We start from the raw sequence: 72089 nt of genomic DNA on the forward strand, positions 1-72089 counted from the left end.
GCCTTTTGTTTCTTTTCTACTGTCTAACAATGGACAGGTATTCCAGATTACCTGTGTCTGTTTCCCTTACTATTTCAATCACACAAACCTAGTAGAATTCCTTGGGCATCCAAAGCACATTGGCCAGATGTATTCATCTGTTTTTAGGTACTGGGGACTGAATCCACAGCCTTTGCATTGAACTACATTCCCAGACCTTTTTATTTTTTTTATTTCAAGACAGGATCTTGCTAAGTCACTAAGTTTTCAAGTTTGGTCTGGAACTGGTGATTCTCCTGCCTTAGCCTTCTAGAATGCTGTATTGATCTTTATTGAAGCTAGTATCCAAGGCCATACATTGAGTCTTTTTAATATCTCAAAATCAGGGCTGGGAATGTAGCTCAGTGGTAGAGCAGTTGCCTACCATGCACAAGGCCCTGGGTTTGATCCCTAAAATTGCAAAACAAATAAAACCATACAGCTTTTAAGAGACATGGGAACTTAAGTTTGTTTTGCTCTTGGATCTTTTTTCTTTTCACTACATCTTTAGGTCACCATTTCACCTCTCTGTGGATGATTTGCTCAATAATTGTTCATTACTTTTCGGTCCCTGTACCCTTACATTGCCTCTTCTTTGTGTGTGGTGATGCTGTGGATGAAACCCAGATACTCTGACATGTTAAGCATGCAGACTACCATTGAGCTACACCTCTGGGGTCTTACATTGCTGCACGCACACACACGTGCACATGTGCATGTGTCTGTGTGTGTGGTGCTCAGGATTAAGCCCAGGGCCTCACACATACTAGACAAGTGCTCTACCATTGAGCTACATCCCCAGTCTACATTTTAAATTTAGAGATAGAGTTTTGCTATGTTTCCCAGGTTGGCCTCAAAATTGTGATCCTCTTCTGGAGTAGCTGAGATTACAAGCCTGTGCCACTATGCTCAGTTTCCTATATTGCCTCTTAAATAAAATTTCTGAGGCCATGTGTCCTTATCTAGACACAATTCTACTAATTCAGTTAGATCTCCAGGTGAATAAATTTCTTGAAAGGAACAAAGACAGAAGTAAGTTTGAGGGGATGGAGTAACAACCAAAAGTTAATTTTTCTATGTGAGTATTTTATACAGGATGAGGGCATGTATTACATATATTTTTCAGTCTTTTGCCATAGTAGCTCAAGAGGCAGAGTTAAAACTAGTAGCTCTTTTTATATCTATTATACTAGGAGTTATTCCATAAACTTGTAACTTAAACTGAGAAGACACCTCTGCAGATGAATCAGGTTCCATATGCATTCATTTGCAAACCTGAAAATCTTTGGACTTTGCTGGGGTTCAGAGGAAATGTGTCTATGAAGTTACCTCCAGACCCAGGCCAACAGTTAGTAGTGGCATGGTGGAGAGATGATGCAGAACTGCTACCTGGACCTACTCACTTAGATTAAAGAAGCAATGTATGCCACCATAACAAGCAGAAAAAAAGCTATTTTCCATTAAGAGTGACCTGATTCCTATGTTGTAACCTGAAATTACCTTTCCTTTGGTTCTACAGCTTCTCCTGCACTTTTGTTCCCATATCTGAAACCCCAAAGATGAACTAAGAACTTAGACATCACTGTTTGTCTATACCCATGGCTGTGCTGGGCCCCATATCCCTTCAGTAACTGGAAACATTCAATTCAGTCTCCCTGATTTTTGGCTACCAATGGCTTGAAATGTAGAGCTGCCTGGATGCAAACAGCTAGTTTGGATGATTGTCAATCTTAAAATGCCAGAGCATACTACATAATCCATAAAAATATGTTAAATTTATTAGCTTCATCTGAATTTGTTGAATTTAGATTATCTGTAAGTGAAATCATAAACATGTAAAAAATTAGCTGGGTGTGGCAGTATATGCTTGTAATCCCAACACTCTGGGAAAATGAGGTATGAGGATTGCAAATTCAAGCTTAACTTGGGCAATTTAGCAATTTAGTAAGATCCTGTCTCAAAAAATAAACAAGGACTGGGGATGTAGCTCAGTGTGAAGGCCCTGGGTTCAATCCTCAGTAACACACACACACACGATAATGAACCAACCAAAGAAAAAAACTCCCTCCTCCCCAAAATCACCAAGAAGGCATTCAATTAAAAGGACTTGTGTAATCAGCTAGCTCTTTTAAAAATTACAATTCCAGAAGTCACTTTGGTTCACTATCTAGACAATTCTGCTTCCTACAGGTATTAGTAAAGAAAACAACAGACCAATGATGGCCTAGTTATCAGTGAGAAGCTTGTTGCACTGTATTTTTATCTCGAATCCTATTGTCTGAGAATTTCCCTTGTGATAGCAGAAAAAGGTCATTCAAATCAGATTATATTAAAAAAAATACAAAGAGCTGCATCACTGTTTATATGAATCCTACCAACCAAGTTTCTCAGGAAAGCAAGGAACCATGGAAAGAGAAGTCAAGAGCTTAGAACACCGCAGACCCATCTCCAGGGTACTGTGAACCCAGCTTCCCCACACTTCATTTGGGAAAAGAAAAAGAAAGATGAGAGAGTATTCTGCTGTCATGTCATGCAGTGATCCTAGAGTCAGATCTGTCTTCTATTCCTGGTTTTGCCATTCAATAGTTAAAGCTAGAAAGCTTCACTCTTATGATTAAGACTTTTTAACAGTTTTTCATTGCAGAATGAGATCCTGTCTTCCTTCTTTGGGTTATAAAACTTCATGAACTGGCCCCTACCTTCTCTTACTGACTTTCCCCTTCAAAGATTGCCCCTTTTCTCCCTTCAAATAACAAGCAGACTTCATTTCCTGGGTCTGAAATGTTCTACTTCCTATTCAGGTCTCACTTTGTGTCTCCTCTTCAAAAAGGATTTCATCTCAGTCACAATTACATCGCTCCATTTTATTTTCTCCCCAGCATTTAAATCACTATCTGAATTTATATTTACAAATATATTATCTACTTCCTTCTATTAGAATGTTACCTCCATGAAGGAAAGGGCCTTGTTCTCTGCAACTGGGGCCATCTTTGGGACATAGGTTTCAAGAAATATTTTCTTTTTGTACTGGCGACTGAACTCAGGGAGTTCTGAGCTACATTCTGAGCGCCCCTCCCCCTTTCTGGTACTGGGTCTTGAAACCAACACCTTCACACTGGGCTACATTCCCAACCCACTTTTTATTTATTTATTTCGAATTGACATTTTTAAAATTAATTTTATTGGTACATTTTAGGTATATAACATAATGACATTCATTTTTGGAAATTTGTACCTTTACATAATCTGTCTTGCTTCTTATTTGTTTTCCCATTCCCTTGCCCTCCCTTCAACGCCTCCACTCCTCGGTATTTACAAAGACATTGTTTCCATTTTTTTTGTATATCCTTTTATTGGTACATTTTAGGTGTACAATATAATGACATTCATCACTAGAGATAATGCACCTTTACATAATCTCTCTTGGTTCTTATTTTCCCCCCTTCCCCTGGCCTCCCTTCAACCCCTCCATTCCTCCCTATTTACAAAGACTTTGTTTCCATTTTTTAATTTTCTCATATTAATTCCATTCCCTTCTTTCCTTTCCCCTACCCCTCCCACTTCCCCCTCCCCATTTTTTCATTTTCCCATATTAACTCCATTCCCTTCTTTACTTTCCCCTTCCACTCCCACTTTCCCTTTCCCCTTTGGACCTTTTCTTCCTATTTCACATTATCTATTATACCTTTTAGTCCTCATTTATATGTTCAGTTTCTCACATCAGAAACTATTCAGTATTTACACATGCATGTCTTATATATTTAACTTAAGATTATCGCCTCAATGTGCATCCATTTAGTTATGAAGGTCTCTAATTTGTCATTCTTTATGGCTGAGTAGTATTCCATTTTATTTTTTAAAAACCCCACACTTTCTTTATCCAGTCTCCAGTTGATGGACAATTGGGCTGTTTCCAAGTTTTAGCTATTACAAAATGGGCTGCTATGAACAGAGGTGCACATATATCACTGTGGTATGATCCTTTTAATTCTTTTGGGAAGATACCCAGCAGGGGAATAGCTGGGTCAAATAAGACTTCCAATCCTAGTTCTCTGCGGTATCTCCATAATGATTTCCATAGAGGTTGCACCATTCTACACTCCCACCAGCAGTGGATCAGGGTCCCTTTTTCCACACAAACCACCAGCATTTGTAATTGGTTGATTTCATGATAGCAGCCCTTCTTTCTAGGGTGAGGTGGAATCTCAACATTGCTTTCATTTGCATCTCTCAAATGACCACTAATGTTGAAAATTTTTTCATATGTTTATTTGCTATTTCTACTTCTTTGTCTGATAAGTGTCTGTTCATTTCAAATGCCCATTTTTGGACTGGGTTATTAAATTTGGGAGGTCTGATTTTTTAAAGTTCCTTATATATTACAGATAGTAGACTTTTGTTTGAGGAATAGCTGGTGAAAATTTTTTCCCACATTGTGGGTTGTCTCTTCACACTGTTGTTGGTTTCTCTTGCTGGGCAGAAGCTTTTTAGTAAGAAGGAATCCCACTTGTTGATTGTTTGTGCTAGTTCAAGGACAACTGAGGTTTTCTTCATGAAATCTTTTCCTATGCCAATGTCTTCAAGTGTTCTACCTAACCTCTCTTCCAGGCAGTTTAGTGTTACTGTTTTAATATTTAGATTTTTAATACATTTTGATTTTAGTTTAGTGCATGGTGAGAGATATAGGTATAGTTTTAATCTTTGACAGGTTGAAACCCAATTTTTCCAGCACCATTTATTAAAGAGGCTATCTTTCCTCCAGTGAGGGTGTTTGGCTCCTTTGTCAAAGATGAGGTGGCTGAGTGTGTCTGGAATTTTTTCTGCCTCTTCTCATCTTTTTCACTGGTCCTCAGGTCTGTTTCCTTGCCAGTACCATGCTGTTTTTATCACAGTAGCTTTGTAGCATAGTTTCAAGTTGGGGATTGTGATACCCCCTATCGTATCTTTATTGCCTAGTATTGCTTATGTGATTCTAGGTCTCTTCTTGTTCCAACTGAATTTTTGGATTTTTTTCTCCAGTTCTGTGAAGCATGCTGCTGGGATTTCAATTGGGATTGCATTGAATCTATATAGTAGTTTTGGAAGTATGGCCATTTTCACTATGATGATTCTTCCTACCCAAGAGCAAGGGATGTCTTTCCATTTTCTGATATCCTCTTCAATCTCTTTTTTCAGAGTGCTATAGTTTTCAGAGTAGAGATCTTTGATTTCTTTCATTAAGTTGATTCCTAGGTATTTCAGTTTTTTGGATGATATTTTGAAAGGAATTGGTTGCCCCAATTCTCTCTTGGTGAGTCTGTTGTTTTGTACAGGAAAGCTATTGATTTTTGTGTGTTGACATTGTATCCAGGTAATTTACTAAATTTCATTATTAAGTCTAGAAAACTTTGATGCAGTACTTGGACACTTCTATATAGAGAATCATGTCATCTGAAAATAATTACAATTTGACTCCTTCATTTCCTATCTTTATTCTTTTTATTTCTTTCTCTCATTTCATTGATGTGGCTAATGTTTCCAAAACTGTATTGAACAGTAGTGGTGATAGTGGACATCCTTGTCTTGTTCCTGATTTTAGTGTGAAGGATTTCAGTTTTTGACCACTTAGTATGATAATGTCTGTTGGTTTTTCATAGATGGCTTTTAACAGATCGAGGTAGAGGCTTTCTATTCCAATTTTTTGTAGGGTTTTTATCATGAATATGTGTTGAATTTCGTTGAATGCTGTTTCTGCATCTATTGAGATGATCATATGGTTTTTGTCCTTGGCTTAGTAGACTGTATTACATATATTGATTTGCATATGTTGAACCATCCCTGCATCCCTGGGATGAATCCCACTTGATCAGGGTGTATGATCTTCTTGATGATCTTCTGCATTCTATTTGCCAGTATCTTATTAAGGATTTTTGTATCTATGTTCATTAGTGAGATAGGCCTATAGTTCTCTTTTGCAGTTGGGTCTTTCTCTGCTTTCGGAATCGTGGTGATGCTTGCTTCCAGGAATGAATTTGGGAGTATTGCTTCCCTTTCAATTTCATTGAAGAGTTTAAACAGTACTGGCAATAGTTCTTCTCTAAATGTCTTTTAGAACTCACCAATGAAGCCATCAGTGCCCGTGCTTTTCTTAGTTGGTAAGTTTTTAATTACATTTTCCCTTTCATTGATTGATATTGGGTTGTTTAGAATTTTTAATTCTTCCTATAACTTTGGTAATTCATATGTATCTAGCAATCTGTCCATTTCTTCTGTGTTTTCCATCCTACTGGCATATAGATTCTCAAAGTAGGTATTGATGATCCTCTGGATTTCTGCAGGGTCCATTGTAATTCACCCTTTTCATTCTGAATTCCATGGATTTGGGTCTTTTCTTTTTCTGATAAAGTTGGGTAAGGGTTTGTCAATTTTGTTTATTCTTTAGAAGAACAAACTCTTGGTTTGATTTTTTGTATCATCTCTTAGTCTCCATTGCATTGATTTCTGTCCTGATTTTATAATTTCCTTCCTTGTATGAGCATTAGGTTTGTCCTGCACTTCTTTTTCTAGAATTTTGTGGTTTAGAACCAGGTTGTTTATTTGAGCTCGGTCTGTTTTCCTAATATAAGTATTCACTGGTATGTGTTTCTCTTGTAAGACTGCTTTCATTGTGTCCCATAGATTCCAATATGATGTATTGGCATTTTCATTTAATTGTAGAAATTGTCTTATTTCTTTTTTAATTTCCTCTCTGACCCATTAGTTATTCAGAAGTGTGTTGTTCAATTTCCATATGTTTATGAAATTCTTGCAGTTTCTTTTCCTATTGATCTCCAATTTCATCACACTATGGTCTGAAAATATACAGGGGAAAACTTCAGTTCCTTTGCACTTACTTAAACATGTTCTATGAGCACGTTTGTTGTCTATTTTGGAGAACAACCCATGTGCAGCTGAAAAGAATGTGTATTCTGATTTTGTGGGGTGGAACACTCTGTAAACATGTTAAATTCATTTGTTCAAGAGTTTGAATTCTAGTATTTTGTTGTTCATTTTTTGTTTAGTTGATCTACTTGTGACAGTGGAGTACTGAGGTCCCCCACTACTATTGTCTTAGTGCTTATTTGATTTTTCATGTCCATTAGTATTTACTGTATATAGTTGGGTGCAATAGTGTTTGGTACATATATATTTATGATTGTCATCTCTTCCTCTTGGATTGTTCCCTTTACAAGGATTTAGTGTCCTTTGTCCCTCTTAATTAGTGTTGGTTTGAAATCCATTTGGTCTGCAAAGATGATAGCTACTCCTGCTTTTTGTCAGGTTCCTGTCACATGGAGTATTGTTTTCTATCCCTTACATTTCAGTCTATGAGTTTCTTTTTGAATGAAGTGTGTTTCTTGTATGCAGCATATTGTTGGATCTTGGTGCTTGACCCATTCTGCCAGTCTATTTCTTTTGATTGGTGAATTGAGACCATTAACATTGATGATTATAATTGATATGTATTGACTCATCCTTGTCATAACTTTTTCTTTTTGTTGGATTTTCCCCCTTTGCGTTTAATTTCTTGTTGTGCCTGACAGATTCTTTCTGCTGGGCTTCCTGGGGTTGTGATCCTCATTGTCCTTTCCTAGGATATTTTATAAAATTTTTTGGAGTGCTGGTTTGGTATTCACGACATTCCTTATCGTCTCCTTGTCATAAAAGTATGTGATTTCTCCATCAATTTTGAACGAGTTTTGTAGGGTACATCAATCTGGGTTGGAGGTTGTTTTCCTTTAGGGCTTGAAATATATCACTTCAAGCTCTTCTTGACTTGAGGGTTTGTGTTGAGAAGTCTGCTGTCATTCTGATGCGTTTTCCTTTGTATGTGACTTGTTCTTTTCTCTAACTGCTTGTAGAAATTTGTTCTGTTGTGTTTCTGGAATCTTAGCTCTTATATGCCTATGTGTAGATTATTTTTATCGTGGCTATTTGGAGTTCTATATGGCTCAATTTTCTGTATGTCAAGTTCTTTCCCCCTATTTGGGAAGTTTTCTGCCATTACTTTTGTGAACAATTTTTTTTATGACATCTGCACTCTCTCCTGTTTCTTTATTGACTCTGATAAGTCTTATGTTATTATTCTTTGCATCGTCTAGCAGGTGCTGGATTGATTTCTCATGCTCCCTTACTATTTTAAAGAATTTTTTCTTTTCCTGGTCACTAATTGCAGTCCTATCTTCTATATCTGAATTTCTATCCTTGCATTGGCTCATTCTGCTGCATAAACTTTCAGTGGAGTTTTTAATCTCCTGGAAATCTGCTTGCATCTGCTTTATGGATTCCATTTGTTTCCTATGTTGGGATTCTATCATGTTCCTCAGATCCTCTATTTTTTTATCTGTGTCTGCTCTAGATGTATTGATCATATCTTGCATTATGGGCACAATCTCTGCTGTTATCTGAGAAATTATTTCTGATTTCATTTTTTCCACATCCCCTTTTGTTGCCTGTTCAGGGAGTCCAGGTCATTGAGTATCAGATTATTCCATCTCATTGCCCTTTGGGATTGCCTTAGGTGATCTGGAAGTCTGGTTTTGAGGCTTATTTATGTGTCTTCACATTTCAACAAATGCAGCCTGCTGTGCCTTTGTTGAGGCAACTTTTTCCTCACCCAGTGGTCTTGAATTTTCAGCAAGCCACTGAGTAGCTTTTTCTCTGCTGCTCACCAGTGCACCCATTCCTGGGTTCAGAATGGTTCCCTTCTGGATTCCTGATGTGACCTGTTTTCTGGGCAGGCTTCTGGCTGGGGCATGTGCACACTTGCAATGGTATCTAGGTGTGCCTCTTGCTAGGGCCTGCCCCCCTGTGTAGCTCTTGTCTGGGAGAGCTTTGGGCTGGGGGCTGTGCACCCCAGTCCCAGGTGTCTGAGCAGGCTTCAGGCTAGGGTCTCCGTGAACTTACTGATAGTATTGGGTGGGCCTCTGGCTGATGCTTGTGTACTTCTGCAGCTCATTTCTGGGCAAGCTGTTGGCTTGGGCCTGTGTGCCCAAGTTGCTGGGGTTATGGCGGGCCACTGGCTGGATTGACTGTAGCTGTGCCACTCTGGTCCACACCACTGCTTGCTGGGATCTGTGTGCATTTACCGATGTTATAGGGTGAGCCCTTTTTTATATTTTTAAGAGAGGGTGTCTTATGTCATTAAAATGTATAGACTGGAGTCAAACTTAATGTCTTCCTGCCTCAGCCTACCAGAGTGCTGAGATTACAGGTATATGCCATCATGTCCTGCTCCAAGAAATATTTTTTAAATGATCAATAATGGCAGTGGGACTTGGAGCATGTCATTTAACCTCTGATTCAATTTCATTTTTAAAGTGCCATGTCCAATTGCTCCCCATCATTCTGGGCCATGCTGGCAGCTCACCTTAACCTTTCAGCAGGATCAAAGTGTATGTCGAGTGGTGGTATTTGGAAAGTGTGAGTTGTATAAATCATAGTGTTCTTATATGTCCCATGGTGGTTCTTTGGAATATAGTTGAGTCATCCACAAAGGTGTCAGTCAGGAATGTAGCCCATTCAGGTTTCTAGGTTCTGGATTTTAAACTGGCATTTTAAAACAGGTAATCAGTTAATATATGCAGGACAGTTGACTTATATGGTATTCAAAATCAAATGTAACAATACTATGAACTGAAGGGAACACCTTGAGGTAGGATAGAAAAAGAACAAGGGCTTCCCTGGTTTTATTTTTCTAGATGGTTTTGATTTTTTTTAAAGGACAGAGAAAGGGCTCATTCAGTGCCCATGTCCGTACAAGTGCTGTTAAATAGCATCTATACTAAAACGAAAGTTAGAATGTACTTCTGTTTAGCAGATTAGACTAATTTTCCTATTTAAACATGTAGATTGTAACAGGCTTCAAACTGAGAGAAAAGGGATTAATTCAGATGCTGGAGAAAATAGTTTAATTATTAGGAGGAAGTTTCTTTTCCATCAAACTAATGCTTCAGAATTTGGGTTCAGGTGCCAAGTTGTTGTCTCCTTAAGATCAATTCTAAACTTTAATGCCTGTAGAGTTTCAGACACTATATTTTTCTTTTCCTCCTCCCATGAAAGAGCAGGTTGAAGACACAACAGAAGGAACAAATTTTCCTGAATTTTGCCTTTAATCTACAGGGGGAATATGCAAAATTCTGAAAAAAAAAGCCAAGTAAGTGAGCCAAGATAAACTTTTTCTCTTTTTAAAAAAAAAAAAAGGCTGACAGATTGGCTTCTCTGGCTTCTTACAAGTAAGCAGTCAGATTCACATGCTAGCGAGATCAGAGTCACTCACACTAGAAACCAACATTCATCTATTACCAACTTGGTTTTCAGATTCTTAAAAAGACCACAGATAATGTCACATTATATTCATACAGAAAATACAAGTAAAGCCAATCCAAATGAATCAGCTTATTCCAAAAACCTCAACTCCAAAGTCTCTCCGTAGGACTGTAAATATTTTACTACATGTTGCCAAACAAAACAAACTTTCAGCAATGGCATCAGAGAGATTTGGTGTTAGGAAACATTTGTTTTCATTGGGATTGAAATCTGATCTGACATCCTTTATTCTCATGTTGTCTATTTTTCCCCATCCAGCCAAAATACTCATCATATACATTATCACTATCTAAATATAAAGTGGAAACAGATTGTAAATCCAAGTTATGTTTCTAACAAATGCCAGGAATAAATGTAGATATTTCAGATGAACTGCTTGGAAATTATGTGCATTATTTTTACATTTATTAAGTAATTTGAGAGGCTCCATATAAAATTTTCAGTGGTTTTCCACAATAAATAAATGTAACTGCTATTTATGGGCTGCTGCAACTATAATGGTCTTCCCTACCCAGTTAAGTTCTTTTGCTAATTCTTAATAAACTGCAAGCTTTCATAGGGAGCGAAAGGAGAAAGATGGTAGTTTTATAAGCTTGGATAGCTACCGCAAGCCAAAAACTCTGATGCACAATTAAAAGAACGAGGCTTATTTAGTTGTGGGGTAGCATGAGTGAGGAGGTGTATCTATGCATATCCACAAGTGAACTTTTAAAACTCATCATTTGTGTTCTACCCACTTTCATCTCTCTTCTCCATATTGTTCTAGTATGCCACAGTACAATAGTAGCCACTGGACACTTGTGATTATTGAACATTTGTAATGTCCAAATTGAGATGTACTGTAAGCATAAGAACATACCAGGGTTTGAAGATTCTGTATAAAAAAACCAGTGTAAATATCTCACTCATAGTTTTTTATATGGAGCTGGACATGGTGGCACATGTCTGTAGCCCCAGCACTTGGGAGATTGAGGCAGGAGGATTGTGAATTCAAGGCCAGCCAGGGCTCTACAGTGAGATCCTGTCTCAAAAAAATATTCAGATTATATGTTGAAATAATATTTACTTTATTGGGTTAAATACATTAAAATTTCTTTACAAATTATCTTGTGATGTGGTTTCTACTTAACATTACATGTGTGACTTGCATATTTCTACTAGATAGCACTAACATACAACATTTGCTGCAAATAGAGTATCATTTTTTGTGTGGTACTGGGGATTGGACCCATGGGATTGTATAAACTAGGCAAGCATTCTACCACTGAGCTACATCCCAGCCCTTTTTATTTTTAAAAATAACACTAAGTTGTCCAGGCTCATGTTGAACTTGGATTCTTCTGCCTCGGCTTTACAAGTAGCTGAAATTACAGAAATGCATCACTGAGCTCAATCAATTGTGAATCTTTTAAAAATCTAGTAATACCACAGGCACCAAAACTGTCCAGTGAGACTCAGCAATATTTTAGAGTCTTCAGGACCCCAGTCTGGCAAAAACAAAGGGAAGAAAAAGCTCAGACCAGAATGCCTACAACGAGTGAAGAACATAAGCCACATTTATCTATTAGCTGAGTTAACTCCAAATTCAGAACTCTTGTTTATCCCATTATCTCACTTCTTCAAATATCATACTAGCTCTAGTAGTCATGATGTATCTGAACGGAGATAATTACAGTAAGTATATCTCTTGAAGTTTTGAAATTTTATTATTGAATCCAGGTGTGATGGCACACACCTGTAATCCCAGTGCTCGGGAGGCTAGCTAAGGTAGGACAATTGCCAAGAGTTTGAAGCCAACTTGGGCTAGTGAGTCCAAGGCAAGTTTGAACTGCATGGTGAAACCTTATCTCAAAAAGTTTTTTTTTAAAATTTACACATCTCCACTAAAATGCCTGCTTCTTTTGGGTGGTAACTGTATCTTTACTCCTGTGCTTCAAATGTTTAATGAGGCTTGATAATCTTACCTCAGTAGCCATTTACTGACTCTAAACACCACTGCACCTATTATTTGGAAATGCCTTGTTTGTAATTGCCTTAAGAATGTATAGTACATTCCTAAATATGTGTAAGGGTGACATCTCCATCCACTGAGAAAAAGGTAATTCTTAGAGTGAACCAAGATTCATCTCAATGGTAGCAAATAAAGTGAACAAAATGAATTGGGTTACTTCTCTCAATGACTCATAAAATTGTTGGTAAAAGTAATTTAAACAAATTCCAAGTACCTTCTGACCAGTAACAGCAACATTCTCGGAATGCCTATGGCTACCAAGGCAACTAACTTTAAAGGGCATTTTCCTGGATGGCAGTAAGTTGACTGGTGTACTAAAGAACAGAACACCCAGCTGCAATTCTTTCTAGTTGTTTCACATTTTAGGTAGTCACAATTGGGGCCAAGAGTACATGTACTAAGGGGCTGAGATGACCATTAAACACAAAGATTCCCCAAATTTTATTCTAGTCTACTTCTGGACTTCAAGAAATTAAATACTTTGATACCTTTTGCTCTAGGAATGAGTCTAAGATACACTTAACCAGTTAAAATGAAGGTTTACATTACTTATAAAGCTAAGGTATATTTAGTAATGCCCAAAGTGACCTGCCAAATTTACAATATATTCCTTTAATCTTCAGAGAAAATTATTTGCTCTTTTAGGTTTTCCTTAGCCAACCAGCCAAAACTGATGTTTATTCTAAGAAATCATACAATAGAGCTTAGGGCTTGAGAGAAATATTGAAAAACAAGAGGTCATATAGGAACAGGATTAAAAACAGTTGGACATGGTGGCACACACCTACCTGCTCTCTGGGAGGCTGAAGTAAGATCATAAATTCAAGCCTAGCCTGGGCAACTTAGTGAGATCTTGTCTCAAAGCAAAAAGGGTTGAGGATATAGCTGGGTGCAAGGGCCCTGGCTTTAATGCCCTCTACGAAAGACAAAAACACCTCAAAAACTCTGGAATCAAAGATGTGAGTGGAAAATACTCTGCAACTTACTATGTGGTCCTGGGCAAAACACTAAACATCTGTATCTTAGCTGTGTCACCTATAAAACAGGATAAAAATATTTCTACTTCACTTGATTTTTTTGTGCCAGGGATCAAACTCAGGACCTTGCACTTGCCAGGCAGGCACTGTGCCACTGAGCTACATCCCTGGCCCACTTGAAGATTAAATTTTATATAAAGTAGTTAATATAGTCTGACAGCAATTGGAAAAATTTAGTCATTTGTAATACAGCTACTAGTAATCTATCTGTAAGTCCTTAGATTTAAATCTTGCCTAAATTCAAAGACCTTAAGGAAACTGAACCTTAGCTTTCAGAGTTCATAAAAGTTCTATTAAGAAGCTGGGATGTTCTTCAGTGGTAGAGCACATGCATCACATGCGTGCGGCCCTGGGTTGGAACCTAACTGCCAAAAGAAGGACCATAAAGTGCAGTTTATAATCCACCCAGATATATCAAATCCCGTTCAGTTATCTTGAGTCTTTTTCACAAACTTTCCTTCAAAAAAGTATACGGGTGTACATTGTCTAGGGGGCAAACTTTTCAGTGGTGTCAAGTTTCAAAAAATAGAATCATGTGACATAAAAATTACATGAAATCTAGATTATGAGATGAAGAGCTGACCCCGCTGAAACTATCCAGAGGAAACGAGTTCTCATACCAATGACAGAGAAAGGCAACAGAGGAAATGAAACTAATAAATTTCATAGCCAGCTAAATGAATACTAAGGGAAAGTCTTATATCAAAATGTGATCTGCTTAGAAACAAGGACATCTTGGTGGCGTAGGGGACATGTTTGAGAGGATGGAGGCAGGGATGGAAGACAGAAGTTGCAGACTACACAAGCACACCTAGCCAACTTTTGCATATACAAGGGGTGATCGAAAATGTTTAAATCTTTCTTTTTAGTTTATAGTATGTCACAAAGTTATTTATCTCTCAAAATGATTCCCTTCATTTAGAACACACATCCCATGGTTTTTGTCACTTTCTGAAGCTGTTCTGGAAGTCCTCTCTCGTGTCTTTTACAAGGTGTGATAAAATATAGTGAATGCTGCTGCTGAGTGCCACCCAATAGAAAGGCAAGCTCATAAAAAACTTTATGGTATATCCACATCCACTTTAGTCAGAATCTGGCACTTTTTGACTTCTGGCTCTTCTTCAAAGTAAAAATGACCATGAAAAGTAAATGTTTTGAATTGCTTCAGGACATCAAGGCAGCCACAACAATGCAAGTGAAAACTTACAAGAGTTACTTCCAGAACTGTTTTGGAAAGTGCCAAGAATGGTAAATCCTTGATGTGAGGGGGAGTTCTTTGATGGGGAGTAATGGCAATGTGTGTTACTGTAAATTTATTTAAACATCATATTTTTCAATCATACTTCATACAGAAGTCATGCAAGGGAATGGTCAGGGTGATAATGAGAATACAATAGCAAAGATGCACTTACTTAAAATGTCATTTACATAAATCTTCCCAGGATATTTCTATTGGAATATACTTTAATCTACTATTTTACTAACAAGCCATTCACAACAGAGTTGAAGTGGAAATTCTATCACATAAACAAAAGTACCTGCCCATACACATAGCAAAATTCAAAATTAAAGCTGTTCTGTACCAAATTTATTTGACATTGATTTGAAGCAACAGAACCTTTATCAGTCCCCCTTTTAAAGAAAACCCCAAGGAGAGATGATCAAGCACAAATGATCACTTCATGCATTTTATTGATAGTCTATATTTTAAATCTGTAATATGACAACTTACATAGGGGAAAAGCTTCTTCCTAAAAGATAACTATTAATCAAACCAGCTGTAATATGACTAACCTTTCAAGGTCTTGTTTTTGCATTAAACAAGTTAATTTTTAGCAGGTGTAAAGCACTGTACAAAAGAGAAAACTGGGTACATTCTCAAATTTTAATACAGGGCTTCCCAACCAGGAGTTTGCTAGACAGATACTGAGAACGGGTGTTATGTTCAGGTTTAAATTGAAAGAAAACGAGATATCAGATAAAGCAAGCCAATGAAATTCACTTCACTTTGTGCTCCTCTGTTCCAAGTCTCTCCCAAAGGTCAGGAAGCCCTGGTATAACAATCACTTCAGTCTTTACATAACATAGGTTTATGTGCTTCATGTTCAAAGACATAAAGGCAGCCTTTGTTACTGTTCCCCTTCCAAATCCTGTCAGGTTCTTTTAGGCTTCAGAAAGCTTTCCAAGATGGCTGCCCAGTTCTTTATATGAATCTAAGTAAACATCTATACCAAAGCAGCTCCTCTTGGGAGAAGATAAAACAGACAGATACATAGCCAGGCCAACTGCATACCTACTCAAATTTGATATGTGATTATATGGTTCTACATTTTAAAAAGCAGCACCAGGAACACATGGAGCTACCAGGAGTTAAAATCCAAACAATGGACAGTTAATACATACAAACCAATCATTTAAAAGAATGTTAACAGGGCACTAGAGTTAAGGCTGGGCAGCTGGTTCAACCATACCAATGTATTAGAACAAATCAGCAAGATGAACTGATAAAGGAATCTTGAAATGAGGCACAGTGGTAAAATGGGTTTTCACTGCATGTCTTTAAGATAGTCAACCCAAGTGACTATAAAGCAGCTCATGGAACTTTAGTAAATAATTCCTAATTTAAAAAAAATACCTTGCTGTAATTTTGTTTTGGATAGTATGCCTATTTATTCTAGATTTGAATCTAAATACCTATGTAGATGTGAAAACTATCATAAACTGATAAAACTGTTCTTTTATTCAGAGTTCCAAACACCCTGATACACCTCCATGTTGTACACTTTTAGATACACACTAGGGTTAAATAAGAACACTCATCTATCTGTTCAGAGTACTAGACATTTTAGAAATGTTCCAAAGAGAATTAATTTCAGAATGCTAAAATATTTTAAAGGGCAGGTACTGAATTCACAGCTATTTTGCTTATTAAAACTGATTTAAAAATAAGTGTACTGGTTCCTCAGACTTTGCACTTTTAACTTTCCAAATGAAGTATGTTACATCAATTTACGTTTTCAATATTTCAAAAGCAATTTACTAAAGAATTACAAGTTATTGAATATTAAATGTATTGAATTATACTGAAGAAAAAAACACCTTTAACATGTACCTTGTCACTCTCTTGATTACTAAGGTACAGAATACTTCAAAACATAGCAATAAGCAGTCTTATAAGACTAGTAAAGAACAATAAGTGCCCTGCAAACATAGCATTATGTACTTAATATTGGTAAAATATTTGACAGGAAAGCCAGTAAACATTTTTTTTTAAAAAATAAGGCATATTACAAATTATTTTTGTTCAGAAAGAACAAAGGAGAATAAAAGGGAGTGGATAAAAATACCCCCATCTTAAAAAGTCAACCACAAGGTGCCACTGTAAGAATGCAAGCTGTAAAAATGGGCTTTTAAGAAGCATTTAATATTTGCATATTCCATGGGTATTTGGGGGAACTGAAAGTCATGGCTAATTCATGACCCATTCATGTTGTGATCACTTGGGAAGCAGGTGGTTAAATACAAAGCATATTAAGCAATAACCTTTTCATAAATGAGACACTGGCTACAGCAAGAATACTTGGCATGGAAAGGATGTTTTCCTTGGGGGAGGGGGAGACATTAATTGAGGTAATACTTCTAGCTAACCAGTTTCCTAATCTTAAGATTGAATTCCAATAATCATGTTCTTAATGATTTTGCGTATCTCCTGGCGCTAAAGGTTTTATGATCTGTGTAATTATCAACTACATTCCAACACTAATGTGAAATTTTCTCAGTCCCCACCTCCATTAACATGACTGAGGTATAACTAATGTGTTCTTTTTAGAGCAAATATTCCAATTAACATGATTCTCTTCTAGTGTTGCTAGAGTCTGCAAAGTTTCAACCTAACTTCTTTGATTTTGTCTTCTAGTAGTAATAAAATCTCAACCTCCTCTGCTGCTTGGAGTTAAAAAGCAAAACACTGCAAACATTTCATACCAGTAAGTGAATTTTTACAAACACCTGAAATATTCAAGAAAATGCAGGTTGTAGTACTTTTCCCTATGCTTTAAACAATGTAATCTTTCAGTATTTTCTTGTTCCTATTACTGCATGAAGTTCAAAGTAGGTCTTAAAGACAGAACCTTTCTGTAATAAAGAGAAAATGCAAAGACACAAAATGAAGTGTAGTCTTTTGCAAGAAAGAAAATGCTCTCCCAAGAATAGGTGTTTGGATGCTGATGGGGAAAAACAATTTGTGTTCTCCATTGCACAACTGACACCTTATAAACCACTTTGTCTTCAATGTCCACAACACCAGTAAGTATATTAGTCATAGACTCTGCAAAATGAAAAGTAGCAAATTCCACTAAAAATAGTTGTATTCATTCTACAGCCAATGGATGAGTCTTATTGAAAAAAGGTGTCCACATACACAGGTCCAATATGTGCATTCAAAAACGTGAGAGCTCTACTTCCAGTGTTTATGAATAGCTTCAACATCTACATTCATAACCAGCATTCTGCTTGAGTTACCTTTTACTTTTAATACTTCACAAGTGAGTAATACATTTTGGGAGGCTAGGGAGGTACTTGTTGTCAATAACTTTCATTTATACTTAGGATGTGCTGCTGCTGGTTTTAAACTATTAAAATGAATGCCCCATAGCAAGAGAACATTTTATTCCAAGAGGACAAATGGATCTTTTTAGCCAGTCAAGACTACCCTGTAGATCTGAAAACCATACATTACACCCTTAGGAGACAAAGAGGCTCACAAATATAAAGGAATCCTGATTTTCACATGGAAAAATTTTTAAAAAATAAAAGGTATTACATAAGCGCCATAAACAGTGAAATCTGCTTATATTAAAAAATGTGAAGCTTTGTTTGGATATTATTTCCTTGCAAGAGCAGTACATATCCTTAGTAAACAACTACCATATTTATAATTTCCTTGATTCTTAGGTAGGACTGAAAGCCAGAAGAAAACATGATAGAATGAGCTTTGAAATAAATTTTACAGCTAAGCTGATAACAGTAAAGTAGCCAGGTAATTCTGAAAGCAGATTTGTTTATTTTGTAGAGTATTTAACTATATCTGGGTGATTAGCTCATTTTATTTTTGTGGTGTTAAAGGCCAAGGATGTGTTCAATTTCCCTTCTGGCCTATTAGCTTTCCCCAGAAAAACAAAGTATCTGCTCCATAGCCAGACTAATCCTGACCCCAACTGGCCTCAAGAGAAATTGGGCAAGTTATTGGGGTTATCACAAATCTATTCTACTAAGAAAACAACATAAAGTGCATGTCCATGGATAATGAATCAGCAGTCTCATGTTCAAATATGGGCAGCACAATTAAAATTTGAATTTTAAATAACCCAGCATGATTCACTTTCAACTAAGGATAAAAACTCCTTAATTCTTCAACAGGTCTTTAAATATGACCTGTTAATCTGTACTAGAGGCAGTAATGAAATAGTAAGAAGTGTGCACTGGTACCTTACATGACAAATCTGGAAAACAAGCATATTTGAGACTTTCCAATTAGCATACATCTGTACCAACTGCAATTTTTCTGCTGAAAGTGGTTTATAGTCTCTTTCCCCCATGGTTTTTTTTTTTAATTTGAGGAGTAGATTTCTAAAACATCAATTTAACTTGTGCTAGATGGCAATGGTTCATTTTCTTTAAATCAAAGAGAGCTCTGCCAAATTTGCTTATCTGCTTCATCTGTTCAAGTAGAATACCAAGTCAAGCTGCTACTGCTCTCACATGAAACCAGTTAATGTCCGCATTACTGTCTTCATGAAAACTTCTTCAGAGCAGTTTTCTGTACTCTCATCTTTAAGCACCTGCCTAAATCCAAGTTAAAACACAATTTCCATTGGTCTTTCATTCAGTTTGATTCTGCGTGGTTCTTTTCATGTCACTGTAGCTGTTCACATACATTATTATAGATATGTTCTGCTCTTGACACCTACACATTAAAAAAAAGCAGCTTCATACTTTGTTTGGTGTGATTTTTACTATGTTCGTTCACAAAAAGCAGTTTTCTCATTTCTAAGCATGGTACTTTACAATTTTTAATGCATCAATACAACAGTGCATTGGAAAAGTACTGAGCCTCTACAAAATAGCTTTACATCTTTAAACAAATGAATGTGATTTCTTCACATACACAAGCATAGGCTTTTTAATATTTCCACAAGATAAATATCTCAAACTATAAGCTCACTCTATAATGTGCCACAGTAATGGGCTTAGGAGACAGTCATACACTTAGAAAATTCTATCTTTAGTGTTATTTACACTGACACGTCCAGTATCACCGAGTCTGAAAGGTGAACAAATATTCAGAATGTGGCTGAATCTGGGTCAACTAATAACTAGGAATGGCATAACTTTAAGTAATCACTTATGAAACACATATAACTTAGTCTTGTCTGGGAATTTCCTTAACCTCTCTCCCATGGCATGGGAAACGTTAAAGATCAGCATGAAACAGACAGGAGCCATTGCTAAGGCAGATCTTTTAAGATAACAAAAGAGAAACTTACAAGTATAAATTATTGGTAACAGAGATGCTACCAATTCAACTGGTATTGAAATCAGATTTTTAGGTTCTAAAATTTTTTTAAATATTTCTTTTTATTCTGAAATGGAAACTGAAGGACATGATTCTTTCAGAAAGAAATGACTTAATTCAGTTGTTACTTTACATTTAAGCTAAGCACCACTCAAAAAGTGGACATAAAGCAAGTGATTCCTGTTTGCCCATCACTACACCAGCTACAAAGCTGAGAGTTCAGATGTTAATTACACAACACTTTCTCTGTTACCAGAAGCTAAGACTGCTCTGCGACAAATGGGACAGGTAGAATTCTCAGATAACCAGCGATCAATGCAGTGGACATGGTACTCATGAGAACAAGGTAGTTTACGAAGTTTGTTGCCTTCTGTATATTCTGTAATGCAAACACTACAGGTTTTTAATGCATCGTTTTCACCAAAACTTCTCATTGCCAAGTTGTCAATCTGTTCTTTGGTGAGTCCTCTGGGTTGGTCATCATCATCCTCATTTAAGAGGAAAAACTGAGCCAGACTAAGAAAGGGTAAAGAGCCACTTTCATCAAATGTGACTGGGGCCCTATGTCGACCCTCTCGCCTGGCACCTGAAGAGCTTCCTTCATTACTGCCTTCAAACAACTCTGAGCTAGTTTCTGAACTTTCGCCACTGGAGCTGGAACTAGGACTGGAACCTGAACTGGAACTGGAACTTGAACTGGAACCAGAACTGCTACCACCACCAGAACTCCCTCTTCCATTCCGTGACTCTACCCTTTCCATATTTCCACTTGGGACCGAGCCACTAGGTTCTGAATCACTATCACTGTACATAAAGTAGCTTAACTCACCAAAACCTGTCATTATCTGCCGTAACATGGTCTGAATTGCAACAGATGTAGTCTCACTTAAACCAGTATTTAAAATTCTACGAATGGGAATCCTGATGGTACTGACATAGGTTCTCACACCTGCCCGCTCAGAACGTGAAAATGTACGCCTAAAACCTCCTCGTTCACTTTCATAAGTAACAGTGTTATTTGGTGTCTGAGACCTCGACCGAGTTCTGCTAGCTATGCTATCTCTCTGTCTATATTCTCCAGGACGAACTCTTCTGACTTGAAGATCAAGGACTATGGTTGGAGGTCTCTGTCCTGATCCTGTAGATTCACCACTGATGGCTGTGTCTGAAGAACCTGCTCCTTGAGAGGTATTTCTTGTTCCAGAAGCTGCAAAAAGACCTCTACTTAACAGCTCAGGCCCAGTTATTTGTTGTCTCAATGTCACATGGTGCCGGGTTCTAGAGCTTCCCTCGGTCTCATTTACTAAAGGGTGCTCAAAAGTTTGAGATGAAATACTATGATGAGATCTTCGTGGAATTTCACTCATTGGATACAGAGGTGACCTACTTCTTTCAGCTCTGGCTCTGGTTCTCCGATGGTCTGGGCTCCTACTTCTTGCCCTCCTCTGACCTCTAGCAGGTGGGATTTCTGTTGTTAATGTTTCAGTTGAATTTCGTTCTGATCTAGATGGTCTTGCAGATGTTGCTTCAGATCGCGGATTTTCCACTGGCCTTTGGCTATTGTTTTCTGTAATTTCTCCACCAGAACGTCTTGAAGATGGCTCATTTTCACTCTCTGGGTTTTGGTTCCCATTATTACGGTTAACATTTATCTCTAAACTGAATCTGAAATCACCACTGTTTGGATTAGTCCGGCTCACAGCTCTCCAAGACTGGTTTCCTCTTTGCCCACTTCTTGTTGTATTTCCAGTTTGTCTGACAGAATTAAGCCAGTCTATTATAGAGTCACCATTAGACACATCCTCTGAAGAATCACCACCTGCTTAAAACAAAGGAGGGAGAGAGGGAGAAAAAGGAACTACTAAAATTAGGACAATCATGTAACAGGGCTCTGAAACTTTGTACTAAAGAACTTAAGAATTTTAAACAAATTTCACATTTACAGATCCTTGCAAACTACACCATACAGATTTATAAGGGCAAGAAAAGTTCAATTGTATCTGAAAAGAGCAAGCCAATCCTAGAGAAATTTAGAATTATTTTTTAAGGGGAATATGGAGGAATTTTATTTTCAGTATTTCATGATATATAGAGCTTAGCATACCATAGTGAGACCATTAGAACAATATATTTTCAGTCTATTGTCAAAACACTAATGTAAATCAAAGTATGCAAACATTATTTAAGATACAGTGCTACTACAGGCACAAATTACATTTAGTCAAATTTTCATCAGTCTGCAACAGTAAAAGCCAACCTTTCAGAGCTTTCAATGATACAAACAGCCTGCTGTGGCACATGTGCCAAAGGTTTGCCACTACTGGTCTATAACATTACTTCCACTACCCTCTTGGATTAAGTGTCTTTGGTATCACATAAGTTTTGGTTTATTTTTCCACTGTGCTAGGGCTTGAATCCAGGGCCTCATGCTTGCAAGGAAAGCACTTTTACCACAGGGCTACATCCCCTACCCACATGAGGTTGTTTTAAAATACAAGATTACTGTAACTGTAGCAAAAAATATAAGAAGATTTAAAATTGAGGCCGGGGTGGTGGTGCACACCTCTAATCTAGAAGGGTGAGGTTTGAGGATCTCAAGTTTGAGCCTAGTCTGGGCAACTCAGTGAGACCCTGGCTTCAATTCCCAGTACCCCCGCCAAAAATATTTTAAATTGACACGAAAATGAAGACCAGATCAAATGAACACCCTAAATCTAGCATACCAAATAAAATGGTATGTTCAAGAACTAAATTACTATCATCATAGTTCTAAAGGTTATACAGTCAGATTCCCTACTTCATGCTGGGAGAGAACACCAAACCTGAGGTTACAGCAAGATTCTCGGTAGCAGTACTACTGACGTTTGAGCCATTAATTCTGGGAGCTGTGCACTATAGGATATCAGGATGTTTGGTTGCACAAATGCCCACAGTACCACTAGGGAGACAAAATTACAGCCTGCTGAAAATCACTGGGACAGATAATGCAATATTCTTTTGGCTAGTGAACAAGCCATGTATAGCCGGGCATGGTGGTGCATGTCTGTAATCCCAGCACTCAGAAGGCTGAGGCAGGAGGGTTGCCCTGAGTTCAAGGCCAGCCTGGGCTACACAATGAGTTCAAAGTCAGCCTGAGTAACACAGTGAGACCCTGTCTCAAAAAAAAAAGCCATGTATGTAAATTAGGACTTAAGTAGGAAATTTCAATGGAGGTGAAAAATCAAGGAAAAAAAAATCATACTTAAATAGGCCATTTCTCATAGTCTCCCAATTCATGCAAACAATCCAAAGGTGAGGCAGAAAAACTATGCTGACAATTCTCATCAAATATCAAGAAAGTATTACTTTTCTTTTTATGAGAAGTTAGCACCAAATTAATTTGTGCCATTTCTATATAATCTTTGGCTGACACTTACTATTATGAATTTCTTATCATTCCATCCTCTACCCACCTCCCAAAGAAAAATATACCTCTATTTTCATCTGAGTTTTGTGGTGGTGGACCCTCTTTAATTTGTTGTAGTCTTCTCAGCAACTCTTCCTCTGTACTTTCTCCTGTAAGTTTAAAATTACTTATCAGGTTACAAATGAAAATCAGTTTTAAACACAACAACGTAAAGAACAAGTTAGGGGAATGACAAACACTTCATCCATGACCAACAGTAATCTGACACATAATGATTTTGAAAGAAAAAATTTGTTGTACTTTGAATGGAATGCAGGAATGCTCTACTTCAGATCTACACTCTCAGACCTTTGTAATTTTTGAAACAAGGTCTTGCTAAGTTGCACAGGCTTGCCTCAAATATGCCATTCTCCTGGTTCAGACTCCTGAGTGGTTGGAATTATAGGCATGTACCACCATGACTGGCTGTAAAAGAAATCTTATGTTTAGCCATATGTAGTAACACATGCCTGTAATTCCAAACTTGGAGGCTGAGGCAGGAGGCTTCCAAGTTTGAGCCCAGCCTGGGAAACTTAGCAAGAACCAATCTCAAACTTTAAAAGGTTAAAAGCAAAATTTGTTAAAGAATGAAAAAGGAAGCCAGTGACTCTTATCTCTGGGAAACCAGGGAGTGAATAAGGACCAGAAGAAAATCACTTCTTTGGGAACAAAATACTACAACCTGCATGTATACAAATATGTATACTTCTGGGTTTAGAGGTATAGTTCAGTGATAGAGCATGTGCTTAGCATGCACAAGGCCCTGGGTTCAATTCCTAGCATCACACAGAAAAGTCTTTCCAGTTTACAAAGGGTGTTTACATGTATCTAAACTTTCAAAACTGCAACTCTAGGAGGTAGACATTTTTATTTGCATTTAAAAACAAACAAACAAACAAACAAACAAAAAAACAGTGAGAGAGGCTGACTTGCCAGAAGCCATATCAAATAGCAGAGCTAAAACTCCAGCTAAGACATTCTGATTCAAGTCTGGTACTACTGGCTCAAAACATGCTCCATTTCTTAAAAGTTATGCTAAAATCTTACCATTAAATTTTATGCAGTCACCCTTGAGACAACAATGTTAAGAGAAATAAATCAGACAAGTTCAAATATTGCATGGTTTTGCTTATATAAGAAAATCAATATATAAATATATTAAAGAGTCAAATAAAAGACAGATAATAGCAAACAGGGCCAAAGACCTTTTGCAAATGAGAAGGGGACCAGAAGATAGAAGGAGGGGAAGGGGACATAAAAGAATTAAGATGTGTTATGTACAGTACATGTGCCAAGGCCCCATGATGAAAGCATTATATACTGCAAACATGTACTAATAAAAATTTTAAAATTTTATGCAGTCACCTCAAGGTTAATCGGAAACAAAGAGGAAGACAGATACTCAGTTTTAACTAGGATCAAATGAGATTTATTCAGTTAAAGGAGAATAGGCTCAAAGTTATAGCTGCCAGTTTATTCCACCAGCTAGCTGTGGAAGATTATTAATTAGAACATTTTCAGAGAATCAGAAATGACAAAGCAGAATTAAGTCTATCTTAGGGAGTAAAGTTCCCATTAGCTATTCCACACTTGGACACATATCTACAAAGTTAAATAAAACTAAGAACAAGGACATTGTTCTGCTCCATTCTTTGCAACCTTTTTACTAAAAATTTGTAATTCATAACTTTAAAATATCTGACGTAAGTTAATTCCAAATGTGAACAGAATCAAGTAGTAAGTACATCAGTAAATATCATTCTACACCTCATGTACTAATCATATTACATGATGACTAAAGACTTTAAAAACAGACTGAAGTGTTTATATGCAATATACATATAAAAATCCTTATATTACATGAAGCATACCTGGGGTGCCTAGCAAATTGTTATCTCTCATAAGCCTATAATCTTCTTCACTCAAGTTATTTACAAATTGATAGAAAGCTTCTTCTCGATCCAATCGGTCCATCTGACTTCTGCGCTGTGCTGCAGATTGATCACCACTTCCTTTATCATTAGAATCTGAGTTTTCCATCTTGACGAACAAGTGGAAAATTATCTAAAAGGAGAAAGACGAATCTTGAGATCAGAGGTCACTATATATTTTATACAATTTTAATTATGCAAACATCCAGAATGCAAGTTAAGACATGAAGTTTAAGACTTCAAATACTGTAAATAAAATCACATAAAAGAAAAACTCCAGAAAAGCACTGCTATACTAGGAAAAGACTAGGTCAGAGATTGGCAAACTATAGCCTTTGGGCCAAATCCAGCCATGCTGCTTATTTTTATTCTCCTTGCAATCTAAGAATGGTTCAAATCATTTTGAGAGAGTAGTGCTAACCACTAAGCAATACTCTAAGTCTCTGAGTTTTACATATATATTTTTTGGTACCAGGGACTAAACTCAGGACCTTGTGCTTGCAAGGCAGGCGCAGCACCACTGAGCTAAATCCTGGCCCAGTTTTACATTTTCAAAAGGTTACAAAAGAGAATATTTTATAATGTGTGAAAAATGAATGAAATTCACTTTTCAGTGTTCATAAAGTCTTACTGGAATAGAGTCATACATATTTACATGGCTGTTTTTTTTTTTTTTTGCTATAATGGCAGAGCTGAGCAGTTGTTACAGACTGTGTAAGTGGCAATCTTAATGTTTTGTATTGCTGCTCAGTGCACTATAAGTTATCACGATGCAGTGATAACATGACAGCACTCCAAGTGCCACATGTATCAACATATTGTGATTTTAAAAATTACCAGGACAAATGGATGTCAAATGAAGGAAAAACTGGGCTTAGAATGTCACACTTTAAGGCAGAGCAAAGGTTACACTATTTCAATACAATTACATGGCAAAGATTGTATTTATTATACAAAGACACTAAAACTATGGTAAAGTAATATTACATATTGACATTATTAGACTGAAAACGTCACAATACTTCCAATTTAAGAAAATTTAAAATTAAATATATTATCAAAAATATTTCTTCATAAAAAGTGAAAATGAGGTTTTGTCTAAAGCATGTTTCCAAGTAGGTCATTTTGGGCAAGGAAAGTCATTATCATAGTGAATAAGTGGAAGTCTGTATAGGTACTAAAATTTAACCCTAACACAAAGCACATGATACCAGAATGTTCACAAATCATTCCTAAAGAGAAAAAATAGAAACAGACCCTCCTCCAGATATAAAAACAGAGAGAAGCCTATCTTGTCAAACTCTGCCTGCTTACTGAATCTAATCTTAAGAACTTTAGACACGGACATACCTAAATCGCCATTCCATCTTCTTAGATCATTATTCTTAGAGCTATTCTATCATTGTTTAGACAAATAAAAGGAGCAGGTCAAGGAAGTGGAGGGGAGAGGGTCATATTTTTGGAAAGTTTCCTAATCTCATAACTAAGATTAATTTTTTTTTGGTACCAGGGATTGAACTCAGGACCTTGTGCTTGCCAGACAGGCGGTGGTACCACTGAGCTAAATCAACAGCCCAACTAAGATTAATTTTGATAGGAATAAATTATTGAAATTTCTGACAAATACTGTTTTTATAACTTGAAACTTTGGGAAGACTAGAAATCAGGAGCTTAAACTAAACACTCTTGTACATTAAATGGGCCAGGCACTAAAAACAAGGACCATCAATGTTTACAAAAGTTTATGACATATTTGCCTCAGACTTATTCTTTGTGGCACTGAGCATTGAACCCAGGGCCTCTTGCATGCTAGCAAGCACTCTAGCAGTGAGTTACACTTTCAGCCCTTTTAATTTTATTTTGAGACAACTTGTTAAGTTTTCCAGGCATCTCTGATCCTCCTGCCTCATCCCCTGAGTAGCTGGGATTATAAAGTATACACCACCATGCCTGGCTGGTTAATGTTCTTAAAAGCAGTTAGTATTTTGAATGCTAATAACATGAAAGTTAGAACAAAACCCAAATGTGAATATTCAGTAAAAAGTTCTGAAAATAATTTTAGGGTTAATAGGTTTTAAAAACAAATCTTCCATCATAGCACTATGGGTGGCTGAGATAGGAGAATAAAAACCTTGAGCCCAGCCTAGGCTATTTGGTGACTTAGCAATACCCTGTCTCAAAACAACCACAAAACAAAAACAAAGAAAGAATTCTTAAAGAAAAGGCTGGGAACATAGCTCAATGAGAAGGCTTTAGTTCAATTCCCAGCACTCCCCACAAAAAAGCACAAAAACACAAACAATAAAAAAAACCCAAATCTTCCAAAAGAAGGCAAAAACATTTGCTAAGTTCTGACATATGAATTACATGAACCAAAGATAACAGAAAATTTATACACCAAAAAGTTACAACAGTGATACAAAGTCTTATGAATAGCATCAAGGACATTAAAGTGCAGAAACAGAAACTTGCAAAACATGGGAAAGATTTAAAAACAGTATTTGAAAAAGAATCTTGTACTAAAGTATAGAAGGGGACTCAGTGTATTAACAGAAGACGGAAGGTAGTCATTGTATTTCAATTTTATTCAATAAGGAAAATTACCTTCTAACTGGAAACAATGGGAAAAAACTCAGAATCAAGACGAGAATGTGTAACATTGTAACAATGATCTCTGAGATATGGTAGAAATGGTAAAATATTAGTCTGAAAAAATGATCTAGAGGTGGGGATTAACTCAGTGGTAGAGCCTGTGCATGCAAGAGGCCCTGGTTGTAGCTCCATAGCACTGTTGAAAAACAAACAAAAAATGAACCAATATTCAAAAAAGGCTTAGAAACTATATAGCACAGTAAAATCTGACAATAAACCTAGGGCGAAATTCTGCAATAGACTATCAGATATACTACAAACAGTAGAAGAAACTCCAGATGTGGGGTTCACTGCCCTAGGCTTATTGGCTTTCCATAGGGGTAGTTCTCAACCTTAACTTGCACATCTGGTCACGTGGGAAGCTTTTTTTTTTTGGTACCGGGGATCAAACTCAGGACCTTGCACCTTGAAAGACATAAATATTTTTAAAATTACTTAATTCTTTTTTATTAAAGACAGGTTCTTGCTATATAGTTTAGACTAGCCTTGAATTACAGGCTGGCCTCAAACTCAGATCCTCCTGCCTCAGCCTCCCAAGTTCTAGGATCACAAGCTACACAGTTAATTCTACAGGACAACATTGTTGACTTACTTGTTGTCTGCATATGATCTGGTGTTTCTCTTCCTAACATTATAGAGACATGTAGGCTACCCCAGGGATTCTTAAATGTTAGCAAATGTGTTAATCATCTGGAAATCCTGTTAAAATACAGATTCTGATTCAGTAGGTTGGTGGTGGGACCTGTGATTTTAGTAAGCTTCAGGTGATGCTGCTGAACCCAGAATCGCTTTGAGTAGGAAGGAGCATGACAATACAGTATAACAGATTCACACCTGTTGAATACCACCCTCAAATAGTATGGAACAATGTTAACCTTCAAACAGCCCTATAAACTTTACATTTTATTTTTTTGTTTTTGAGATAGGGTCTTGCTATGCAGTCCAGGCTAGCCTTGAACTCACTATGTAGCCCAGGCTAGCCTCAAACTTGTGGCAATCCTCCTTCCTTAGCCTCCCAAGTGCTGGGATTACAGGCCTGTGCCACCACACTAGGATAACTTTTATCATTTTTTTTTTTGGTACCGGGGATCAAACTCAGGTCCTTGCGCTTGCGCAACACGTGACGAAACCACTGAGTTTTAAAATGTACTGTTTGGATGAATCAGCCAAAGACATCCTAAACAAGTGCACAGACAACTCAAAGTGGGGAGTTAGCATAGATCAGTGGTAGTGAACATATGGTATGTACACTGCAGTGGGCCGTTTGTATCACTGAAAGCTCGAAAAGGTTCACCATCACTGGCATAAATATATAAGATAAAGTAACATTCTAAGTTCTCAGTGGACTGTGAAGATGGATGAAAACAAAAATGTTTCACACTTGATTTAGGTTGATCAGGATAAAATAACTCATAGCAAAAGTATGGAGTAGAAGAACCTGTCTCAGCGGTTCACATTAAAAAGATCTCAAGTCTGCCAGGTTTGGTGGCACAACCCTGTAATCCCAATGCCTCAGGAGGCTTAGGGAGAAGGACTACAAGTTAGAGTCCAACCTAAGCATTAGTGAGACCTTGTCTCAAAAAGTGAAAAAAGGGTTAGAGATTCAGCTCAGTGTACAGGCCCTGGGTTCAGTCAACCAGTGCTGCAGGGGGCAAAAAAGGCCTCAAGTTTTTAGCAAACATAAGGTCAATTAAAAAGCCTGTTTGACCTGGCTGCTAAGTAACCCAACAGAGTCACATGTTGCTTTCATAGGTCACTATGTTCAAATAAAAGCAGGTGACAACCCCACTGAAGCCTGTTTAGACTACCTGTAAAGTATTTGAAACATTTTTGAATACCTCAAAAAGGACATCGAGAAAGTTTCTGAAGTGACCAAATGGTAAGAAGACTGGAAACACAATAAAAAGAAATGGCTAAATTATTTGAAGATGATCAGTTTGAAGAAATACAAAAATGAACATAACATCTTCAAATATTGAGAGATAGCTGGGCACATGTGCATGACTGTAATCCTAACTACTTGGGAGGCTGAGGCAGGAGGATCCCAAATTCAAGCCCAGGCTGGGCATCTTAACAAGATCCTCTCTCAAAAAATAAAAAAGGGGCAAAGGATGTAGCTCAGTAGGAGCATACCCCTGGGTTACATCCCTAGGACCACAAAAAATTGATAGTTGTAACATGAAAGAGTACACAGCCAGAGTCAAAGTAGACTCAATACTTGAAAAATATGGACGCAAATAACAGTATAACAAAACTATCCCAAAATAGTCATGCAATAAGCCTCTTGAAGCAAACAAACTACTTGTCACTGGGAATATTCTAACAGAAGATGGATATTAAAGAGAAGCTTCTCAATTCCACACTCCTACGGCAGAGGTGAGCCAATCCCAGCGCCCAGGAAGAGGCTTCCCCGCCACCATTCCACACTCCTAGGGCACAGAAGGTGCGCCAATCCCAGCGTCCAGGAAGAGGCTCCCCCGCTGCCATTCCAGGCTCCTAGGGCTGAGAAGGTGAGCCAATCCCAGTGCCCAGGAAGAGGCTCCCCCAGCGCCATTCCACGCTCCTAGGGCAGAGAAGGTGACCGTGCCCCCCCACGGCCCCCTCCTCGGTGGAAATGAGAAGTCATGTAAACAAGCCTCAAAAACAGACTTCCAGATCACCTACAGCAACCCCAAAGGGAAACAAAATGGAACAATCTGATACTCAACCACCTGGGCTCTCTGAACTGGCAACAAAAGAGGATCTGGAAAAAATGAAATCAGAAATAATTTCTCAGATAACAGCAGAGACTGTGCTCACAGTGCAAAACATGATGAATAAATCTAGAAAGGAGCTCAGGAACATGATGGAATCCCAACATAGGAAAAAAATGGAATCCATAAAACACATGCAAATAGATTTCCAGGAGATGAAAACTCCATTGAAAGTCTACATGGCAGAATGAGCAAATGTGAGGACAGAATTTCAGATATAGAAGATAAGATTGCAATTAGTGACCAGGAAAAGAAAAATTGCTTTAAAATTGTAAAGGAACACGAGAAATCAATCCAGCAGCTGCTAGACAATGCAAAGAAGAATAACATAAGACTGATTGGGGTCAATGAAGAAAGACGAGAGAGTGCAGATGACATAAAAAAGCTGTTCACAGAAGTGATGGCAGAAAACTTCGCAAGCAGGGGAAAAGAACTTCACATACAGATAAGTGAGGCATATAGGACTCCAAATAGCCTTGATCAAAAAAACTCTACACATAGGCATATAATAGGATTCCAGAAATCCAACAGAAGAACAAAATTCTACAAGCAGTGAGAGAAAAGAAACAAATCACATACAAAGGAAAGCCCATCAGAATCACAGCAGAGTTCTCAATGCAAACCCTCAAGGCAAGAAGAGCTTGGAGTGATGTATTCCAAGCCCTAAAAGAAAACAGCCTCCAACCTAGACTGATGTACCCTGCAAAACTATCTTTCAAAATTGATGGAGAAATAAGATACTTTCATGATAAAGAGCATGTTAGGAACTTCAAGAATACCAAACCAGCACTCCAAAAAATTTTAGACAATATCCTAGGAAAAGACAATGAGGATCAGAACCCCAGAAAGCCCAGCAGAATGAATCCATTGGGCATGACAAATTAAACACAAAGTGGGAGAATCCAACAACAAGAGAAAGTCATGAAAAGGCTTTTAAAACTTTTAACTTCATCTCTTTAATGAGTATATAATTCAATCTTGTTATTGTACTGATTAGTATTTTTCTGATTCTAGTGTTGCACACCTTTCTGTGTGCTGTACTGGCTATTTATCATCTTCTTAGGTCTACTTTTTAATTGGGTTGTCTATTAATGAGCTGTAAGAGTTCTTTATATATTCTGGTCATAGGTTATATGCATTGTAAATATGGTGTTCAAGGACTAGTTTTCATTTTAATGATGTCATTTGAAGTTCTAAATTTTGATGGAATCTCATTTATCAATTTTTATCTTTTATAAATGTTTTTTGTATCCTAGGAAGTTCTTGCCTACCCTAAATTCATAAACATTTTCCCTTATAATTTCTTCTTAAAGTTTTATACTTTTAGGCTTTCCTATTTAGGTTCATAGATCCTTTCAAATTATTTTTATGTATGGAAATAAAGGGTTGAGGTTAATTTTCATATACAGATACCAGGTGTTCTAGTGCCATTTGTTGAAAACACTATCTTTTCCTCGGCTCTTGAATTGTTTATATTCTATAAAATGTTAATGTTAAATAATCTTTCAAAACTCGGTGGACCATATATGTGTTGTTCTATTTCTAGATTCTCTATTTTACTCCAATGATCTATATGTCTTTCCTTACACCAACACTGCCATGATTACTGTAGCTTTAGAGGAAGTCTTAAAATTAGGTACTAAACGTCTTCCAATACTGTTTTTTTTGTTTTTTGTTTACTTTTCTAGGTCCTTTGTACTCCTACATAACTTTTAAATTTCAATATCCAATTCTTCATTTATACCATTTTTTCAATTTCAATTTTCATTAAATTTTTATACATACCTTGTGTTTTCTTTTTTTTTTTAACCTTGTGTTTTCTAATCCTGCTAAATTCAAATACAAGTTCTAGGGGCTCCTCGAGATTTCTTAGTATTTTCTCTGTAGATGATCATTTCATCTACATATAAAGATTTTGCTTCTACCTTGCCAATCCTATCCTAATTGTGTCATTTTATTGCCAGACTATTTTGGTTTGGGCCTTTGCTGCAAAGTTTAATGAAGAGTAAGCATATCTGCCCTTGTTCCCCACCTTAAGGAGAAAGCATTGTATCTTCTCCATTCATATAAGACATTTTTGCTGGAAGTATGGAGTACATGTCTTTAATCTGTTGAGACGGTTCTGTTCTACTTCTAGGGTCCTGATAGCTTTTACCATGAACAGCTGTAGAACTTAGTCCAATACTTTCTCTCCAATTAGTGACAGGATCATATGGCTTTTTCCTTTCCTCTGTTAAAATGATGACTTCTGGGGGTGGATCTTCCAACGCTGAACCAACACTGCCATCCCTATAATAAAATCACTTTCTACTTACTGCCAGATCTGACTTCTAATAGTTTGTTTTGTTAAACAAATTTCTATCTATGTTCATACTTTTTTCTTCTATTATCTTTATCCAATTTTAGGTTTAGCACAATGTTGATTTCCTAAAATGAGGGGAGAAGTGTTCCTTCTTTTTTTGCTTTAAATGTTTGATATAATTTATCAGTTAAAATGTATATGAGCCTGTTGTTGTCATATAGTTAGGTTTTCAAGCTAGGAATATACTTCAATAGGTGCTATTCAAATTTTTTATTTCCTCCAGAGTTAGTTTCATTAATTTGTCTTCCAAGGTACTTCTTAGAAGTTGTCAAATTTATTTTAAAACAGATTTTTTTTTTTTGGTACTAGGGATCAAACTCAGGACCTTGCGTTTGCGAGGCAGGCGCCAGAACCACTAAGCTAAATCCCCGGCCGCAAAACAGATTTTTGAAATATGCTTTCTGTATCCTTTTAAATTCTGTAAAATCTGGTAATGTCTTCTGGATCTTGATATTGTAATTTAAAAAATGTATGATTGATATTGTGTAATAAGATGTAAAGGTCTAAGGAGCAGGGGAAGTGGGTGGGGTAGGGGAAAGGAAAGAAGGGAAAAGAAAAAATACGAGAAAAGGAAAAAAATGGAAACAAAATCTTTGCAAATAGGGAAGGGTGGAGGGGGTGAAGGGAGGGCAGGGGAAGGGGAAAAAATAAGAATGAAGATACTCATGTAATGGTACAAGATCCCAATGATGTATGTAAATGTATTTTATACCTAAAATGTACCAATAAACTTAATGGAAAAAAATTAAAAAAAATAAAGAGAAGCTTCTCTATTAGATAGGAGTTAGAACAGGGGTTTCAATAGACCTTTTGGACTGAAATAGTATTGAAGATTAAGTCTCTTGCTTTTCTGGCCATCATGTAACATTAAATTTCATATTTCAATGGTACAAACTTATAACACATTCTTGGCAAAACTAATCCATTTGTATTGTCCCATCCCCACCTTCAAACATTTCTTGTGCTTTACTCTTTTTTCTGGGGGGGGACGACGACCAGGAATTGAACTTAGGACCTTGCGCTTTGTGCTTTACTCTCTTTACACTTCTAATACTGTTCCCTCAGACTCTTAAGTCTCCCTATTTCATTCACCATTTCAGGTTCTATGAAACTTTACCTCCTAAGCTTTTAGTATCTCAACTAGCAATTTTCTCATCCATTTCTGCATATAACACTTATCTGTAGTACCAGGGTGACACATCCTGCCTTCATGATGTTTATATTTTTGAAGTGCATAAGTCTTCTCTTCCCAATTGGTTTCCTTTAGAGAAAGATTCAGAAGTATAGTCCCTTTAAAACTCCACTGAAAGCCACTAGCACACAATGCTTAACACACTGTAGATATTTAAATGACTGAACTAAATCCAATGCGAATACTGAGTTCATTTCCCTTAAATAACCTGTCTGAAGCAACACTATCAAAAAGAAACAAAATGTGAGTGGGTGCAGTGATACATGTTTGTAATTCACCTACTTAGGTAGTCTAGGCAGGAGGATCAAAAGTTCAAGATCACCCTAAACAACTTACATGATTTTTTAAAACTACTGAGCTTTCAAAATCTGGTGTATATTTCACTTACAGCAAATATTCAGTTAAATGCTATATGTTCAAAAGTTAAAGTGGAATGTAGTCCTACTAAAAAATAAAGCTGTGCTGAATAAGCTAACATTTTATTCTACTTTAGTTATTTTCTTTTTCTTTTCTTAAGGTGCTGGGGAATGAACCCATGGGGGCACTTACCAGTGAGAAGATATGTAATATTCTTTCCATATATACATCAGAAAAAATCAAAGCAAATACTTCCACCTGACATTCCTGCAACACACTTTAATTTAAAAAATGTAAGCAAACTGGTAAGGCTTCATTAACCAGTTTTTGCTACATTAAAGTCTTCTATCAATAAAGTACTTTGATCCTTATAATTGGTTAGGAGACAGAGAGAGAAAAATGTGATTTTCTTTCCTACTTTTGCCCCAAGTCTCCATTCTTTTGGCCTTAATTCTACATTTCTCCTGGGCTAGAAATTAAGGGTTAAGATTTTCACACTCTTACCCTACAGGGACAGCTAAGGGATGAGTTATGACTACAATACCTGCAGAAGTTCTGGAGAACAGAGGTAATCACATTTTGAAAAAAAAAAAAAGGAAATCCTGAATGCAAGCCATGTTTTCCAATCCTTATAAATTAATTTTACCTCACCTACCCAATCACCCTGCTCTCATTTTAAGTAGTTTTGAGTTAGTTAAGTGGCATAAAAGAAATGTAATATATCGTAATCAAAACAAGTTCTGCCCCTGGTAGATGTAATGCCACTACTGTTTGGTTAGTGAAAAACAACATTTTAAAGTATACCAAAGGTGTTAAGACACCACAACACAAATGGTCAAATACAGACTTTTCTCCATTTTGGTGTGAAAATATTAGTGAAGCATTATGTTAACAAAATGGGTCTCCAGATTCTATCTTATAGTGAAAAATACCATGGTATACTTCCAATATAACTAAACAGAGGGCCTAAGAATATGGGCAAGAATGAGGGCAATCTCTACACACTCCTGGACTACTTATCTTACTCTAAGTTACAACATTCATTTTTTAAGACAATTATTTCTATGAAGCCATCACCTATACAACAATTAAGAAAATTTACTTAAAAAAAGAAGAAAAAAAAGAAAATTGTTCTTAAATCACTTAGCTCTCTTCCTGGTTATAAGCAATACTCATAACTGTATATTTACATAGCCCTTTTATCTATATCCTTATAACTATCCCATGAAGTAGGAATTACCTCTACCAGTGAAAAATGGAAGTATGTAGAGAGGAAGTCACTTATCAAATCCAAATCTCCTGGATCCAAAGTCAGGCAAAGATAGTAGTGCTGTACTCCTATAATCCAAGCTACAAAGGAGGTTGAGACAGGAGGATCAAATTTGGGCTCAGCCTTGGGTTAACTTGAGACCCTGTCTCTCAATAAAAAAATAAGGCCAGTGTTCCCACCTGTAATTGTAGTGCTTGGGAGGCTGAGGCAGGAGGATTGCCACAAGTTTCAGGCCAATGTGGGGTGCAGAGTTCAAGGCCAACTTGAACTACACTATATAGGAAGACACTGTTTCAAAAAAAAAAACCCCAACTAAAAATAAATAAATAAATAAATAAATAAATAGCTAGCTAGCTAGAGAGACACAGACAGGCAGAGAGACAGAACTAAAATCATACCTCAGTTGTCAAATGCCCCTGGGTTCCATCCTCAGTACTGGGGAAAAAATACCCCCATGAAACAAACAGAAAACCCCCAAAATGCAAATTCAGTCAACTTTTCACTAAATGACAATTTAGCCAATTTGAGGGCCGCCTGGGCTACACAGTGAGACACTGCCTCAAACAACTCCCCAAAAAACTAATGGGTCAGGAGACATGGGCTTAAGTATAAACACACACGCATTATATTTAATGGATCATACTATCCAATTACAAAAACTTAAGGCATCAAAAAACTGTTAATAAAAAAGAAAAAAATTTAAGAAACAATTGTCAACAAAAGACTTTATAAAACTAATTGCGATACATCAAGTTAAATGCTTGTGCAAATACTGGATTAAAAAATATGCAATGCTTTATTAGTGCATGTCTATACTGCCAGCTACCCATAAGGCTGAGGCAGGAGGATCTTAAGTTTTAGCTCAACCAGGGCAATGTAAGGAGACCATATTTCAAAATAAAGAACAAAAAAGGGATCCAGAGTAGCTTAGTGGTACACTGCTTGCCTAGCAGGCAGGAGGCCCTCAGTACTACTCTCCTCCAAAAAAAACCCCTGTATTTATTAAGTATGGAAGACATTATTTCTTTTAAAAACAAAAGGGGAATAGGCAAGATGAAAAAGTTAAAGTAGCCTAATATCACCAAACTACTAAAGTATGTTGGGCATTATCATCTTTTGGATATGCATTCATCCAAGTTCCAAAGTACTAAAGCAGGAAATGCCAACTGCTTAAAAAATCATGGCTATCAACACAAAAACATGGTATACTACAAAAGAAAAAGACAAGCATCACTTTGTTTCCAACAGAACTTTATGAAAAACTTCACAAAGCCTAGGTATGATGGCCCATGCCTGTAATTCCAGTACTTAGGAGGCTGAGACAAGAGGATCCTGAGTTCAAGGCCAGTTTGAACTACATTGTGAGACTGTGTTTTACCTCAGAAAGGAGGTAAGAATTAATGGCATGCAATCTTCATCAATAGAATGTTAGCTCGATAATACCAAACGAAAAATACTTTATTCAGTTTTTAAAAATTTAAATCACAAAGAACTACTGAATTTGAGGTCAGAAGGAAAATTACCAAGCATTATATGTAGACACAAGTGCTGCCAATTCTTCCTATATAAAAGTTAATTAAAATTCTATGGCATTTCTAATATACAAATAAATGGTTCACAACAACCAGATAACTTTTTTATTCTGTACTTGGGTAACAGGAAGAATTCAGCACTGTGAAAAGGAGAGATATTGAATTCTAGTGTTGGCTGTAACCTGGCTATGTAAATTTAGCCAATTCATCTAACCTCTTGTGCCTCAAGGTCTCCATCAATATTACAGTATTGGACTAAACCATTTACAATATACATTCCAGTTCTATGAATCTGTGATTGTGGATAAAACATATTTTAGGTAACATTACAGTACTGTCACAAATGTAAAGCTTAATAACATGAATAACTAGGATGTGAGCTTAGAAGCTCTGCTTTGCTCACTGCCATTTTGCTTATGTCTGTCTCCCTTTATCTTTTTTTTTGGTACCAGGGATTGTCTCCCTTTATCTTTTTAAAATGAAATGTAAGATATTCTTTCAAAACATAGGGCAGATTTCATGCCTTGCCCTCTTTGTTTATTGTAAACTCTCATCAACCACACACTTTGTTGACAATATCCAACACCGGCCTATCAGAAGACACTACCAAAGCCATCTATCACTGCTGATATTACTACAGGGATACGAGATATAGATTACCTGAATGGTAGTGGTAGCTTAGCTTCACCTATATTCTATCTTTTACTAGTTTCAAAAAACAAAACAAAAAAGACTAGGAAATGTCTCTCCCGTGTCTAATTTCTTGGCAGGAAGTCTACTGACCTGCAGCTTACAAACAATTTTGACTACAACCTTCTAAAACAGCTAAATTGAAAGAATATTAAGAATTCCAGTGTCAAACATCATGGCGAACACCTGTAATCCCAGCACTGGAAGACCGAGGCAGAAGGATCTAGAGCTCAAGGCCAGACTGGGTTACACAGGAGACCCTGCCTCAAAACAAACAAACAAAAATACCAACTCCAGTAAAGTAAATCAAAAGACAGAAGACCATGCCATGCTGCCAATTTATAAGATCAAGTTAGTTTTTAAAAATCCATTATAGCCAGGCACGGTGGCAGGAAGATTGCAGTTTGAGTCCAGCCTGAGAGCAACTTACTAAAAAACAAAAAAAAATTTAAAAGGGGCTGGTGATGTACCTCCTATGAAGGCCCTGGATTAAATTCTCAGTAACCCCCCCCCAAAGGAAACCATTATGACATTTCATCTCACTTAAGTATTTTAGACGGTGAATTTAATCTTCAATTACCCACTTCCTGTTCTCTTATTACAGAGCTATGTCAGTAAATAAGAATTCGGTCTTATCCATACACTGAATTTTGAGTTGGTTCTCTCATTATTCCCAAGAAGTTAAATAAATAAAACTCAAAAACACAAAAGGCTCATGTGTTTATTTTAAAGGATATTAATGTAGCCAGGCATGGTGGCACATGCCTGTAATCCCAGCACTCTGGGAGGCCAAGGCAGGAGGATCACAAGTTTGAACTTAGCCTGGGCAATTTAACAAGACCCCGTTTCAAAAAACAATTAATTACTGGTAATGTTGGTGCTCATCAGTAACTAAAGTAATATTTTTAATGAACATAAGATTTCCTACCAAAAAAATCAACTTTTCAAAAGTTATGGCAATTTTAAAAATTAAAATCATGATCAAAAAAGAAAATATCTACATTTATCATTGTCATATTTGATGAAAATCATTTTGTATTTAAGGCCAAACATGCTGACAAATGTCTATGATGAATCAGTGTTCCTACATAGAAATGATAAAGTGTCCATATATCCCTGGTTTGTTCAAAGTAATGGTTTACAACTATGTTGAAGTAATAATATTACCCCTTTTTACTCTCAAAAGTATCTCAATTTGGGTGATTTAAATGGTCCTTTCTTCCTATGGTCAAGTAGAGATCAGGAGGAGGGGAATTTTTTCATTCCAGAAAAATTTAAAACATTAAACATAAATATCTCTCCCCACTTCTAGAAAGCATGTTCATCACCAAGAAAACTCCATTAGACTGGCAAATGGAACAACACAACCTGTAGTTGTGAATTTACTACAAGAGATCCATAAATCTACACTTAATACTAGGCACTTTCTATTGATATTTATCTCACACAGATGTAGGTACTATTATGACTAATGAGATTAAAATCTTGAGTTGAAGCATTCTGATAAAATCTTAAGAGCCAATAAAAAATGCCAACTATGTATTTTAGGAGGAAAACCGTAAGTTCCCACTCTGGGAAGCAGAGGGAGGAGGAATATAAGCTTGAGCTTAATAGCCTGGGAAACTTAGGGACCTACCCCAGACCCTGTCTCAAATTTAAAAATGAGCTGGGGATGTAGCTCAGTACTGCAAGAAAAATCTATTCAAAGAATCCAGATATTTTAAAATACAGTGGTACTTTAGTTCACAAATACTTTTGTTTGCAAACAATTTGGTTCGGAAACAGAAGCATCTGGCAAAATTTTGTTTTTGTTTGCAAACTCTGAATCTGGTGACAAACAGGTCAGCAGCTATCCATCCTACACAAACACAAACATGGCCATCTTTTCCAAAATCGTAGAACAAATTAAGTTTGTGAACCGAGGCATCACTCTATATCTCAATTGACGAAAGGAAAAATGAACTGTTTATCTGGAAAACTTCATCTGAAAAAACTTTCATATTCAAGGTTGAGAAAAAAGTAATGATAAAAAAGGGGACACAGAATTTTACTGCTAACGTACACTTGTTATCGAAACTTCAAAAGTATTGTGTAAACTGTATGATTTTTTAAATAAATGGGCTATAAGGTTTTGGAAATCTTGTATTATACAAAAATGTTAAAGACCTAAACTTACAAAAGAAAAACTTGTCCCCATATTAGGACTGACCCAAAATTCTACCACCTTATTGGTCTGATTTGACAAGACTTTTACTTTCTAATTTATTAACCATTCTATGGTAAATCAAGGGAACAAAAGTTGGTCAGTAATCTGTTCTATTTCCCAGTCCACTAGGACTATGAAAAAAGTAATGCATGCACATGTAATTCCATAAATACAGATTCATTTGACCTGTATTATTTAAGGCTTCACATGCTCACTAACCTAAAAGGTATACACCAACTGAATATTTCTAGATATTTCATTGTTATTTCTTAAAATTACTTCTGATTTTAAAGTAAGTTCATCAAATTACATCAAGAGCACTAATAGTTGAAACAGAACAGTAACAAACAAAAAGAAGTGGAGGCAATTGCTTGGTAAAGTCTTACCTACTTCATAAAGCAGGTTACTTTTAAGAGTCAATGGAAGTTTTTGATGCAACATAACCTATAAATTTATTACTTTTGATTTTCATTTCACTTTCAAAGTAACTTGAAAGTAAAGCAGTCTAGAGGCATTGAAGTCTGATGACTTCAATGTTAGACAGACTGGGGATAAAAATGAAGGTTCCATCATCAGCTAGCTTTTTAACTGAGGACAAATTAACCTCTTGAGTTTCAGCTTTCTCTGTAAAATAATCAACATCTTCAAGAGGCATTGTTGTGAGGATTATAAAATAATTCATGTAAATCACAAGGCCTAGTCCATAAACCTTCAACAGAAATTAATTATTAATTTAGGCTATGCCAGTTTGCCTGGGATAACCCAACTTTGCACCTGTCCAGGAATAATTAAGAATGTTCCTTTTACTTTAAAAATTGTTCTTGTTAGGGTGATACATTTATCTTTAAAATGGTATGACAAAAAAATTAATACCATTAGAGTATTATACACCAATTTTGATTTTTACTCAAGGGAAAAAAATCAAGTATCACACAAAATATGTAAGATCAAACTCTTGTAAGATATTTTATGGATATTTCAGTTATTCTTCAAATAAAGGCTTTTTAATTTATTTCTACCTATGTTATTTCAATGATTTATGGCAGCAAATATTTTTTGTTCTTTCTGTTTTACACAGGTATTGGTAAAGTTCAGATACTATTTTAAAAGAGTAACATTCACAGATAAAGCACTGGTGAGTTCCAGGTACTAAAAAACATTACCCTTTGAATTCCCAGTGAAAAGTATCCATTCTCATCATGAAGAATGCCCAACACCAACTAACATTTATCAGTGAGCCCATCCAACCCAAAGGCCTGTAAAACAGAATATTTTAAAACATGCATTCTACACATAAATCATGAGGAGACGCAACAAAAAATAAATTACCTGACTGTTATGACATAGTACTGAAATACAATAAACTGGATTTTAGTTTTCTTCACTCTGCTCTAGAAAAAAAAAGAATCCATTATTCTTCTTCTAAGATACACATTTTCTTTGAAATACAATATATCCTTAAAAAACACATATCCTATATATTTTAGTTACACACACACACCCCATAACCTAATCTAAATAACAGTATTCAGGTATTTGGGGAGACCAAAAAGATCAGAGGGAACCAGAAGTTACATAAAAGATTTCCTTTAAAGGCTGAGGGGTAATCTACCTTTTTAATGTACCCTTACTTAAAATACGCCTTTTCCTTAACAGACCAGTAATTATTTGTATTTTCAGATTCTGACAGTCACTTTCAAGGACTTACTTGGCACATTAGTCTAAGGCAAGAACTAAAGTATTAAAAATCATCAAAATCATCAATGTCAACGTTTGTGACATTTTGAATAATTTATCCTAAAATCGTGTTTTCTAAAACGGCTCAGTACTTAATCTGTATTTTCTTAGTTTAGAAAACTGATTTGAGTAAGGGTCAGGCCTGTAATTGTGCCTGCCAGTTCTTAAGTACTACAGGACTGACATAATGTATCTGATGGGGTGATTTAAGCAGTTATTTTGTAATCATGGAGAGCCAAAGAAACGATTACATTTATTATTTCTTCCTCTCTTCAATCATCCAAAAGCACTGCAGTTAATTTTTATTCAGGAAACGCAGGCTCCTTATTGCCAGCAAAAAATTACTGTGGGACCTTCCTTGCAAATGGTGGATAACAATCTGATAGAAATGCTCCCTCTGGTTCCTAAACGAAAAAATGACCTAAATAACAAGTCTGATAGGCCTCAGATTCCCGAACTAACCTGTGGAATAAGTATGGTGAAACTGTCTCGGGAAGGAACGTGGCTGTCTCCTCCATCTTGAAATTAATCAGCATAAGGGAAAAAGGGACTGAGTGTTCAGGAAGCAGAAGCCCAACCGGTTAATACTAGTTACTAAACTATGGCGTACGTGGCAGGTACTGCCCGCAGAAGCCAAGACCCTTAGGCTTGCCTTTTTTTTTTTTTTTTTTTTTTTTTTGGTGGAAGGAGGGGTTAGGTTGTTGGCGGAGGGAACGGAAATTAACTTGAAAATAATTTGGCCTAATTCCCACCCTTACCCAGGGAAAAACAACAAACTCGCAACGGCCTTTCCCTCTCTTTTAGGGGGATCCTTCCAGTAGTATCTGGCAGAGGATAACCCAGGATTATATGAGCGAAGGGGTAAACCACATTTGCCTCAGATCCTCTGGGAAGATGTCATCGCGGACCCAGGGTCGCTTAATCGGTTTTGCTCTGTGGAAGGGCCCAAAGTGGGACTTTGCAAATCCTGGGAAAAATCTTAAGGCCTAAGGATTCCTAGCATCTGAGTTAGAGCACTCTGATTTTTCCCAAAGCCAAGCTCGCCACGTAAAACGCGGGACGGCGAGGGAAGCCTCCCAAAAGCAGAAGAGAGTAAAACCTGGGGCACTCTCAGATTCTCAAGCCTGAGTCCAGAACTCGAAAGCACCTCCATGAAATTCTTAAGGCTCTGGAGGGCCCAGGCTTCAGCTCGACTACCCCTCCTTCCCCTTCTTCAAAGAGCCGGTCGACCCTACCACCAAACTAAAATGGCAGCAGCGACTACGCTACGGAGCACCCCTGCAGCAACAGGCCTGGGGTCCGGAGGCGGCGCTGAGCCTCTGCCACGACGCATTACTCGGGCCATTTTGAGAGAAAGCGGCAGCTGCGGCTCCGCGGTCTTCCTGTTGCCCAACCATCCATTTCAGAGAATTCCCATGCCTTCACTTACTCAGTTTTAAGATCAGGATCGGACTCGGTTAGTTCAGCCGTTTCCGCTGAGGCTCTTCCGCGCCTCGGCTGCCTCCGCTTTCAAGCTCTCTCGAATGGGTGGCTGGCTGAGACCCGCCTCTACCCCAGCGTCTGCTTCCAGACGTTGCTCAGGCAGCCATTATCTTCCCCATTGTTACCAAGCAGCGACAGGAAACGACGGCCCACAACAGGAAGTGATGATGCCGAGTCCCGGCGCTGCAGTCCCGTTCCCAGCCTGTTAGCCAATCTCAGTCGATTCTCGAAAAGGCTTGGTGAGCCGAGGAGGGGTACAGCTGCCGACAAGGCGGGGAGGGCGTCGGCTTGGAAAAGGAAAGCTGCTATGACGCCCACCATGTGACAGGCCCCACCCTCCTCCGCCATTTTGAATTGTGGCGAGAAATTCGCGTTCTGAGAATTGTGGGAATCTTCCCTTTCCCATTTTGAAAGTTGGAGAACGTCACCGTCTGGCGACGTGAATCCTTTTTCAGAGAGCGAGAAATGTGATATTGGTCTAACCTGGCCTCGATTCAATCAGTCCCCACGAATTCATACAGCATCTTACATTTTATTCTACATACCTATTTATTGAGCGCCAACTGTAGGTCAAGCACTATTGCAAATGTTGAGAAAAATAGACCAAAATTTAAAAATAAATAAAATCTTAGTTCTCATGGATCTTGATAATTTAATGAGGCTATATTAATTTTTGAAAAGCAAATTACCTCATATTAATTGTTGATAAATGCTAAAAAGAGAAAGTGGGGAAGGAAGATGGGACAGCACCCTATAGTTTAAAACAGAAATTGCAAGGCTTAAAAGTGTTGAGAGTCTCTTTGAGGTGGTAACTCTGAAGTACTTGAAAAAGGGAGGTGATTGTCAAAGGGTGGGAAAATCTGATAGAGGTGGAATTCCTAAAAAGGCTGTTAAGGAAGCCTCTCTTATATGGTAATTCCTGAAGGAATGGAGGTATTCCACCACACAGCATCTAACTCCTATTGCCCCAGTTAAAAGAAAATAACCTTCCCAGTTTTTTAGGGTGCTTCTGTGTTTTTTCCTCCATTTTCCTGATAACAAGTCAGGTAGGGTGGCTTTCTTACTGTTTTCCAACAAAACTAACTTGTTCCCACCTCAAATACTTTGCCTAGGCTGGAATATTTTCCTTTGATATCTTTGCTTTCATCACCCAAGACTCATTATTGTCACCTTTTCAGAGAAACTTTCCCTGCCCTTACCTGCTTAATTTTCTGTAAAGCACTTTTCAAAATATAGTATTTATTTGTTTGCACAATCTTTTAAAAGAAGTAAACCTTGTTTTGCCCACTGTTGTATCCCTACGAACTGAATAATAGACTCTCATGTTTTGGGGAAGAATTCCCGCCTCGGTATAGTGGAGTTTTAGGAGCCTGGAATAAAAGCAAAATTTTATTTCAAGCAATTAAAACAGTATCTCTTGTATCCTGTTTATCTCCCCAGCACGTTTGATATTGTCTTGTTGACAATGTAATGTATGATTTAGAGGCTGTCTCTACTAAGTTTTTGTCTTATTTTTCAAAATAATGTATTAGAATGTTTACCTGGAATGTATAAAATGAAGTCTTCAGCTATCTGCAACTGCCGTTAAGCCTAATATTAAGACTATGGCAGTAACTAGCCACTCCTGACATACTCTTGAGGCACATGTAGATTAATGTAAAATATAAAATAATAAAAGTGGGAAGAATACGTGAATATTTCTATAGCCTTGAACTATGGAAGGACTTTCTAAATATGCAGGAGGATGTTCTAAACATGGCACAAATCCATAAAGGGAAAGACTAATAAAATACAATTTCCTAAATAAAAGTAAAGCTTCTGAGTGTCAAAATACAAGGTTAGTAAAGCTTAAATACAAATGACATATTGAAAAATATGATTTTAATATGACATGACAGCTTAGAGTTGATGTTATTGTTTTATAATAAAATTAAAAGACAAATGACAAACTGGCAAAATGCTGCATATACAGTAAACACATATGACTAAATATCACAAATATATAAAAAGTATTAAATTGATATGTATTTGGTGCTGGAGAGAGAATCCAGAGCCTTGCATACCACTGAACTACACCACAAACCATAAACTGATTTTTTTAAATTGAAGATTTAAAGGCAAGGGAAAGCCACTTAGGTTTGACTAGCATTATGAGTTAATTAAAATAGTGTAGCTGGATGTGGTGGCACACTCCTATAATCCTAGCACTCTGGGAGCCTAAGGCAGGAGGATTACAAGTTTGAGCCCAGTCTGGGTAACTAAAAGACTTAGGGAGAACTTGTCTCAAACAGGGCTGGGCGTACAGCTCAATGTGAAAGTCCTAGGCTCAATACCCAGTACTGCAAAAAATTTAATAAAAGTTTATTTTTATTTTATCTATTTATTTTTCAATCCCTAGTACTACAAAAAAATTTTAACAAAAATGTATGTATGTGTTTGTTTATTTATTTATTTTGAGGTACTGGAGATTGAACCCAGAGCCTTCATACTAAGCCACATCCTCAGGCCTACATTCCCAGCCCTTGTTTTCATTTTGAGACAGTCTCACTAGGTCGATAGGTTGCCCAGGCTGGGCTGAAACTTGTGATCCTCCTGCCTCAGCCTCCCAGAGTGCTGGCATTACAGGTTTATGTCACCACTCCTGGCTAAAAGTTGATTTTTAAAAAGATAAATACCCCAGTTTTGAAATGTACAAAGGAATGGTTAATTTTTTTAAAGGAAGCTGGGTGTGGTGGTGTACAACATTCAGGAGGCTTAGGCAGGGGTATCTCAGCAAGTTTCAAGTCAGCCTGGGCTACATAATGCATTCAAAGCCAGCTGGAACTACATAATGAGACCCTATCTCAAAAAGAAAAAAAAAGGAGAAAATATTTGGCTGATAAACATAGAAAATATGCTAAATCTTACTATTAATGAGAATAAAAAGTGATTTTTCTTTTTCTAGGGGCGCCTAACAGTATGTCAGAGATTACAAAACAATTCACAATATTGAGTGTTTATGAAGATCCTTCGAAATGAGCACCTTACACTTTTTTGTTGTTGCAGTGCTGGGGATTGAACTGAAATGGGTACAATAAAAAGAATAAAATGAACACAATTATATGCTTAGTGCTACTTTTTACTTTTTATTTTTTTGGCAGTACTGGGGATTGAACCCAGGACCTTCACACTAAGCTATATTCCCAGCCCTTTTTATTTTTTATTTTGAGACAGGGTTTGCTAAATCACTAAATTGCTCAGGCTAAGCTTGAATTTGCAATCAACCTACCTCAGCCTCCCAGAGTGCCAGGATTAAAGGCATAGGCCACCATGCTGGGTTTAGTGTTAGTTTTTAAAGACAAAGGCTTGGTGACATATCTCCAAGCCTCAATATATCTATACTGTTTGAGCAACAAATCTATCATCTATCTATCTATCTATCTATCTATCTATCTATCTATCTATCATCTGGTGCTAATCATAGTGTAGTTTGTAGTATTAAAATGTTGAAAAATCAGGAAAGACAACTACTTAATAATAATTAGTCAAATATACTAAATCTACATGATGGACTACTACATATCCATTAAAATGTGTTCACATGTTTTGTTCACATATTTGTCACATATTTGTAGTGAAAGAAAGAAATTTATAAAAACATGTATGATTATTTTTAAATTAAAAAAATATAAGTACACCTAGAGAAGCGTATAAGTGAGTATACATGCAAATAAAATGTGCTGGAAGTATTAGTCATGTTAACTTCCTTCTTTACCCCTTTCTATATGGTCTTGAATATTTTAGTGTTGCATATATTATTTGATATTGGAGAGGAAGAGCCATTTTCATTTTTAAAGAAAAATCTGAATTTGACACTCGTGCATGACAGAATCTACTTTAGCAACTTAATACTTCATGGCTCAAATATCCACTTAATTGTGTCTTTTGCATGTTTTCCTACCTTTTTATAAACATGGAACTGCTTGCTTCCAATATCTAGGAAATTACTTACTTCATCTCATAACAATTTAGCCCATGATGCCACTTAATGTCATTCTAGAACCTTGAAACAGTCAGACTACTTAGTTTCTCTTTAGCCTAATTGCATTTCCTTACCATGTTAGTTTTACTTATATGTGACCATCAAATGATTTTTACACCTTCTAGTTCAAGTGACCTTTAGGAAAATAGAAAAGAATGTCCATTTCAAGCATATGCTGGTGAACTGGGATATATCAGTAAGACCACACACAAGAAGACTCTGTGCTCTGTGACATGATAAATATTGAACAAAGACTTATCAATGTAATGAATATTACAAAGGATATGTGTGTACAAATGGGAGTATATGAAAGGAATCTTTAGCCAAGAGAAGCTGTTAGTTTTAGTTGAGACTTGAAGGAAGAATGATGGTTCAGAAAGATAAGGGAGGAAGCCTGAGAGAGAAAATAACCTTGTACAAATTCCCTGGGGTGAAAAAGTGAAACTCGAGGAACCAAAAGAATAATTTATTTTCTTTAGTAAATATTCCATTTTACTTCTACACAGCACTCCTCACATTGGAATTTAGTTAGTCTGTTTGTTTGTTTACTGATTTAATTTATATGTTTATGATCTGTCTGTTTTCCTGCTGGCCAGCCCCTTCCCCTAGAAGTATAAGCTCCATGGGACCTGGGACTTTGCCCTATTTCCTCATTCTTGTATTTTCAGAGCCTAAATATCAAGTAGACATATTTCTTGAATGAATCAATGAATTGGTTTGTAGTTTCTATTACAGATTTTGGATTTTATCCAAAGAGCAATTGGAAGTTGGTGAAGAATTTTAAAAAGAGAAGTTATATGATTTAATTAAAGTTTGACAAGAGACTGTTTAATGGCTGCTATGTGTTTGACTCATTTTTTGTCTGTTTGTGTGTGTGTGTTTGTGTGTGTGTGTGTGTGTGTGTGTGTGTGTGTGAGAGAGACCCAGTCTCGCTAGGCAGTTCAGACTGTCCTTGAACTCATTGTGTAGCCCAGGCTGACCTCCAACTCTGGATCCTCCTGCTTCAGCCTTCTGAATGCTGGAATTACAGGGTGTACCACCTCAACCAGCTGTATTTTTTGGGGGGGTGATTGAAGATTGAACCCAGAGCCTGTTCCCTAAACTACATTCCCCAGCCCTTTATTTATTTTTTATTTCAAGACAGGATCTTACTGAGTTGCTAAATTGTCCAACCTGGGCTCAAATTTGTGGTCCCTCTGCCTCAGCCTCCCAGAGTGCTGGGATTACAGGCATGTATCACCTAGCCTGGGTTGCATTTTTCTTTATAGTGAATAAGGTCACTATTTTAAGATTCCCATAATTCATTATTTAAAAAAAATTGACTCGTTTGGTTAAAAAAATACCAGCAAATTGCCTATTTAATTTAGATACTACCTCTAATATCTAGGGAACTTTGTAAAAAACTCTTGAACAAAAATCCCTGACCAAAATCAATTTAACTTGCAAACCAAGGTCTACTTTTTAGTGCTTCACTTTTATCAAGTTTTCTCCTATAGGAGTTCACAATAAAATTCAGGACGTGAGTGAATTATAAATGTTTTCTTCATTTTGTCCTAAGGAAGAAGCAGAATGGAGACAAGGGAAAAAGACTCATCGATTTATTTATTTATTTATTTCAGTGCTGAGGATCAGGCCCAGGGCCTCACACAAGCTAGGGAAGAGCTCTATCACTGAATGACACCTGATTCACTAATTTATTCATTTTATTAAGTTATTCATTAATAAATATTGTGTACCATAGCTCTGTGGCAGGCCTTGACATAATCTCTGTTCCGAGCATGTTCACACACAGAGAGAAGAGAGGCATTCCGAAAGGACATTTCAGTAATCAGATCCAAGACCATAGGCTGAGCTCCTCCTCCTCCACCAGCAGCAAAGTCCATGGCCCCAAATATCTGAAGCATTTTGTAAAGTTAGTGCAGTGTTTCCAAAAGGGGCCCATAAGTTTATATTTGTCAGAAGTCTTAAAAATAAAGATTAGGGTTTGGATAGGAAGACTCCAAATTTAAGCCCAGCCTGCACAACTTAGTAAAGCTATCTCAAAATAAAATCACCTTTAAAATTGGCTGGGACTGTAGCTCAGTGTGAAGGCCCTGAGTTTAATCACACACACACACAGACACACACACACACAGACACACACACACACACAGTCACACACACACACACATAATTAGAGAGCAGAGTACACAAAGCATTAAGTGTAAAGGCCTTTTATTCCTTACCATATATGGAAGGTATTTTTAGCCTTAAAGCCTGAAGAATAGTACATTTGCCTTAGGCTAGTAATAAAGAATATAGCTGGTTTCGTTTTTAACAACACAGTATTTCATTTAGGCATGTAGCACAGCCCCTTGCAAATGCCTTGTTTATGCTGTCATTGTTACTGAAAACTTTTTTTAAAATGTTATTCAAGTTGGCCTTGAACACACTATGTAGTCCAGGCTGGCCTGTAACTCACTATTGTGGAGAGCGAAAGGTTGAAATAACCTTCAGAGACCTCTGAGTCTCTTGAGAACATAATGAATCCTGGATATGCAGCTGGCACAAAAACAAGGATGGTTACTTGTAACGAGAGTGGTTAAATAGAAAGAGTTCGAATGTCTGTAATGCAAGGGAATGTTATTCCCGGAGTTGTAAAGATACATTTGACCTTTTCCCTGGAAAATAATTAGTCGCCGAATTATGTACAGAGGAGGGGTTGGGGGTTGTGGAAAAGGTATATAAAGGGCAATAAAGTGGGAAGAGGGGTCTCTCCTCCGCCTCTCTCTCCTTTTTGTTTTCCTCAGAGGTTTTGTTTTTCTTTAATCTTCTCCCCTCCTCTCAGGTACTGTGCGACTATTGACGGCTGGCACCGTCACACACTATGATCCTCCTTGCCTCAACCTCCTGAATGCCAGGATTACAAGTGTGTGCCGCCACGTCTGGCTGTTACTGAAAACTTTTTAATTCTTAAGTACTCAATCTATCACTTTGAAAAAGTATGTTGTGACATATATTTTTCCTCCCACAAAGGCCCTGTAACTTAACTGGGATTGTTATTCCTGAGTAAGATGTACTCCGGAAACAAGAAGGAAGTATTAATTGCAAATATTAAGACACAGTAGAAATAAAATAGAATGCATGGCTAATTATTATTATTATTATTATTATTATTATTATTATTATTATTATTTGACTATAGAGGAAACTACATCCTCCTATTTGCCCCTTTCTCTGTACTTCCACCTGCTTAACTCTTTGTTAGGAGAGAAACTTCAGCACAATTTAGTCTTGTTTCTGCTAGAGTGGGAAAAGAAAGCCTGATTCCAGGAGCACAGGAAGGGGAGGGCAATGTCTGGGGGAAGAAGGGTACTTCCTGGGCCCCAGCAGGGGTGGCCCCTCTGCCCTTCCTTAGCTGGCCTGGGTCTTGACAGAAGGTTTATAGATTTCAGCAAGACATATGTCATTACTTGAATTTGTTTCATAATCTTTTGAAAAGAGAAAGATTTTTTTACGGACTATGTTTTAACATTTTTTTGTTTCTCTAGAAGAATGAAGATTTAGGATTTTCTCAGAGGAAGGGAAATTCTATCCCTGACTAGCACCTCCAAGTGCATACACCCACACATACTCACCAAGTACATGTACACATGTCTGCAGGCACACAAACTTCCAACCCTCTCACACCAACAGATACAAATACCCTTAACACACTTATGCACACATAACTATACACACACAGCTCACACATACACATACTCATATCCCTGTCTGGCTTTCACTTCCAAGATTTCAGAGGTTGGAGAAAACCAGGAAAGGAGCCAGGAGAAGCCAAATGAGGAGCATAGCAGCAGAGGGGAGAGAAGAAATTTCACTTCTCACAAGAACAGGGAATCTAACTTTTCCTGGGCCCAGCTGTCTTAAATCCTATAGATTTCTCTCCCTGAGGCCAGGAATTAATTTTCTAATAATTTAATCAGAATGATCACAGGGTTCTCCATTTCCAGGAGTTGAAGTCCTGAGTTGAGAGTATGAGTTTCCTGTGGCCCTCCTGGACTCTTCTGGCTTCAGTGTTAAGAGGGGAATGAGGTACATGGCTTGAGATTTGTATTTGTATGATGATAAAACTTGGTAATACAGGAGGATAAAAATGGAGGAAATGGGTGCAGGAAACAGCCTTGAGTAAATATCCCCTAAACATTTAAGGAACCTTCACCTCTCTATCTACCTCATCTTTTGTGCTGAGAGTAGAGGGGTTGTTTAATTAGTTATTTCTGATCTCTGCATTCTTGGGGAATGTGAGAGGTGAATATATTTCCTCTGAAGACCTCTCAACTTGGGGTACAGCCATTCATGGCACATTTGTCCCCTGGCTGCTGGAATGTAGTTTTATTGCTAATGACCTACTCTTTCTGCAAATATAAAGACCAGACTCAAATCTACTTCAGCCAAAGCTCTGAAGGTACATCTTCTGTGTAAATTTGCACCATCCTTCCGACCCTGCCCCCAAATACAAGCCCTCTTCACTCTGGCTGTCTCCAGTTCCATTCTTGATGAAGAAACTGTAAACTTTCTCATGAGTTATCTATCTCCCTTTGCTTTGCTGCCCAGGAAAATGATCAGTTCACGATGTAAACAGTGGAGCTGCCTGCATCCACCATCTTATCCCTTTCTCTCATTTTTTCTTTCTCCAAAGGTGCCTGAGTCCTGTCTTGTGAGGAAGTATCTTTGGTGCTTGTTGCTGCCCTTGAGGCCCTGGCTGGGCTCTTTATTGAGTGGACACTGTGAGCATCTGGCCCTTTCTGTTCCCTTGGGTAGCTTGCAGTCACCATCACCTCTGCATTTCCCTTTTTGTGAGCCTTTTGGTCTCCCACAGGCCACAGGCAGGTTTGAGCAACACAGAGGGTCTCTAGGCTGGCAAGTCTTGCTCCCTGTGGGCTAGGGGAGTGGGGGATAGGTAGGGGGAACTCCCATGGGTAGTCTCTGATTTCCCTCCTCAATGCTGGGCTGCTCCTCAGAGTCTGGGACAAACTGATCCTACTTTTCACCAGGATCTCCCTTCAGGCATCCCAGGGTCTTCCTATGTCCTGTGGGCAGGTACCTCACCTTCATCCTGTCACTCCAGTCTATTATGCAGAAAAATCCTTTTCTCTCTCAATGAAGAGCCTAGTTTTCAAGATCGCTGTCTGAAAATATAATTTAAAGCTTAAACCTGGGTACCTTGCTCTTGATGAAGTTTGCTTCTTCCCTTGGGACAGTGAAGGTGACTGTGAAGAGCCCAGGCAGCTGAGGACAAAGCAGAGAGGAGCAAGGGTCATGACTGGCCCCTGGGCTGTGTCATCCTGGTTGCAAACACCTGGCTCTTTCTCTGCAGAACCAGCTCACTCCAGGGGTTATTTAGGCCTGGGAGAGGTTCTGAGCCTAAGTATAGGCTCTGCAGGGAGAAACACAATGCTGGATGGGGTGGTGTGTGTAGTTCATTTGGTGGAGTTCCTGGTCTCACAGAGGGAAAGCTTCCTTTTGAAGGTCAGGGCCTCCTGTGGCACCATAAAGGGTTTTGATTACAGCTACCTTGTGTGTGTTGTGGGGCACCATGCTGTCAGGAATTTGCTTTGTCTTCAGCATACTGTTATCTGTAGTTTCATAAGAATTACAAAGTAGATTTACTGCCATACCTTTTTTCCCCATTTTTCTGAATCCCACTTCTTCCTCTTTTTCTTTCTTCCTCTTTCTTTTCCTTTCCTTTCCTTTCCTTTTTTTCTGTAGTGCTATGGATCAAACCCAGACTCTCCACGGGCTAAGCAAGCACTCTACCACTGAGCTACATCCCCAGCCCTTTTCTTCAGTTATTATAGCAGCAGTGAAATATCTTTATGATATAAGCAATATATTTATATGATTCTGTTTTTTTTAAATTTAAAAGTAACTTGCCTAATGAAGCAGTATCAAACAGAAAGGTTCAGATGTTCTAGTTCAGATGTTCTAATTTAGACTGCACAGGGCAACTTTCCAATTTACTCTAAAGCAACTGGAAAATAATCTTCCTGTTAACAAATTGAGAGCAGTATATAGGAAGATAGAGACATGGATTTAGAGAAGATATACTCATGTTATCTCCAATTAGTAATCTATTTTAATAAATGAGTTTTCTACCATTTAATTTTGTAAACTGTGAAGAATAAAATGTTTAAAGATACACAAGATTGATTATGGACTATCTCAGACATCAAACAGCTACATATTATGTTTCTCTTTGGAGACAAGATGACCCAATCTCTGCTTCTTATCTCAAATATCTTTAGTCATCATAAAAAACAAAAGCCCTCCTAGTTCACACCCACTTAAACACTAACTTCCATAGAAGTCAGCTGTAAATCCAATTCTATCTCCACTTGCACTATACCCTAACAATACTTTTGATCCCTATGGGCCTGCATATTCAATGCTAATACACTCTTCTTTTTTCAATCTATTCCTAGGAAGGTCTTCCCTTCTCAGAATTTTGGTTGAAAAGTGCCAGCTTTCAACAGACTTCCTTTCTCCAAGGACTATCAGGAGAAAATTCCCAAGGGCAGTCTCACACCCATCTTGAACTTGGAGGCAGAGATGGAAAGGACACTTCTTTAAAATACAGATTCTGGGGCTGGGGATGTAGCTCAGTGGTGCCTGGCAAGCGCAAGGTCCTGAGTTCGATCCCCAGTACCCCCCCCCCAATTCCAACACCATTTTAGGATTCCAATTCAAATATTCTAGTGTAGAACTCAGTAAATTTTATTTTAAATAAATAAATTTTCTAGAAGATTCAGATACAGGTTATCTGCAGAGAAGTGTTTTTGAAAAGAGAATTCAGTTAAAACATTAATAGTTACCCTTTACTGTGTCCCTACTAGAAACAGGCACATTATCTCATCAAAAAATCTTTTTTTTTTTGGTACTGGGGATCAAACTCAGGACCTTGCACCTTCGAGGCAGGCAGTGGCACCACTGAGCTAAATCCGCGGCCCACATCAAAAAATCTTGAAAGATGTTATTAATATTTTATAGGTGAGAAAAATGAAACCCAAAGCAATGAGAAACAACAGCAAAACCAAAATTTATAGTCAGCCACATGACTAGTAAATAAGGGAGATGGGTTTGGAATATTAAGTGCATGCTGCTTCTAACAAACCAGATCTTTACCTCCAAAACCAAGTCTTAGGTGAATCGTACATTTAAAAAATATTTTTATTTTTCACATCAGGTGGGTTATGTACCCATGTCACAATAAGATTTGAAGGAGGCACATCTCACACAATGGCTTGAACATGCACACAAGAGGATCATAATTTTTTATTTATTAAAATTTTTTTTTTCATACCAAGGATCAAACTCAGGACCTTGCGCTTGCGAGGCAGGTGGCAGAACCACTTGGCTAAATCCCCGGCCATAGTTTTTTTTTTTAAGTTTGTTTTGCTTTTGAGAATCATACCCATGACCTTGCACACAATAAACACACACTCTAAGCTATACCTCTAGTCAAAATTCTTTTTTCAAAGAAAATTTAAAAGATGGAAAACCTCGTCAGAGGTTCTGTTTATTTTATAGATACTAAAGATCTTGAATGGGCACGGTCTTTTCAAACCTAAGTTCTTCCTCCCTCTCCCTTTCTACCCTCACCTCTTACCTTCTCTCTTTTTATGGCAAATATTAGCCAATATCAGCTATGTTTTTGGCTGGGTTCATTACTTTTTTTCTTTTTGGTGGAACAAAAGCATTCAGAATTACCTAGAGTAAGAATGCAGTCTTTCACTTCAGGAAAGCAGAGGCAGTGCTCAATGACTTTTAGGCACTTGAGATAATCGAGCTGTGAGAAAATGGCTAACAATCTTTCATAACTTTGTTATTCAAGGAGGAAATATAACGTTGTTATAAATATACCTGACTACCTACATATATAAGTATGCACTAAAGTAATATTTGTTGTGCATTTAAAATGTGTCACATTGTAACAAGTATCTCATTTAAGGCTCACAATAAATCTGCTGTGGCATAGGTATTATTATAATCCTTTTCTTTATCCAGTTGGTGGTATGACTCAGTGGTAGAGTGTGTACTTCATATGTGTGAAGCCCTGGGTTAAATAAATAGTCCAAAAAAAGTAACCTTATTAAGACAATACAAATAGTAAGTAGAGGATCCATAAATATAAACTGCGTTTTTCTGACATTAGTATCTAACCCATACACTTAAACATTCTATCAATTGTCCATAAACCAATGTTCAGTAAAACAATATGCCTTAGACAGAAAAAGAACTGGAAAGGATTATTAAAGAGACACATTCACTAGAACATTTTATTTTGGATTTCCCCCAATCCTGCTGTGGAGCACTGGGCCAACAGATGCACCTATTTCTTAAATGTTAAATGCCTAACCTCTTGTCAATTTGATAGAGATGAGCCTGTGTCTTACAGAGTAAAGAGTAAGGAGTTTCTCTAATTTTGGATGCCAGAATCCTGAGTAACTGTTTCAGTTTTTGAAGAAAAATTTCTACAAAAAGATATATAGTAACACAAACATCATCATATTAATAAATATAATTGGATTTCCTAACCTCTTCTTTGATCCAGAACTTGGTTCGGCAAGAAGCCTAGTTATAAACAGACCATCAAACTTAGACAGCAGCATATATGGAGTGGTTGTTTTCTATTAGTATTGTCAAAAGGCAAAATTATGACAGATTTAAAGATCTTAATTGGTTTTATTTGTAGTTCTAGAACTGGACAACACTTCATTCCAGAAAACAGAATAAATGGCCAAGTGTGGTGGTGCATGCCTATAATCTCAGTATCCTGGGAAACTGAGGCAGCCCAGCCTGGGCAATTTAGTAACTTAGTGAGATCCTGTCTTAAAAATAATGGGGGAGGGGGGAGGTGGCGATGTAGCTCAGCATGAAGACCCAGGGTTCAATCCCCAGTTCTGAAAAAAAATGTTTTATGAATTGAGCAGAAAAGGTAATTTTATGAACAGAGAAAGGGCTGAAGAAGGCAGAAAGAAATGAACAAAGAATAGACTGGTTATTTCAAAGTTACTTTCCTTGTAAGATGGGGACAGAGAGACAGAACAATAGAAAAATAATTAATTGGTTAGCATCAGATTTCTTTTTCTGTGTGTGGTACTGGGGCCTTTACACTGAAGTACATTCCTAGGCCCTTCTCCTCATTAAAAAAATTTTTTTTGAGACAGGGTCTTGTTAAGTTGTCCAGGCTGGAGTCGAACTTGTCATTCTCTTGCCTCAGCCTTTTAGAGTGCTGGGATTACAGTCAATACCATCATGCCCCCCCTTCTCTCTTTCTCTCCCAGTTCAGGGGATCAATGAAGGGCCTCTCCCATGCTAAGCATGTACTCTACCACTGAGCTGAATCACAATTTGATGATTGTGATAAGGCAGAGGGAACTTCATTTTCATGCTAATTGAAACTGGTCCATTTGGGAAATTTGGATATTATATTTCTCCTAATTTCTGAGATCAGGTAACAATTTAGTTTTGATCTGGTAGCGTGGGACGCTAGTGTGATTAACTACATTTTGAATTTTAATCTGATCTGTTGGGGCCTAATGCAGGAACTTAGTCCAAAGCAATGGTCGCCTATAATTTTTATATGATATTGTAGAATTAAAATTGTGCAGCTTGACATGTTGCCCATTGAATATAGCACAAGTCAATATAAGATGAGGTGAGGAGCCCAAGAGACACCACTCTGGTTAATATTAGCTGTGATCCTAAGCAAAGTTGCCAGATGAAAAGATTCTCTATTTACCCCAGTTTAGTTATTCCTGTGTTCAAACATTTTGCTGAATCCCAAACTGACTCATCTTTTTAAGTAGAAATATATTTATTAAAAAGGATATTTTCTATCACCATTATAAATGGAAAGCCATTATCACTTGGCATAAATTGAGACTAGTCAGAAAAATCAATAAGTAATTATTAAAGTATAAAATGTTCAGCTAAATATCATCTAAGATCAAGCTAACTACTTTTAATATGCTGACTAATACAAGCAAGGAAAGCCTTGTTTACGGATTGACTTATCTGGCCTGGAGTCCTTTGCTGTCCAGAGGTTATTGCTTTATGCTCCTTCTTTCCATTCCAAACCAAACTAGTTCTATACTTTTTTCCTCTTATGGTTTAACCCTCCTTGGTGGCCTATTCTAAAGTGATGATTAGCTCAAATTGAATAAACCAATTTCCACCTTAGGAAAGAGGATTGGAAGAGACTCTCCAAGTCTACATGAGGATTGTAACTCTTGCCTTAGTGAGGTGATTGTTTCTTTTTTTTTTTACCCCTTGAACCTAGCGGTCTCCAAAATTCCAAATCAATGATACTACAGTAAATCTGAGTCAGTAGGTCTAGGGTGAAGAAATGATAAGAAAACTTGATAGTGTATATCCATAATCTCCACCCTCTGGGATACTGAGTCAAGAGAATCACAAGTTCAAGCCCAGCCTGGGCAATTTAGTAATTTAGTGAGACCCTGTCTCAAAAAAAGAAAATGACCAAGGATATAGCTTAGTGTGAAGTTCCTGGGCTCAGGTCCTAATACTGGAAAAAAAAAAAGATAAGGAGAAGGAAATGCTGACTTGATCAGTGCATGCTGTATGCATGTATTGATATATCACACAGAACTCCATTAACATGTACTAATTGATTTGAATGTGCAATCTGCTTGGGAACTTTGGTATAACCAAAAGGGAGATCTCTTGAGGGGTCACAGAAGATTGGTGAGGAAGATATTTTCAGTAAGGGATGCCTGATGGCACTTCTCAAAGCACACTGTTGGCAGTTACTACAGGCAAGGTTAAATCTGTAGACTTGAGTAGCTAAAGAAGAAATTGGGAGCAGATAGTGTATACTATTATTATTTTAAGAAATTTCAAAGTAGTGCCAAATATAAAAATGAATAGTTTGTGGGGAAAAACATAGAAACACAAATTGTACAAAAATATTGCAAGTGAATATCTGAGAAAGGTGACATTTCAAATCAACTGAATATGGATAACTTTTTAGCAGTGTTGTTGAGATAATTAGTTAACTTTGAATAAAAAAAGTTCAGAACTAACATTCCTATGGATTAAACCATGCTATATAAAAATTAAATTCCTACAACTGATGAAAACTTGGTGTACATTGGTTCTCCTTTTTTTGAAGTAAAATTTGGCATTATATCTCAACAGCCTAAAAATATGCATGTGGGGAAGAAAAGAAATATAGCTCAGTGGTAGAGCACAGGCTTTGCACACAAGGCCTTGGTTTCCATCCCCAGAGATAAAAAAAAGTTTTTAAATGTCCACGCCCTTTTACTTAGCAATTCTAGGAATTTATTTTGAGGAGATAGCTGTATAACTACAAAAGGCTTGTAGCTATAAGACTGCTTATTAAAATATTATTAATAATACAAAACTAGAAAAAAATCTAAATATTAAAAATACAAGCCGGGCATGGTAGCACTTGCCTATAATCACAGCATTCTGGAAAGCTAAGGTAGGAGGATGGCAATTTCAAGTCTGGCCTTGGCAATTTAATGACTTAGCAAGACTGCTTCTCAAGATAAAATGTAAAAACAGGCTGAGGAGATAGAGAGTGAAGGCCCTAGGCTCAATCTACAGCACCACAATGAAATATAATATTGGTTACATAACTCATTATATAACCGTACAATCAAATGTATTGCAGAAATGAAATATGATTATGTCTACCTATATTTATTAGTATGGAGATATGAGGTATGATTGAAATATCACAGTGAATGTTTAAATCAAGAAATCTGCAAAAGACACATTACCATGAATCCCCCTCAAAATACATCCTCTCATTTTAAATACCTTTAACTTATCATTCTTGCCATTTTCTGAAGCAGTTCTGGGAGCCCTTTTTCATGAGTATCTTTGGTTTTGCTATGGTGACTGCGTCATGTTCTGAATCAGTTCAAAACATTTACCTTTCATGGTTGTTTTGATTTTGTGGAAGAGCCAGATGTTGTACAGTGCCAGATCCAGTGAATAAGGTGAATGAGGATATACTGTAATATTTTTATGAGCCTGCCTTTCTGTTGGATGGCACTTAGCAGCAGCATTCACTGGATTTTCACACCTTGTGAAGACTCTCATGAAAGAGAACTTCCAGAATTGCTTCAAAAAGCGGCAAGAACAATGAGATAAGTATGTTCAAAGTGAGAGACAGTGTTTTGACAGGGATTAGTGGCAATGTGTATTTTACTATAATAATTTTAATTGAAATATTCAGTATATATTTTGATCACACCTTGTATATTTATGGTATGCTATAATATGAAAATGCAGGTTTAAAAATATGCCCATTTTAAGTATGTACAGGAAGATCCTGATTCAAAATAAATTTTAAAAAAGCTGGGGATATTGCTTAGAGCTCCCTGGGTTCAATCCCCAGCACCACAAAGAAACAAAAACAAACAAACAAAAATAAATTTAGCTGAGCATGGAGGTTCATGCCTTTAATCCCAGCACTATGAGAGGCTGAACAAAGTCTGCAATTTGGTTAAAATAATTGTACCACACTAACACTTAGTTTTAATAAATGTACCATAGTATAAGACACTAACAAGCTAGGGGTGGTGTTACACGCCTGTAATCCCAATACTCTGAGAGGATAACAGGGCGATTGCAAGTATGAGCCCAGCCTGGGAAACCTAGGACACGTAGCAAGACTCTGTCTTGAAATAAAATTTTTTTTTAAATGATCGTGGATATAGTTCAATGTGAAGGCCCTGAGTTCAATCCCCACCCACTACTACAAGTATGCGCACACACACCCATACACATGCGTGCATGCATGCATATTATATCTAGCAATATTTATGAGAAGAAAAATGTCCAGATAGATATTTGTCAAAATATTCCTAGTATTTGTTTCTGGATGGTGCCATTAGAGGTAACTTATTTTCTTTTTTGTATTTTTTTACACTTTATGAAAAAAATTACAAGCATAAATTTTTTGTGTGTGTGTTACAGGGGATTAATCCCAGGGAACACAGCCATATCCCCAGCCCTTTTTAATTTTGAGAGAATGTCTCTCTAAATTGCCCGGGCTGGCCTTGAACTTGAGATTTTCCTGCCTCAGTATCTGATTAGCTGTGATTGCAGGTGAGCACTGCCACACATGGCCATAAATTATTATTATTTTTTTTACATACTAAGGATTGAACTCAGGGCATCAAACATGCAAGGCAAGTGCTCTACCATTGAGCTACATCCCCATCCATTTTAAAATTTTATTTTGAGACAGGGTCTCACTAAGTTGCCCAAGCTGGCCTCAAACTTGGGATCATCTTGCCTCAGTCTCCTAAGTAGCATGAATTATAGGTATGCACAATCACACTCAGCTCAGAAATTATTTAAAAAAATAATAAAGATATTTCTTTTTAATGTACTGAAATTCACTTTTATTTCTAGTATTTACTATTTATGCCCTTTTTTAGGGGGGGCCAGGGATAGAACTCAGGACCTTGTGCTTGTGAGGCAGGTGTGGTGCCACTGAACTAAATCCTCTGCCCTATTTATGCCCTTTTTAATTGATCTCATCATATGTTCATCAGTCTTTTTTATACTTTTGTTTAAAAAGTGTTTTAAATTTTTATTAACACACATTTGCAGTACATAATAATTACATTCATTATGGAGCATTGGTGCATATACACAATACATCTCAATTATTTTTTTCCTCTTTCCCACCACTCCCCTTAAAAAATTTTTTGGCCAGCATCAGGTTAATTTATTTATTTCATAAATCCTTATCAAGTTAATTATCACAAATAGAGACTAAAAACCAGACTAATGGCCCCAACATCATATAAAACACATAATGTGATTATACTCAAAGTACACTTGTAGCTATATAGTCCATGGTGGATACAACACCTTTTTTCTCATTTTTCATATTGTCTGTCTTTTATTTTGCCCTTTACAATAAAGATATTTCTCTTTTTGTTCATGCCCTTGAGCTTAGACATTCCAATATTGGAAATTTTTCCTAAAGAAACAAACTGGGATATGCACACACACAAAAATAACACTGAAAGATTGTTCATTTTTGAACTGCTTATAATAGCAAAAAGTTAAAGCATCTCATTCTTGAATAATTAGGGTATTTTTTGTTTTTTTTAAGTTCTATTTTCACCACTTTAGCCATTTTATGTGTATAGTTCAGCAGTATTAAGTATAGTCACACCATTGTGAATCAGGGTATTAAACTATGGCATATATTGTGATAAAATATTATAGTATCAGTAAATGCTTTTAGAAAACTGTTTAATGACATGGAAAACGTTTACGACATATTATCAAATAAAAAATCACTTTGTAAAGTGATGTGCATAATATGGTTGCAATTTTATTTTAAAGACATTTTATGAGCATAGGAAAAACACACCTGAAGGATACACAGTGTATTTAAGTGTTAATATAGATTTCTGAGTACTGGCATTAGAAGTGATTATTTTCCAAAGCTTTTGCAACAACCATGCATTACCTTTTTGGTCAGAAGGAGTAAAGTGTTACAATGAGGGGAGGGAGAGCAACAGAGAGGAGAGGAGAGGAGAGGGGAGGGGAGAGAGAGAGATTTTCATTTGGAGTAAACTATTTTTATTCAGTTTCCTGTGCATTGTAAACTGTCTATTAGACTGTAACCACCACGTAGGCAGTGATTAGTTTTGTTTTTTAAAAAATTTTCCCTGGTACTTCCTACCACATAATGTTCTGGATTCATTAAACGTTGATTAACTGCACTTGCGTATATGCATGCATATAACCCTATGTACCTGTGTGGGCATGCATATTTAAATATGCCAACCTCTTTTTTATCAGTAATTTTGGGGAAAAAAGTTAAAGGCAAGTTTGTGAAAAATGCTATGGGTCTTTTGCTACATGTTGAGAAAGGAACAGTGCTCTGTATTTGCTGAGGCTAAGGGTACAGAGTGACCAGTAAAGATTTCGGATCACACTGGTCAAGTTAGTCCATTTAAGCCCAAGCAATTATTTTCTTGTACAGTACTATCTCTTGGTGAGATTGAGCCCAACTCTTCTGTGATTCTACTAATTAGCCTATCTAGGTGCTTTACTGGAAATATTTAAATAAAAAGCTACATACCAGTGTCACTGGTGAATGGGGTGTCTGTACCCACCCGGGTCTCCTTGTTGCAGCCAGTGTTAAATCAGCTGAAGTGACAAGGACTTTGTCCTGTTAAGAGGCAGGTAAGCAAAACATGTTCACAAGTCTTTATTCACATCTCATTTGCCATCTCCAGAATTCCACACTTTGCTTCAAAACTAAGATAAGAATATAAACTTTGTACAGTGCTTCGGCATATCAACAGGTACCCTAGAGAGAATGAGTGTTAAAATCCCTCAAACCTCTAAATTATTAAAAAATCCTCATAGAGGCTCTTCAGAATCAGACAACAGAGCTCAAGGATTTATACTTTTGTTATTAGAAATAGAAGGACAGGATAAAAACCCAATTTTGAGACCTTGATTACTTGATTTTAAAAAAATAGTTATGATTGTGGAAGGAAGGTGGAAGACGTTTTAAAGACCGATTATAGCTTATCTTCAATTATTGCTGCAACTGAGTTGAGATGGTTTGGGAGCTTAATCAAGATTCTGGCCTTCCCTCAGAAACACAGCAGGTAACTGAGTAGGCTTCTTTTGCTTCCTCAAAGCCTCTGATGGAGAATTATTGATTGTGAGTTGTCCTGTAGGAAATTTTTACACAGTCAAGTGGGGAGTTTAGAAATCTGGGCAGATTGATCAACTGTAAATTTATACAGCTTCATTATTTTGGTCCATTGCAGGCTGTATCTGGGGACACACTAATACCACTGTCTTCTTACATATGTTTGGACTATCAAGATATGGAATGTCACTATTAAAATCAAAAGCATCAAGCAGCAGATATCAGCTTAATATTTCCTCTACTCATCAGAAAGTCCTTTAAGTCTCCTGTGCCAATATCCTGGCAGCAGGATCTTCACATTCAGCAAAGATTTGATAGCAAAGAGCACTAGTGTAGCCCGCTTTACTCCTTTTAAAAATTAACCAGAACATGTTACTTGTAAGTAATGAAAATGCTAACCCACTCTGAGGCCCCTCAACCACATCAGATCTTACATTGGAAGTGACATTTGCAAACAATCTTCTATTTTGGATTTTGTGGGAAGATGCAGGAGATACCCTTGTGATGAGGAAAGGAACTGGCATGACACAGTGAAAATTGTAGAATTCTTCTTTTTCTTCCTCTTCCTCTTCCTCTCCTCCTCCTCTTCCTCCTCCTTTTTTCTTCTTCCCCTTCCCCTTCTTTGTTTTGGTTTTGTTTTTTTGAGACAGGGTCTCATTGTGCAGTTCAGACCAGCCTTGAACTCACTGTGTAGCCCAGGCTGGCTTCAAACTATTGATCTTCCTACCTCAGCTTCCTGAGTGCTGGGATTTGAGGCGGGCACCGGCACCATACCTGATGTTTATTTATTCCTTCTCATTCCTATGTTGTACTCCCATTTCCTTTCCAAATTCCATATGCAACCATACTATTGTGTTTCATATGTATCTTTTAATTTATAAATATTCTTACAAAATGTGTATTATCCTGTATGTGTTTTTCAGTGTCTGTAAATGGTATTGTGTTGTATATCTTATTTCCCTTTTAGCACTATGCTTAAAAGCTCTATCCATGTTGCCTTGTTTATGTCTGGCCCTTTGCTTCCTTCTATTGTATGGTATTCCAGGATGTGAATCTATTCTCCTACCATGTCCACCTAACTGCAACCATAAATCATAATGCAGTGAATACATCTGTACTTGAATTCATGCTAAGAACTTGTTGTTGAAGTACTGGGGATTGAACCCAAGGGCTTTGCAATGAGCTACATCCCCAGCCCTTTTTAATTTTTAAAGACAAGTTCTTGCTAAGTTCCCCAGGCTGGGCTCAAACTTGTGATCTTGTTTCAGCCTTTCAGAATAGTGGGAAGGATTCTTTTTTTTTTTCTTTTTATGGTACCAGGGATGGAACTCACGACCTTGCGCTTGCAAGGCAGGCGCAGTGCCACTGAGCTAAATCCCCAGCCCAAGAATTTCTTTAGTATATCAACTCAGGAACAAAATTGCTGGGGCATGGGGCCATGCATCAGTGTTAACTAACTGCTTCTGGTTAGTTGTCTGGAATGATAGTACAAATCTTCATTCTTAACTGTATGAGAATTCCTATAGCCATTAGCCTCCACCAGCACTTCGCAAACTGCTTTCTAATTTTTGTCAGTTTAATAGGTACATTTACTTAAAAATTTACATTCCTTTAATTACAATTGAGCTGACCATTGCTTTAATGTAAGTGTAAATATCATTTGCTTGTAAATATCATTTTCATTTGCTCATTTTTCCACTGAAATTGTTGGGCTTTTGTTGTCAGTGATTTGTCGGAGTTCTTGTATAGTTTAAGTGTTGTCAGTTTTGGACATTGAAAATATTTTCTTTAATTTTTTGATCTTACTATTACTGTTGTGATGTTTAATATTTTAAAAAATTCTTATAATCATTTTATTAGTCTATGAGATACATAATAGTTACATTCATTTTGGGGAATCAATATATACCTTTCTTTATTCTCCCCTTCTCTCTTCCCTTGATCCCCTTCCCGTTCTCCAAAATCTGCCTCCTTGTTTCCTACTATCTCTCCTTTATTTTACACTTTAGTTTGTATTCTGGGTTTCTTATATTGATGTTCTATGTTGAAAAGAAATATTTAATTTTAGCATATTTGAGTTTATCAAAGATTTGTCTTCTAGTCTGACTTTTGCAATTTTATTTTAAAAATTCTTCAATTCTTCCCTCAATCCACATTCCACTCCCAAATCACAGATATTTTCTACTAAAGTTAAAGTGTTAATCTTTCACTTTTAGCCCTATAATTCATCTGTTGTGCATCTTTTTTGTTGTTGTTGTTGTTCTGGGATTGATCCTATGAGTATTGTACCACTGAGCTACATCCCCAGCATAGTTTTTGTTTATTTTGAGACAGTCTTGCAAAGTTTCTCAGGTTGGGCTTGAACTTGCAATTGTCTTGCCTCTACCTCCCAGAGTGCTATGATTACTAGTGTGCACCAACATGCCTAGCTTATTGCTCACCTTTGTACTTCATATTTTTATTAGTACATCTTTGCAGTACATAGATTACCTTTGATATGTGAAGATGGTATATGTACACAACATATCTCAATTCCCTTTTTCATCCCCTTTCCCTCCCCTACCTCCATCTCTTGATCCCCTTCCCATATGAGAAAGATCTATCTCTCCACTTCCTTTTATCTATCTTTCACTTTGCTCTTTATTTGTAATTTGAGTTACTCATATAAAAGAGACCATGCCATAGTTAAGCTTATGTGTCTGATTTATTTCACTTAATATTAATGGTCTCAAAGTCCATGCATTTGGCTACAAATGACTCAGGCTTATCTTTCCTTTTAGTAGAGTAGTGCTCAATAGTGTAAAAATATAATATTTTCTTTGTCCATTCATCTGTTCATGGCCATATAGGCTGCTTCCAAGATTTAGCTATTATGAGGTGTGTTGCTATAAACATGGGTATGCATGTATCACTGCAATATGACATCTTTAACACTTTTGGGAAGATATCTAGAAGCTGGGTTGAATGGCATTTCTAGCTTTAGTTTTTTGAGGAATCTCCATACTGATTTCCATAGTGGATATACTAGTTTACATTCTCCACAACAATGTGGAAGTGTTCCTTTTGTCCTGCAGCCTTGCCAGAATCTATTATTTGATTTCTTGAAAATGGTTATTCTTTCTGGAGTAAGTAAGATGAAATCTCACTGTTATTTTAAATTTTGATTTCTCTAATTGCCAGCCATATTGATCAATTAATTCTTCAAGTATTGGCCATTTGTACTTCTATGAAGTACCTATTCATTTCATTTGCCCACCTTTTTGATTGGGTGATTTTGGGGGGCATCTAAATTTTTTGAGTTCTTTATATATTTTAGATGTTAGTCTTCTGAGGAGCCTTTCCTATTCTGTGTAGTAGTCACTTCACTCTGTTGGTTGTTTCTTTTGCTGTTCAGAAATGTTTTAATTCGATATGATCCCATTTGTTGATTTGTGATACTATTTCTTGTACAACGGGGGGTTCTGTTCAGAAAGTTCTTGCCTATGTCTATAACTTTGAGTTTTATCTATTTTATATTTCAGCATGTTAAATGTTTCTATTTTAACATTTAGTATTTTGATCCATTTTGATTTTGGTTTAGTACACAGCAAGAGATATTAGTTTGGGTTCAGTGTTCTGCATGTGGATAGCCAGTTTTCCCAACACCATTTATTAAAGAAGCTATCTTTTCTCCATCATATGTTTTTAGCCCATTTGTGAAAGTTCAAATAATTCAATGTGCTTGGGGTTGTTTCTGCATCCTCTATCCTGTTCCATTCATCATCATGTCTGTTTTTGTGTCGGTACTATGCTGTTTTTAATCATAGCTTTGTAATATAATTTCAAGATCTGGGGAGTGAGATGCTTCCTGCTTTACTTTTGTTTGTAATTCTAGGTCTCTTCTGGTTCCATATAAATTTGAGGATTGTTTTCTCCAGTTCTGTGAAAAACCCTATTGGTATTTTGATTGTGGTTGCATTAAATGCATCAATTTTGTAGTATGGGTATTTTGCTTTTTAATTTTTGTTTTTGTTTTTGTTGTTTGTTTTTTAAGACAGGGTCTTGCTATATAGTCAAGACTGGCCTTGAACTAATCATGCAGCCCAGGCTGGCTTTGAACTTGTGGCAATCCTCCTGCTTCATTCAGTCTCTCAAGTGCTGAGATTATAGATGTGTGCCACCATGCCCAGCTAAAAGTATGGCTATTTTGAGTAGATTGGTTCTGCCTATCCAGGATCAGGGGATATCTTGTCTTTTTTTTTTTCGTACCAGGGATTGAACTCGGGACCTTGTGGTTGTGAGGAGGTAGGTAGGCAGGCAGAACCACTGAGCTAAATCCCCGGCCCATCTTGCTATTTTCTGATGTCTTCTCCAATTTCATTTTTCAGAGTACCATAGTTTTTGCTGTAGAGGTTTTTCATTTCCTTGGTTAGGTTAATCCCTAAGTATTTAACTTTTCTTGGTGCTATTGTGAATGGTATTTTTTCACCAATTTCTCAGTGGATTTATTGCTAGTGTACATGAGCACTTTAAATTTTTCTGTGTTGATTTTTGTTCTATATTACTAAAGCTGGTTATCTAGTCTAAGAGTCTTTTGGTGAATTTTTTGGGTCTTCTATGTAGAGGAACATGTCATCTAGAAAATAATGATAATCTGAATTCTTTCATATATATATATGAAAAAGATATTTATATATATATTTAAAAGACATATATATATCATTTATTTCTTTTTATGACCTAATTGCTCTTGCTAATATTTCGAGTATTACCTTGTACAAGACTGGTGATAGTGGCTGTCCTTGTCTTGTTCCTGCTTTTAGAGGGAAATCTTTCAGTTTTTTCCCGCTTGATATGACATTCACAGTAGGTTTGTCATAAATGGCTTTTATCAGATTGAGAAAAGGTCCTCCCATACCTATTTTCTTTGTGTGTTTATCATGAAAAGATGTTGGATTTTCTCAAAGGCCTTTATGCACCTATTTTTTCCCATTAAATTTATTGGTATATTTTAGGTATAAAATACAGTTACATTCATGATTGGGATTTTGTACCATTACATGAGTGTCTTAGTTCTTATTTTTTTCCCCTTCCCTTGCCCTCTCTTCACCCTCTCCACCCTCTCCACCCTTCCCTATTTGCAAGGACTTTGTTTCCATTTTTTTCCTTTTCTCATATTTTTTCTTTTCCCTTTTTTCCTTACCCTACCCCTTCCACTTCCGCTGCTCCTATAGACCTTTTCTTCTTGTTACACAATATCAATAATACATTTTTAAAATTAAAATATCAATAGGAGACATTATCACAGATTTTACAGAGTTTAAAAGGATATAGAGAGCATATTACAAAAATCTTTTTTAAAATAAACTTGACAACTTCTAAGAAGTACCTTGGAAGACAAATTAATGAAACTAACTCTGGAGGAAATAAAAAATTTGAATAGCACCTATTAAAGAAAGTATATTCCTAGCTTGAAAACCTACCTGTATGACAACAACAGGCTCATATACATTTTAGCTGATAAATTATATCAAACAATTAAAGCAGAAAAAAGAAGGAACACTTCTCCCCTCATTTTAGGAAATCAACATTGTGCTAATCCTAAAACTGGATAAAGATAATAGAAGAAAAAGGTATGAACATAGATAGAAATTTGTTTAACAAAACAAACTCTTAGAAGTCAGATCTGGCAGGATGTAGAAAGTGGTTTTGTTACAGGGATGGCAGTGTTGGTTCAGCATTGGAAGATCCACCCCCAAAAGTCATCATTTTAACAGAGGAAAGGAAAAAGCCATATGATCCTGTCACTAATTGGAGAAAAAGTATTGGACTAAATTCTACAGCTGTTCATGGTAAAAGCTATCAGGACCCTAGAAGTAGAACAGAACCTTCTCAACAGATTAAAGACATGTACTCCATACTTCCAGCGAGAACGCCTTGTATGAATGGAGAAGATACAATGCTTTCTCCTTAAGGTGGGGAACAAGGGCAGATATGCTTACTCTTCATCTGTCCATTAAACTTTGAAACCTAGTCCCCACCAAAATAGTCTGGCAATAAAATGACACAATTAGGGTAGGATTGGGAAGGTAGAAGTAAAATCTTTATATGTAGATGAAATGATCATCTACAGAGAAAATACTAAGAAATCTCTAGGAGCTCCTAGAACTTGTATTTGAATTTAGCAGGATTAGAAAACACAAGGTATATATAAAAATTCAGGTCTGTGTATACTTGCTATAAATGAAGAATTGGATATTGAAATTTAAAAGTTATGTAGGAGTACAAAGGACCTAGAAAAGTTAAAAAAACAGTGTTGGAAGACGTTTAGTACCTCATTTTAAGACTTCCTCTAAAGCTACAGTAATCAAGGCAGTGTTGGTGTAAGGAATGACATATACATCATTTGAATAAAACAGAGAATCTAGAAATAGAACCACACATATATGGTCCACTGAGCTTTGAAAGATTATTTAACAGCATTTTATAGAATATAAACTCAATTCAAGAGCCGAGGAAGAGATAGTGTTTTCAGGAAACGGCACTAGAACACCTGGTATCTGTATATAAAAATTAACCTCAACCCTTTATTTACATACATAAAAATAACTTGAAAGGATCTATGAACCTAAATATGAAAGCCTAAAAGTATAAAACTTTAAGAAGAAATTATAAGGGAAAATGTTTATGAATTCAGGGTAGGCAAGAACTACCTACGATACAAAAAACATGATGTATAAAAGAAAGAAATTGATAAATGAGATTCCATCAAAATTTAGGACTTTAAATGACATCATTAAAATGAAAAGTAGTCCTTAAACAGACCATATTTACAATGCATATAACCTATGAGCAGAATATATAAAGAATTCTTAGAGCTCATTAATAGACAACCCAATTAAAATGTAGACATAAGAAGATGATAAATAGCCAGTACAGCACAGGGAAAGGTGTGCAACTCTAGAATCAGAAAAATACTAATCAGTACAATAACAAGATTGAATTATACACTCATTAAGGAGATGAAGTTAAAAGTTTTAAAAGCCTTGTCATGACTTTTTCTTTTTGTTGGATTCTCCCCCTTTGTGTTTAATTTGTCATGCCCAATGGATTCATTCTGCTGGGTTACCTGGGGTTGTGATCCTCATTGTATTTTCCTAGGGTATTGCCTAAAATTTTTTGGAGTGCTGGTTTGATATTCATGAAGTTCCTGAGGTGCTCTTTGTCATGAAAGTATCTTATTTCTCCATCAATTTTGAAAGATAGTTTTGCAGGGTACATCAATCTGGGTTGGAGGTTGTTTTCCTTTAGGGTTTGGAATACATCACTCCAAGCTCTTCTTGCCTTGAGGGTTTGCATTGAGAAGTCTGCTGTGATTCTGATGGGCTTTCCTTTGTATGTGATTTGTTTCTTTTCTCTCACTGCTTGTAGAATTTTGTTCTTCTGTTGGATTTCTGGAATCCTAATTATTATATGCCTATGTGTAGATTTTTTTTGATCAAGGTTAGCTGGAGTCCTATATGCCTCACTTATCTGTATGTCAAGTTCTTTTCCCCTCCTTGGGAAGTTTTCTGCCATCACTTCTGTGAACAGTTTTTTATGTCATCTGTACTCTCTCCTCTTTTTTCATTGACTCCAATCAGTCTTATGTTATTCTTCTTTGCATCGTCTAGCAGCTGCTGGATTGAGTTCTCGTGTTCCCTTACAATTTTAAAGCAATTTTTCGTTTCCTGGTCACTAATTACAATCTTGTCTTCTGTATCTGAAATCCTATCCTCACATTGGTTCATTCTGCTGTGCAGACTTTCAATGGAGTTTTTAATCTCCTGGAAATCTGTTTGCATCTGTTTTATGGATTCCATTTGTTTCCTATGTTGGGATTCCATCATATTCCTCAGATCCTCTAAGTTTTTATCTGTGTCCTCTCTAGATTTATTAAGCATGTCTTGCATTATGAGCACAATCTTTGCTGTTATCTGAGTAATTATTTCTGATTTCATTTTTCCCAGAAGCTCTTTGTTTGCCAGTTCAGAGAGTCCAGGTGTTTGAGTATCAGATTGTTCCATCTCTTTTCATTTGGGGTTGCCGTAGGTGGTCTGGAAGTCTGTTTTTGAGGCTTGTTTACACATCTTCTCATTTCCATGGAGGTGGGGGTGCTTCTGGCACCCATGTGGCTCACCTTCTCTGCCCTCGGAGCTTGGGATTGTGACTGGGGAGCTTCCTTCCTGGTGCTTGCACCCGGCTCAGCTTCTCTGCCCTAGGACCTTGGGATGGCAGCGGGGGACCTTCCTTCTGGGTTCTGGGACCGGCTCAGCTTCTCTGCCCTAGGAGCTTGGGATGGCGGCAAGAGAGCTTCCTTCCTGGTCCTGGCACCAGCTCAGCTTCTCTGCCCTAGGAGCGTGGGATGGCGTTGGGGGAACTTACTTCCTGGTGGTAGGACTGGCTCACCTTCTCTGCTCTAGGAGCATGGGATGGTGGTGGGGGAGCTTCCCTCCAGGTGCTGGGACCAACTCACCTTCTTTGCCCTAGGAGCGTGGGATCGCGGTGGGGGAGCTGCCTTCTGTGTGCTGGGACCGGCTCACCTTCTCTGCCCTAGGAGCATGGGATGGTGGTGGGGGAGCTTCCTTCCGGGTGCTGGGACCTGCTCAGCTTCTCTGCCCTAGGAGCTTGGGATGGCAGTGGGGGAGCTTCCCTCCAGGTGCTGGGACAAGCTCACCTTGTCTGCCCTAGTGTGGGATGGCGGCAGGGTAGCTTCCTTCCATG

At 37.1% G+C, this 72089-nt stretch overlaps 1 protein-coding gene and 1 pseudogene across 6 annotated transcripts; both read right to left on the reverse strand.

The window, feature by feature from the left end:
- Positions 1–15085: 15085 nt before the first annotated feature.
- On the reverse strand, positions 15086–43817 carry Rlim (ring finger protein, LIM domain interacting). 6 transcript variants are annotated; one of them, XM_021246485.2, is made up of 6 exons: positions 43544–43817; positions 42577–42632; positions 41707–41768; positions 25304–25496; positions 23459–23542; positions 15086–21809 (listed from the first exon to the last, which is right to left on the reverse strand). In XM_021246485.2, exons 4-6 carry the CDS (start codon positions 25470–25472, stop codon positions 20218–20220), a joined length of 1845 nt encoding a protein of 614 aa, XP_021102144.2. In that variant the 5' UTR covers positions 25473–25496; positions 41707–41768; positions 42577–42632; positions 43544–43817; the 3' UTR covers positions 15086–20217. The 6 variants fall into 6 exon arrangements, with proteins under 6 accessions (XP_021102144.2, XP_087052716.1, XP_021102142.2 ...); XM_087196590.1 differs by having other exon boundaries at positions 15086–21806; positions 43544–43813; XM_021246483.2 differs by lacking the exon at positions 42577–42632.
- Positions 43818–54833: 11016 nt separating this feature from the next.
- Positions 54834–54919, reverse strand: LOC147822451 (small nucleolar RNA U13; annotated as a pseudogene).
- Positions 54920–72089: the final 17170 nt, after the last annotated feature.

The sequence above is a fragment of the Heterocephalus glaber genome, unplaced genomic scaffold (genome assembly GCF_053883595.1).
Source record: "Heterocephalus glaber isolate CG9 unplaced genomic scaffold, H.glaber_assembly_v1.0 deba00001613, whole genome shotgun sequence".
NCBI lineage: Eukaryota > Metazoa > Chordata > Mammalia > Rodentia > Bathyergidae > Heterocephalus > Heterocephalus glaber.

Bases quoted from the DNA above. Each gene is read 5' to 3' on its own strand.
- Rlim (XM_021246487.2), bottom strand. From the start codon at position 25,472: ATGGAAAACTCAGATTCTAATGATAAAGGAAGTGGTGATCAATCTGCA. The intron at 23,543-25,303 runs GTATGCTTCATG...TTAAACTTACAG, and splicing joins CAATTTGCTAGGCACCCCAG to GAGAAAGTACAGAGGAAGAG. The intron at 21,810-23,458 runs GTATATTTTTCT...CTTTGTTTTAAG, and splicing joins AAACTCAGATGAAAATAGAG to CAGGTGGTGATTCTTCAGAG.